This window comes from Scleropages formosus, chromosome 10 (assembly GCF_900964775.1).
Source record: "Scleropages formosus chromosome 10, fSclFor1.1, whole genome shotgun sequence".
Lineage (NCBI taxonomy): Eukaryota > Metazoa > Chordata > Actinopteri > Osteoglossiformes > Osteoglossidae > Scleropages > Scleropages formosus.
The window spans coordinates 18663048-18734475 of NC_041815.1; the positions used below are offsets into that span (position 1 = coordinate 18663048).

General features: G+C 41.3%; 4 protein-coding genes across 6 annotated transcripts; 2 read left to right on the forward strand and 2 right to left on the reverse strand.

Annotated features, from left to right (window-relative positions):
• The first annotated feature begins 2222 nt into the window (after window positions 1-2222).
• On the forward strand, window positions 2223-6811 carry chp2 (calcineurin-like EF-hand protein 2). Its single transcript, XM_018742729.2, has 7 exons — window positions 2223-2531; window positions 3250-3322; window positions 3453-3533; window positions 4699-4823; window positions 4957-5018; window positions 5587-5709; window positions 6171-6811. The coding sequence occupies exons 1-7, from the start codon at window positions 2288-2290 to the stop codon at window positions 6222-6224; spliced, it is 762 nt and encodes a 253-aa protein (XP_018598245.2). The 5' UTR covers window positions 2223-2287; the 3' UTR covers window positions 6225-6811.
• A 2409-nt stretch (window positions 6812-9220) lies between these two features.
• On the reverse strand, window positions 9221-14218 carry cox7a1 (cytochrome c oxidase subunit 7A1). The gene is made up of 4 exons (XM_018742835.2): window positions 14061-14218; window positions 10743-10829; window positions 9531-9615; window positions 9221-9409 (listed from the first exon to the last, which is right to left on the reverse strand). Exons 1-4 carry the CDS (start codon window positions 14073-14075, stop codon window positions 9354-9356), a joined length of 243 nt encoding a protein of 80 aa, XP_018598351.1. The 5' UTR covers window positions 14076-14218; the 3' UTR covers window positions 9221-9353.
• A 1269-nt stretch (window positions 14219-15487) lies between these two features.
• rnaset2l (ribonuclease T2, like) lies at window positions 15488-24729 on the forward strand. The gene is made up of 10 exons (XM_018742834.2): window positions 15488-15550; window positions 15847-15945; window positions 16393-16450; window positions 19013-19083; window positions 19435-19492; window positions 19747-19811; window positions 21075-21188; window positions 21287-21335; window positions 21438-21512; window positions 24204-24729. The coding sequence occupies exons 2-10, from the start codon at window positions 15854-15856 to the stop codon at window positions 24396-24398; spliced, it is 777 nt and encodes a 258-aa protein (XP_018598350.1). The 5' UTR covers window positions 15488-15550; window positions 15847-15853; the 3' UTR covers window positions 24399-24729.
• A 43-nt stretch (window positions 24730-24772) lies between these two features.
• On the reverse strand, window positions 24773-50204 carry supt5h (SPT5 homolog, DSIF elongation factor subunit). Of its 3 annotated transcripts, XM_018742831.1 has the most exons (31): window positions 50121-50204; window positions 49297-49399; window positions 48253-48418; window positions 48087-48152; window positions 47410-47415; window positions 46554-46565; window positions 44886-44955; window positions 40402-40470; window positions 39988-40053; window positions 39851-39881; window positions 39655-39723; window positions 36178-36429; window positions 35692-35781; window positions 35526-35596; window positions 35240-35345; window positions 35004-35097; window positions 33285-33421; window positions 32934-33089; window positions 32455-32601; window positions 32168-32314; window positions 31664-31789; window positions 30728-30812; window positions 29106-29213; window positions 28835-28937; window positions 28085-28212; window positions 27876-27981; window positions 27244-27402; window positions 26960-27128; window positions 26644-26847; window positions 25648-25743; window positions 24773-25066 (listed from the first exon to the last, which is right to left on the reverse strand). In XM_018742831.1, exons 2-31 carry the CDS (start codon window positions 49375-49377, stop codon window positions 24926-24928), a joined length of 3261 nt encoding a protein of 1086 aa, XP_018598347.1. In that variant the 5' UTR covers window positions 49378-49399; window positions 50121-50204; the 3' UTR covers window positions 24773-24925. The 3 variants fall into 3 exon arrangements, with proteins under 3 accessions (XP_018598347.1, XP_018598348.1, XP_018598349.1); XM_018742832.1 differs by lacking the exon at window positions 47410-47415; XM_018742833.1 differs by lacking the exons at window positions 46554-46565; window positions 47410-47415.
• Between the last annotated feature and the right edge of the window lie 21224 nt (window positions 50205-71428).

The following is a 71428-nucleotide window of genomic DNA, read 5'->3' on the forward strand; positions in this document are numbered from 1 at the left end:
ACGCTGTGCCAGTAACCCACACACAGATATACACACAAACACACCGCATATCGGGATGCCAATGCAGACAACTGCAGAAACTCATCTCTCTCCTCTTGGAAAAAGAAGGATGTACAACATATCAGGTTTGTGTTCAATTTGCACACAGTTTGATTAATATGTGGTCATAAGATTCAGACATTAGATTGCCCCTGATTGACTTATACTTTTAAAAGGGCTTTTAAAACAGACCTCTTCCATATTAGTAAAGAAAATAACCAACAACCTCTACTAAATTTCATTATAGCAAAAACAGATATGGGATTTTTCAGGAGTGCATCATGTTGCTCAAAAAATGTGACAACTGGGCAGCTGGGGATCATGGAGTTATGAAGGCAAAATGTGGCATAGAGTGGATGAAGAAATATCTGCAGTAGTTCCCCCATCCTGCCCAACAGGCCAGAATGCTGGCCAAACAAAGTCCGGCTTCCAGTTCATCTGGCAAAGGTCAAGCTGTACGTTTCACTAGAAAATAAGGAACAATACGGGGAAAATAAAAGAGAAACACAGAAAATCAAAACAATTGATTATATAAAAGTTTGGCAGGCATTATTTCAACTGCCTTACACATTTATACTCTCAAAGTCTGAAAAAAATGGTTCACAAATTGACCTCAGCATAAAAAGAATGAAAAATTACAGGACGTACGTCTGTAGTACATCTCAAGTCAGACTTGTATGATCAGTGACAGCATGAAGTCAAAATGAGTAGCTCCTGATTACAGCTACTCTTATTATACTGAGAATTAAGGCACTAACAGCATTTTCACTTATTTAATGTCCTACCTGACTCTGTGCCGACTAAAATGTGGGAGATGCTTGGCCTGAAAGTGTTTATAATCTGGTCACCTACCCATGCGCAACAACAGTTGTGCTGATCAGTACAAGGCTGGCATGAGTGTGAAAAGGCAAAGACTTGTAACCAACCATGAGTGGCGGTGAGGAAACACTGGGGAAACACTGGGTAAATACTGTGGGGAAACCTGGCACAGCACTGCTGGCAGCCACAGATCTGTCACACCGAACCTTTTCTCATGTGACACCACACACCTTCAGATGTGGAGGAAGAAGGGGAATGGGACTGTTGCAAGGTTAAATACCCCGCACTACCTGCAAATTACTCATATACTTACTGTAAATAATATTAATCATATCATGATTCAATACTATTAATAGCATTGCTACTAAAAATAGGAAATAAACAAGTGTATTAAAGCTCGAAACTCAACATGGGGATACTTTCATTAATATACGTACTTTAGTAGTGCATTAATATAATTTTTTCACAATTGCACTATTTCTGGTAATCATGTTCAATAGGATCAAGGGCTTCTCTGTCTGTGAAGTGTTTAACAACAGGGTCTTTCTTCATGAGACTTTTAACCCGTATTGCTTTATTCTCAATTCCAAAGAACACAAGTCACATTATACATGTTAAATGATAGATGTTTGACGGCTCCTCCACGTGCCCTGCCGGCAACGGGCTTCGCGGGAAATGTGAGGGCGCCACCTGGTGGAGAGAAGAGCTGGAGCAGCAGCTTCTTAATTGCGCAGGTTCAAACTGGCAAGTTTATTGCTCATGTAAACAGGATGTAACATGAAACACGACCCTGTTCTGATGACATCAGAAGAGTCTGGGATGCAGTGCTGGTCATCCGTGGCTTTTTTTCCAGTGTGTTTTGACGACAAATAATATTAAAGAAGATGCGAGACCTCCTGCAACTCTGAGATAGGAGGGCGGTTGGGGGTGGGGCTTAGGTGGGGTGTAGGTGGGGCCGTGCGAGCCACAGAAACGCCAACAAGGAAACTTGATGACTTCTCAGCTCTAAGTTAGGGACGCCTGGGGAACCCTTGTTGAAAGCATAAGAAGAAGAAGAAACCCCCTCCTGCAGCGAAAAAAAAAATCACCTGAATAAACAGATGATGCTCTATCTCTTCCTTTCAGTGCATAATCAATGTATCATTTTCACTTCGTCCATAATCCCTTTCCTTTCATGTGTATCTACATACACGATACAGCACAACAAGGTCTGTTAAATTATTCACTGGCGAAAGATCAATATTGTCAATATGGACAAAGACAAAACGCCGCAATGAAATAAAAGGCAATTCCGTTAATCATGTTAATATTCCTCTCTCTCTCTCTGTGTGTGTGTGTGTGTGTGTGTGTGTGTGTGTCTCCGCTGTCAGCCATCGCTGCTCGTTCCCGACACCAAACGACGTAGCCGCGGCGCAGCGCAGCGGTGTCCATGATCATGTTCTTCTCGTCCCCCTCGGACGTAAAAAACAACGGACACCGACGTTTTTTTCCTTACTGTCATATTATTTTGATTCCTCGGGGAGTTTCGGGCCACGAAAGTGGGGGAATAACAACTTTTTTTGCTCGTCGTTTTCACCACGTTACGGATCATTCGTGTGCAATCATCATGGGCTCCGGTGATTCCACCCTCTCTAAAATCCCAAACGTGGAGGAACTGATGGAAGAAACTGGATGTAAGATCATGACTGCTAAGTTACTGACACGTAACAATATGCGCACAGACAGACACACTAAGTTAATGTTACGTTTGATTTGTTGTGCTCAACACCCCACATCGCGGGCGATTTCGCACTCGGTGGCTCTCGCGTGTCGTGCGCTGCGCTGTGTTGTTCGCGTCCGCTTTTCGCGGTGAACGTGGACGGCGATGGAGGCGGACCGCGCCGCGGGCTCGTGCGAGGCCGTGCGCTCGTGGGCTCTGTGCTCGCGCGCGGCGCAAGCTGCGTCGAGCGGCCGCGCAGCTCTTTCAGCGCCCATCGTCGTGCGAACAAGAAGAGCGCGATCGATGATACAAAACAAACAGTCACTGTTCTGGCCGAATCGAAGCTATGAAGCGCGATTACGGTGGTCCGGCTCTGTTAAGCGTTAAAAATGTCTTCTGTGTCACTGTTGCGCTTAGATTTGTGAAAGAAGTTGAGCCATAAAGCCTTTATTCGCACTGACTGAGTGAGTGGCCGGCATGATAGAAGAAACATTGATCATCTGGGTGCAGTGAGTGAGTGACCGTGATTCGCTGCGCTCCACTTGAGCGGCCGATCGATTTGTTAAAACGCGTAACGCGTCCTACTCCAGCGGCCGTGTTTGTGCTTAAATTGTTGTTTTACACGCGGTACGTGAGAGGCAGGAGGGATTGAAGTTCGCTGACTTCCTTGCTTTCTGTGTGCGACCCCGCAGTCAGCCCCGCACACGTGGTCCGCCTGTACGAGCGCTTCCAGGCTTTGGACAAGAGCAAGAAAGGTCAACTGAGGTGAGGCAGCTTTGGCTGTTTCCCTGCGCAAATAGTTCATTTAGCACTTGACAAGTTCTAAGAGCTGCTTTTTTTCTTCTTCTTCTTCTTCTTTTTTTAAAATAAGTAACCCTGGCCTTCTTTCTTTCAGTCGAAAGGATTTCGAATCCATCAAAGAGTTGGCCACGAACCCTATTCGAGATCGGATCATTGGAGCATTCTTCGCTCAAGGGTAGCGGAGCCATTTAGAGCACTCCTATCATACACGTGGTATAACGGTGTACACTGCCGTACTGAAGGAGCAATTACGTGGACCAGTGTTACATTTTGCACAGGGGCAAAACTGTTTTAAGTGTCTGTACGTTTATTCACTTAGCAGACGCTTTTCTCCAAAGCAACTTCCAGTGGATACAAACAATGTAGTGTTATCAGCCCACACACCTTACTCACTGCTAGATACACTGTGTCACTCATCCATAAATCAGTGGAACACACTCTCTCTGTCACTCACACACTATGGGTGAACCTGAACAGCATGTCTTTGGACTGTGGGGGAAACCAGAGCACCCAGAGGAAACATGCAAACTCCACACAGACTGAGCAGGGATCAAACCCACGTTCTCTCGCACCACCCAGGCGCTGTGAGACAGCAGTGCTACTCACTGTGCCGCCATTACTGAGCAGGACTCTGAGATCAGGCTTGGAAATAAACTTTTATCAGAACCTCTCATACGTATTCTGTAATGAATGAGCTGAAACATAAGATCTAGAGTTCTGCATGTCTCTGTTTACTCTAGACAGACATTGGTCAGATGATCTACACTTCCTCCTGAATTTTCTATATTCTAAACTAAAAGAATAAACTAAATGGTGTCGGTTGAGGTCTGGGATCAACAAGTCAATCTTGAACATGTCAACGTCCCCCTAAAATTGCAGACTATCAGAAAATCGGTATGTTTTTAAAATGCACGTAATAGGATTTTCACGTTTTTCACCACAAATGTTCATTCCTGTATGTATCCGTTGTGCAGCACTCTGCATCACAAAGCTGAGAAGAGTGCTGTACAAGAAATAAACTGAACTGAACTGGATTAAAGATGAAATTGCTTGTATAAGAGCATGGTAAACATACCCTTGCAGATGGTCATCCAAAAGTTAAAACATCCCAAAATTTGCCTTTTTTTTGGCCTTTTAAATGACTAATAAGAGGTCAGAGATTCAGTTTGCTGTAAACTGTTTAGTTTATGTGGAGGAGTATGACGACAGTCTGTTAGTGTCCCATTCTTGGGTAACCTCTGGGGCCAGTGCCCCTGTAGAATTAGGATATGGTGGACTGGATATTGTTCTTGGGCTTTCTGTGTGCATTTTTCACCACCAGAGTGTCATTTTGCTGCCAGGCAGGAAATGGTGGATTTCCACACTTTTGTGAGGATCCTGGCCCACTTTCGGCCCGTGGATAAGAACCGTCCGAAGAAGGCCAACATGCAAGAGCCCGTCAATAGCCGGACCAGCAAGCTCCGTTGTAAGTGCCACAGCAGCTGTCCAGATTCCATCTTTTGCAACTTAGCTGGAAACTTTTCACAAACGAAGATCAGGTATAAAGCAGCGAATGTACTTCATAATAAATTCACGGAGAGATGTTTCTGTTCCTTCAGTTGCCTTTCAGCTGTACGACCAGGATAACGATGGCAAGATCTCAAGAAATGAACTTCTACAAGTGAGTACTAAATCCACATCCATATAACCATTGCCACATCTCTTTCCTCCTTTAATGTATTTCATACACTGTTTAATGTAATAAAGCACTTTGTACTGATCCGGTGTGTATAGGTTTGGGATGTCCCAAAAAGGAAATGAATATGTGGCAGTTCTTCCGTTTCATGTTTTCTTTTTTTTGTGTGACACCAGCCAAATTTCTAGAGTTGCTGCACTGCTGTGAATCAATAATAGCAGGAATCACAAGAATAAACACTTATCACTTGATGTGAAATCTACTAATAGTATTTCGATTTAGCGGTAAAAATTACACCAGTATGCTTTTCCTGATTTCTCGCTTGCAGTTATTTTCATTTGCTGTGTGTATATGTATATATTTTTACCTTTTTTCATAATTACACATCACACGGGCTTTCTGAATAAATCCTGAGTTAACTTTTTAGAACGAGGTACACGTTTAGCTTTTATTGTGGCAATATTTCAATAATGCAGGCAGCTGAAAGTGATCAGAAGAAAGCAGTCCTGGTTCTAAGAGCAACGAATGGATGGATGTGACGTATGATTTGCAGGTGTTGCGCACCATGCTGGAAATGCAGGTGACGGATGAACAGTTAGAGAGCATTGCCGACCGCACCATTCAAGAGGCGGACCTGGATGGGGACAACGCCATCTCCTTCGATGAGTTCCGGAAGGTAGAGTCTATCAACCGTAATGGCAATCTCTGTGTGAAACCGTCACATGTAAAAGACGGTCTTTAGAAATCGAGTGTGAAATCTTTTATGTATATTAGTTCTAATGGTGTCTTCAGATGGTAGCTGCATTTTGAATAATTCAGGTGTATTGCCTCACTTGTAGGTGTAGATACTGTGTGGGTGTAGTTATTTCGGTAATCATTACATTGTGCTGGAAAAATATGAGTGCTGAAATAAAAATGTTGGGCAAAATTTAAAAAAAGATGCTTAGGCCAAGGCTTCAATGTAGTGAATTAAAGAACGAAATATTAGGTATGTAACTTTATGAATGTAAATTCATTTTTAAAAAGTGTGTATGTACATACGTGTGCACACGCAGACGCACACTTTTTAAAACATCCGTTGTGAGCGCTGCAATCACTGCTTCTTCTCTCTTCGCTCACTGCTTCTTGTCTCCACAGTCCTTGGAAAAGGTGAACATTGACCACAAAATGAGCATTCGTTTTCTACGCTGATGTAGATATGGAGAACGCCTGGGTGGACGTCTGTACTCGGCTCACCAGTCCCCTCCTGCTGCCTTGACCATCGTCCTTTGACTGGAATACATTTGAACTTGTACTGATTTTTGTAGGATATTTCTGAAAGTATTACACTACACACTGCGTGTTATACTTCAGATATAGTAATTGGTGGTGCTGCTTACTATATTTCTATATTTACTACATTTTGCAAATTTTAACTGAGCTTTAAAATAATGTGCCCAGGACTGTCAACATGAACACGAAGGTCCAGTGCTTGAAAAGTATTATTTATTAGTAAAATTATCTGTTGCTAAGTAGTGTCAAGAGTTCATGCGGGTGGTTTGGTTTCAACTGGCACTGATTGCTGCTAACCAATAAAAGTTGTGATAACATTTCTGATAAATTTGGCAATGCATAATTTCTCATTTGGTCTTTCTGTATGCCAGTATTATACCAATTTTTTGTTGGCATATTGTAGCAGAGAGAAAATTAATTCAATTTGAACGTGTCAGTGCTGCATAAGTAACAGAAACTAAAGAATAAAAATGATGTAATGCAAAAAAAAGACAATACATAAAAGGTGAGCAAAAATAAATAAAATTACTTTAAAAAAATGAATATGTTCCATCACAGGCAAGATGAGTTATATGTTTAGAGCAACAGTAAGGGAACCCCACATGTCTTCATAGTCATTGATCCTTGTGAGAAAGAGTCATAGCCTCCATCGCTGTATGGTCAATGAGGAGATTACTGGATAGTGTTAGTAGTTCTCTTATTCTGTTGTAACAGGGCGGACTTTTTTGGCAATACTTTTAAGAGGAAAGTGGCAGGTTGTCATTTTCAAATGTTGGATTGATTGCTGTGAGAAAGGTAAGCGCTGAATGAGTGCTTGCTGAAAACGTTGTGATGCGGTGGTGCACATTTGTGTCACAAGTTGCACATTATTTTGGGGGTCGACTTAGCCGGCGAATATAGGCCTAAACCTATATTATACCTCTTAATTTTTGGAGGTCAATTTATATGCCGGCATATATGGTACATTTAGTCGGAGTCAGAGTTGGTACATTTTGACCGACTCCGAGTCCAGTAACCCAATAATTGCTTCCAACTCTACAGCACTGCATTTAGGGCTTATGTCTGACAGTCCCTTGCCTCTGGGTTTCAATTTGTGTGTGTGTGTGTGATTGCCTGCATTTTGCTGGTATTCTATTCAGGGTGTGTCACACCCTTTGTTTCTGAGATAGGAGGCAGACCACTGTGACCCTGCTATGGATGAGCAGTTATTGGTAAAGAAATATTGAGTGATGAGTTTGTCCCTTTTTTAAATTTCCTATAGAATTTTGGAATAGTACAGTAATAATGGGATCTATTAAATGATACAGCTTGCTTATGGGTGGAGTCAATATTGTGAAAAGGTAACTGGATTTTAACATGTATCATTCTTCCAGTTATGGAGAGAAGTACATTCATCCTGTGGAAAGAGTGTGCCTCTGCAGATTTTGATAATGGGTTGATTAAAATATGACACAAGGCTGACAGCGCTATGAAAATATTAATACCTTTTTAGCAGATATGGCATGTTGGAGAGGGGAAGAGAGGTTTATGTCCTGGTGTACACAAATCAATGTAGGATAGTGGATTAGCTATTGATTTTATTCCATTTGTGGAGAAGCTGGATATTTCGGAGGAACTCTTTATGAGCTTAATGGCTTCTTGTAATGAGTTTAAAGGGTTATGTAAGTATAATGATATGGTAAATGCATGAAGGCTGACCTCATGCTGCATGCTGGGGGATGGAATTGCTTTGAGCCTGATGTTCGGCTGCATCGCTGCAACAAGAGGCTCAGTGAACAGAACAGATGAAGTGGGAATCCCTGCCTAGTGAAATATTTTGTATGTAATAACTGTGACCGTGTGTGGGCTGCGCATCACCGTTATTCAGTGAATATCACCAGTTCATCTTAAACGTTTCTTGTACGTCTCCGAACGCTGCCTGTTGTCTCTGCGCTGAATTGTACCTCGACAGTTCTTAAAATCGGTGGTTACTTCTCTGAAAATGTGCGTTTCGTTCATCTTTCATTCCACATCTTTCATTCCTGACGCATCGCTGAAAATGAAACGATATTAATTGACAGGTTTAATTCCCACATGACAGCTGTTAGCTGTGATTGAATGTTTTGGATTTCATTTCATCATCAGATGGATTGTTAAAATTGAAGGACTGCAGGAAGAATCGAAACTGAACATTGACGTACGATTTGACCGGAGCACATTAGAAACATTTGTCTTAAAGTGGATTTTAAGAAGCCTGGTTTCACAACGCTAGACATCTAAAATGAAGCTGGTTTCGTATTTATCGGCCTTTTGTGTATTTGCATAGTTGCTTCAGCTGTTCCCTGGCTGTATGGTATGCTGAAGATGGCTGGATGGCTGGAGACCCCCACTGGCTGCTGAAAGCGTCCCGCCCTGCGCCCCTGAGTCAAGGCTGAAGTTTTGCACCATGTTTACCACAAGATGGCACAAGAAGGACAGCAAGAGCAACAACAGCACCTTGTACCAAAATACACAGCGCGCTAATGGAAAGAGAGCGTAGTGCCATACTTTGTGTTATTTGAATTTATCCAAACATCCATACAGTGTGACATACAAGGTACCTTCTCTTTAACCAGGCATATTTTCAAATATCCCTGCACTATTCGACACAATCTATATCCATTATATTTTACAAGTCTTGGCAGCACCGGTGGTTTATCATGCCAGTGAGAGCTATTTCAGATAAACTGAACTTAGACTTCACCTAGAGAAGAATCTACAGTATTGTCAAGGGTAGAAAGTTCTTGTGCTCTTCTGGTGATCTTCCCTTCTCAGGCTCCTTCCAGATATTTTGTCATCATGGGAATATTTCAGCTGCAATTTATTTTAGAATTGTGTGCAAAACAGATGAGGAAAACGTGCGCACACAATTGATATTACATGCCGAGGCTTGGTTTCTTGCAAGAAGAATTGGAGAGGAATTGTGTTGTTAAGGAATTTTATTTTGCACAGGCTACGTATTGCAATACAAGTTCAAGTTTATTTCCTCAGAAGTCATTGCATACAAAAATATGTAGCCAATTGTCCCTCCTACTTATTCCTGGGCTGACAGGCCACTAAAAGCCAGTAGAAGGAAAAACCACATCCTAAATGAGGGCAAGAAAAAGAGCAGGTTTGCACGGTTTGTCGTCAGGCTTGAGCCGTTAATGTTACCCAGAAATGGTTTGAATGCAAAACCATCGTTTATATTTCTGCTAAAAGCCTCACCTGCAATGGTGATGGTCATGGTGAAGCGGTACAGCAGCACATCTGTGGATCCTCCCTTGATGTGGACAGGAAGGCCGTTGTCTTCCTGGAGACCCAGAGGCACAACAGATTTTGTGACGAGACAAGCGCAGGTTGGTGAGAGAGGACTTCATGAAAGGGAGATGCGAGGAATCCGGTCAGCCTTCGTTACTGTATTTGAACAGGTCCCTTTGGATTTTTGTCAGTGGTCAGTTTACTAACGGAAGCCTTCAAAGAACCTGGAGGTCTGTTTGTAACTCGATTTGTTTGTAACTCCAAAGTCACTTCACAGTCAATCAAAGCTAAATAGATGGATGGGCCATCAAGTGAAATGAGACGTCTAGCAACCGCTCACATGGTGTTCTAGGTTCGGGAGGGGACAGAAGTGGCTGACCATTGCCTTTGTCTGTGCATGTCTGCAAAGCGCCAACATCAGGTGGACATGCAAACTGTGCACCTTTAGAGAATCTCAAACCCACATGCACTGAGCAGGAGCTGTGAAGGGCCAGCTATAGCCACTGTGCCACCGTGCACCTCAACAGCTACATCCACCCTTCCAATTATCCCCAGGTTAACTTCTGTAAAGCTAGGTAATGCCACATTCAACCCTCCACCTCCTGCTATCCCCCCCGCAACTTCCTCTTCCCATCCCTTTTTCTGAGTACATTTTGCTGTCAACTAATGGCAGAAAGTGGAAACACAGGCCATTTTTACTATGCAGTAAAGTTCAAGAAGGTTGCAATAGCACAGGATAAATACTATAGCATCCCTGTTTGGAAATTCATATATAGCAGCTCAACATGACACATAATAACAGATATGAAAAAATAACAAAAAACAATAAACAAAACAATAAACACAGAACTATAAATAAAATACACTTAAAACTAAGCCCTGAGATCTTTGAAAACTTGTAATTCAGATGTTCGTAACTTGAGGTACATGTGCGCTGAAAAAAAGTCATCTCCACAACCTCTCATTCCATCCTGATTTCTGTCCCATTTATCACACTTCAGTGTTTGTCACTTTCTGGCCACATGGCTGAAACATTATTGATAAAACAACTTTAAAAATTAATAATTTTTTGACCCTGATTTTCACTACTAGGTGAGGCATAGCTACAGAGCTTTGAAAATGAAGTCATCACGTCTTTGCGATGGATGCCTTATGGAGATCTAATAGAGGTCTGCTCACCTGGAATAATTTTTGGTTCTCTGGCACCTTGTTCACCATCTGTCTGGTTGTCGTGTTAAAGCGTCTGGTCACCAGTCTCTGAAGGCTCTGTTAAAAATTAGATTCCAGATAGTGTAGACTGCAGTAATATTTCCCTGTTACTGTGCAAGGCTTACAAAGAAAAACAGTAATTAAGGGAACATGTTCTAGGAGGGGGGGGCACGGGTTTGGCCAAAGCCTGCTGTGTGGCGGGTTTGGGTTTTGAGCCCTGCTGGGGGTGCTTTGCGGCGGACTGACATCCTGTCCTGGGTATGTTCACTCCCTCCTCAGGCCTGCACCCTGTGTTGCTGGGTTAGGTTCCAGTTCGCTGCAACCCCCCTTGGGACAGGCGGTTGTAGATGTTGGCTGGTTGGGTTGTTCTAGGATGGATGAATTACATGTTGTTCTGAACTACAACTCAAGGCTACCACTTCTGTCCATGTAAAATGTTTTTCATTTTGTTTAATGAAAAGGAATCTTGGAAAAAGAATCTGTACTTCATTCTGAATGACCAAACTATAAACATTTACTGGAAACATACAATTGACCATGCACACATTCCCTTATCTGTCCGCTTCAAATACTGGAAGGAACACAGCTGAATCAAAGGGTGGTGTTTTTACTCTACTTATGGTCTCCTTATGGTAAGTTCCACCAGTTAAACTGCAGGGAGAAATTCTGAGACTATCGAAACCATATCTGCCTAAGTGCAACAGATAGAAAAATCAGTAAAATACAGCTATTACCATTTCATAGTCACAGATGTGCAACCTGGACTTTCACTTCTGTTGAGATGTGATACCTAGGTTAAAAATATCCCTGGCTGCTGAGCAAAGGAGCAGAAGTAAAGAGTGTCTGGCTCTCGATTCTTTCTCATTATTTAGGGAACTATAGAGCAAGAGGGTTACACTCATGGCCCCAACCAGCTGTTTGATGGCCTCACTCACACTTTCCGGTCACCATCTGTTGTGGTTTCATTGCGGTTTCAACGCTACTTATTAAATGTACTAAGTGAAATCCCTCAAAGTAACATTTAACAAAACAATGAAAAGCTTTTGTTGATTTCTTATATTCCAACAAGCCAGGCACATCCAAGAATATGTTTTATATTCAGGGCAGATGTCCTGACAGGGAGTGCGGTGATGAGGCAGGTTTGGCCTATGCCTGTTGCTTGGCATGTGTGGGGTTTGAGCCCCGCTTGGGGTGCCTGGTAGTGCACTAATGTCCCATCCAAGGTGTGTCCCCTTTCCCTTCTCCTTGGCTTTGTGCCCTGAGTTGCTGGGTAGGCTCTGGCTTGCCATGACCCCTGCTTGGGATGAGCAGTTGTAGACAATGCAATGCAGGTGTCATGGGATTATGCTCCACAGGAAATCCCACTATAGAACAAATTCTTTCTAGGGTAAACATGGCCATGATACTATAATGGTTAGGGCTACTGCCTTTGGGTCTGAAGATCACTGGTTTGAATTTCACCTGTAAATTCATGCTAGACTTCTACCCATTTTTAGCCGGTGACACATGTTTCTGGAATTCAAAAACTGATCCCATGATTAACATTATTTCACCCACTCCAGAGGAAAAGAAACCCATGAAGACATCTCACCTTTTGCCTTGCAACTCACCAAAACACACACATTCAGTAAGAAGGCTAGAAGTAGTAAACTTCAGAAACTCAGCTTGTAAAAGGACAACATTCAGCTGAAAACTTCTCCTACTTTGATTAAAATGCAAACTTTCTATATTCCCCTGATGAAATCTAATTTCCAGTTCCATGTGTGGTCTGAAAGAAAAAAAGGAGTTGGAGAAAGATCTCTTAAAAAGTTCAAATGTAGTCTGAAATGAAGTTCAGTTGTCAAGAAACATTTGTTCTTGTATATTTCTTTTTGGCTCCGTGATGCGCTCTGTCATTCAAAGTACACCCGTTTTACCCTTTTAAAAATCCTAGTTTAGAGCATATTGGTTCTGTGCTAAAACATGGCTATACATCAGTAATCTTGTTTCAAACTATTTGAAACACTCCCTGTCCCAGTTTTATCAATAATAATCAGTTGCTTGACTGACATTTATCTAAAATATTTTACTTAGTCATTCAGCAGGCACAACTTGAAGGAAGAGTGTTCTGCAAGGATATTACAGGAGAAGGATGGGGTCTGAACCAAGGACCACTGGGATTACCAAAGCATGTCCTTAATAAACATGCTTTTTGCTATTCTAACATATGCAGCCACATCTGGACTAGATCAATATAGGCAGCCATGAGCTCATGAAAGACAGAATCCAAACTGAAATGCATTACAAGGTCATGCAAGGTCAGAGTCTTGAAGGATAAACCATGTTTTGTATTAATAGAGCTATACTGCAGTATGATGTTAATTTAAATTCATTCATTTAGCAGATGCTTTTCTCCAAAGCGATGTACATGCAACGATGTGTCAATCGTTTTTTTGTTTGTTCATGTACAATTTTGCAAGCATGCTGTCCCTTTAAAACCAGTATGGCACTGCATACTCAAATGCCAAGGTCAAATGGGGAGCTTGATTTGGCAGCAGAACGACTTCCACCCAATGGGAACAAGTGATACTGTTACATTAACCAATCAGAAGAGGTTGTGAGGAGGAAGGAAGCCAAACATTTTCCCAGTTCTCAGAGCGTGAGGCTAAAAGTGGAAACAGCTAGAGTGTCTTGCTTAAGAGCAACATGACATACAGCCTTGTATTTTTTCCCATTAGCCAAATTACAGATTACTGCTTTATTTATAGTATTCACAGGGTTTGTTTACAATGAATAATTTTTCTTTTGCTTGTAATGTTTGAAAATCTAGCACATACTGAAATTACACAATGTCTTTTCTTTTGTTCTGAGTTGCACCATCTGAAGCTAATTTAATCCCCAGACTCACTGAAAGTCCTTTTCAAAACAGCTCCTCTTGTTACAAAAAGTATGTTTTTTCAGATGTGGATTAATGTAAATGACAAACAGAGACGCAGCATACATTTCTCAGATGCACCTGAAAGGATTATTTAATCACGAGAACTGAAACAAATTTCAGTCCTTAAAGTAAGACTCGCCGAACAGAAACAAACATGACTTATCAACTGATCCCAAACCGTCTGCATCTGTTTCGTACGGAGAGTGAAATCAGACCAATGACAGTACAAAGGTCAGACTAAGTGTAGCTATAGTTTCGAGTCTTTCGTTCTCTCGCAGTCATAAATCTGTCCTCGGTACATCTACTTTCACCCTTGAAAGCGAATCATAGCAGAGAAGAATGCAGCTGGAGGAAGAATGTTTGTCCTTTACCAGTAAGTGTCTCATGTTGAGTCGTGTGCAGCGCTGAGCTCCTGTCGCTCTCCCAGCTCCCAGTCAGATCAGGGCACGGGCACGTACTGCAGAAGCCCTGAACGGGAGCCAAGGTACGGTCTGCACGAAAGAACGAACTCCGAGAACGAACTGGCAGCGCAACAGAAGCTGAGCAGGGCTGGTCACAAGGTCACTGTTACCTGCCATGGCTGACAGGACAGCAGGTGAAAACACGGGACGGTTAGGGCTTTCTTCAGCCTGCTGCATCTGACTTCGAAAGGAATAAAATCCCTCAGCATAATTGTTCATTTCACTTTCTTGGGGAGAAGGGAATTGGGAAATGATATGAAAGAATAATAAATATTAATAAAAACCGAATAATTATTAAACCACATTTGGCTGACTCATCTGCCAAAGACAACAAAGTTTTAAATGAGCAGTAAGGTATTTTTTTGGAGGAGTAGTTCAAGATAAGTACCTTACTGAAGGCTCTTGAATTAGTGAATCTTTCAGTTACAAAGTAATGGCCCTAAATGTTATTCTGCCTCATTACACAAAAATGAGCTCAGATAGGAGGTTTATCTGCCGAAGGGTTTGTGGAGACAGCAGCACTAATGTGCAGCTTTATTTCTCCAGGGTTCCCATGGTGTGTAAAAGTTGAGGATCATTAGACATTACTGATATCACATAAAATGACATCATACAAGTCAGCCCTGGACATATCATGATCCTAATGAGAAACAGTGGAAGCTGAAAAAGATGGACATTTCTTTTCATTACTATAACTCCCAAGACATCTTGGTGACATTGATGTTCAGGTTCCCCCATCGTGTGTGAGTGACACAGAGAGTGTGTTCCATTGATGAATGGATGAGTGACCCAGTGTAAGTGGTGTATCTAGCAGTGTAAGTCACCACGGTGAATAAGATGTGTGGGCTGGTAACACAACATAGAGTTCATTGTAAGTCGCTTTGGAGAAGAGTGTCTGCTAAATAAATCAGTGTCAATGTAATGTAAGACATTTGCTATAATTGCTAAGAAATTATTGTAACACTTTAAATCCCAAAGGCAGATTTTTTTTCTGAAAGATGATTTGTAATATACTTTGACAATACATCTTTAGAATAGAATTGAGACTCCGCAAGAAAGATGATGATCCTTAAACTATGCATCCAGTATAAACTTAAATTCATTATGAAAACAGGGAATGATAAAGCAGCCTCTGTAAGCTGTTGAAATAATATGAAAAATGCCTTTTTGAACAAAACTTGTTTCCTGTGAATGATTTGAGAGCAGAAACCAGCAGATGTGCATTGGATGTTTACCAACCATAATTTCACTTAAAGCAATGACCCAGAGAAAGGGGAACTGAAATTTTTGAGCAGGACTCAAAAACACGTGACAACGATTATTTAAAACCTGCTCTCCTCTTGGCCTGTCTGACAAACGACACCAGACCGATTTTTCAGCCTGTGAAAATACAGCTGGTGGTAAGTTTAAATCCAGTTACATTCCTCTTGGAGTTCGTGTTGGTCATCTGAGGTACACTATGACACAATAGTAGACATTGTAGACTTTGTATAAATTCGGAACATATAGCCCACATAAGCAATACCGTGCAGACAACTCATAAACAGAATTTCAGAACCACACATAAGCACTGTACACCTAAATTTTACTCATTTACTGCATTTTTGCAAATTATGCAAGGAGAATTATCAGTTCACATGCTCGTTCAGGATAAGATGTCTGAATGTGATAAAAGTTTAACATTTTAATTCCACAGCGCAACCATGCCAGTGAACTCACTGCTAATTTTAGCTGCGCTCGGAACCACTGCTCTCAGTGCGGAACACGTCAACATGTTTACCCAGGAAGAGAAAAGGTAGGGTTGCTTTGTACACTGTATTTTACATTTGTATCGTAGGAGAGACATAAAAATGAAAAGCAGTTTGATTCATAGAATAACTGTAATACGTATAATTAACATGTCGATGCACATCAGCTTATTGCATGTTAGTTAATGCAAATTAAGTGAAAGATCAACATCTCTCGAGGTAAATATAAAGTGACTAAATATATTGGCGAACACCTGCCTGATGCTTTAGAGGAGTTCCCATTGTTTTAAGTGAACAAATCTGACATTTCAGCAGATACTAAGATTTAGATCCAACTTGTTGCTTTAGATGTGTAGAACTTGCCAGATAGGTGCAATCCAACTCACCTTATCTTTATGGACCGCTACACGCACACACAATACTCAAGAGTATAGTATTTGTGACTGGAAAAACTGTGTTTTGTCTATGATCACAACCACGGTTTTCCATGGAAGGCTGTGCGACTGGGAATGCATGACCCTTGCTCTGTTGTGGCCAGGAGCCTTCTGCGTGGTGAGTGCAGTGTTTAACAACCTCCTTTATTCTGCCACGAAAACTGTGTCTCGGAGAACAGATCGAGACACGGGCGAGGTTGGCACGAAGCATCTTGAAAAACAGGTTGACTTAAGATTAGAATACAGATGTATTTTACCACTCAAGGTTAAAAGAAAAACAGAGGTGACACGGTGATGCAGAGGAGTTGGCATGTTCTGCTGTGAGTTTGCAGGCTTCCTGCTAAGGAATCGTGCCATTTCATTTCCAAAACTGCTCCTGGGGAGTCAGTGTGTGGGTGGCCTGGAGTCCTTTCCAGGATGTTCCTACCTCAGATCTGAAATTCTTGGGAATGGATCCGCTTCACCGCAGTTTCTGAATTTGGAGAGAGAGATGGCTTTAGCTGTTTGTTTTTTTTTGTTTCTCTTATAATAGAAGATATTATTTTAATTTTCTTAAATATTATCTTTGGAATTAAGAATATCTCTGCACTTCTCTGGAATCAAGATTTTTTTACATTGTGACACTGTTGTGTAACAGCTTTTTATGTGCTTTAGTGGGACCGAAAAATACCAAGAAATGCATCCAGTGGATTCAAATTACATCACAGATATTGGGGGACATTAGGCTTGCTTGAACACTGAAAGGAACCCAAATTTATGCTTATGTCTGGAGATAAAAGGGCAAATCTCCATCCATCCATCCATCTTCCTCCGCTTATTCGGGACCGGGTCGCGGGGGCAGTAGTCTAAGCAGAGCCCCCCAGACTTCCCTCTCCCCGCAAACCTCCTCCAGCTCCTCTGGGGGAACCCCAAGGCGTTCCCAGGCCAGCCGGGAGACGTAGTCTCTCCAACGTGTCCTGGGTCTGCCCCGAGGCCTCCTCCCAGTGGGACATGCCCGGAACAGGAGGCATCCGGAACAGATCTGAAGAAAAAAAAACATTTGGTTCCCTTCAAAAAAGTTTTCAAACACAGCTGGTAACATATGGCGTCAAGTACTTTATCACAGTATGTAATATGACTCATATAGTGCAAACAGCCTAGTGTTTTCTATAAACAACTTTTGTGCACTCTTTTCATTAGTAAAAGAATAGAATAGGCAATCTGTGGACACTCCTCGTGACACTGCCGTCTCAGAAGTGACGGAGGACACTGGGTTGGACGTAAGGGATGTAGTAACTCTTGACGCCATATCACACACACTTCACACCACTCTGGCTCATCTGGACAATAAAAACTGCTATGCAAAGCTATTATTTGTGGACTATAGCGCGGCATTCAACACCGTCATCCCGACCAAGCTGATCCACAGACTACTAGGGCTGGGACTGAGTGCCACATTGTGCAATTGGATCCTGGATTTCCTCACCACCAACAGACCCCAGCATGTGCGAATTGGCAGAAATACCTCCTCCCCACTGACCCTCAACACTGGCACTCCACAGGGAAGCGTCCTGAGCCCAGTCCTGTATTCCTTGTTCACACATGACTGTGTGGCCAGACACAGCTCCAACACCATCATGAAGTTTGCTGACGATACCACCATTGTGGGTCTGATCACCAGCAACGATGAGACGGCTACAGAGAGGTGGTGGGGCTCCTGGCAAAGTGGTGCCAGGACAACAATCTGTCTCTCAATGTCAGTAAAATCAAGGAGCTGGTGATTGACTTCAGGAAACAGGATATGGCTCATGCACCCATCTACACAGGAGGGGACATTGTAGAGAGGGTCAACACCTTCAGATTCCTCAGGGTGACCCTCACTGCCAAACTCACATGGACTGAGCACACAGCATCAACCGTCAAAAAGGCTCATCAACGTCTCCACTTCCTCAGGCGTCTGAAGAAAGCCAGGACGTCCACTACAGTCTTCACCACTTTCTACAGGTGTGCTGTGGAGTCCATCCTCACAAGGTGTATTACATCCTGGGGCGGCAGCTGCTCCATACAGGACAAGAAAGCCCTACAGAGGGTGGTCAAAACGGCTCAGGAAATCATCAGCACACAGCTACCAGCGGTCGAGGACACCTACACCACACGCTGCCTCAGAAAGAAAACGCGCATCGCGAAAAATCATAGTCACCCCACACGGGCACTTTTCTCTTCTCTGCCATCTGCAAAGCGGCTCAGGTCTATTCGAACCCGCACTGCTAAGTACAGGAACAGCTTTTACCCCACTGCTGTAAGAGTATACAACAATCACCAACGTGCCACCTTTATTAACTAGAGTTGGACTGCTCCTTCCAAGCACATTGGTAGATTACATTGTCACTTTAAGCATTCGCATGTTCTGAGTCCTATGGCTGTCTACTGTTATTTATTGTTATTGTTATTAGCATTACTCATTGTCATTGCTATTGTTTTTGCTCATAGTCTGTGGAGAAGTATTCAAGAAGAATTTCATGATATTTGTACACGATGCTTGTACCTATGACAATAAACTTGAAACTTGAAACATAGCATGATGGAACAGCTCCTTTGCGCTGTTCCAGAGATATTAGTACAATGTTTAAGCCTTTGATTTTTATACACCTTGTGCTTTTCCATTAAATAGCAGTGATGAATTCTTTGGTTTTTTTCTCAGAGCCTGAAATATAATACATCAGACTGCGTAATCCCAAAGCACATTCAGAACTGGACCATCCATGGTTTATGGTAAAGGAACTCAAATGAGACAGACTTCTTCTGTAGACTTTGTATTCACGATAAAAGCTTAATAAATAAGAATTTTTCAAAAATGTCAAAATGATTTGCATATGTAAATACCCTGGGCATTTTGAAGGTTTTGCATTATTTTACCAGTTCATTTCAGGTGCCTTTAGGAAATGGTCAGTTATGCATCTATACATTCAATTAAGAGTCCATTGATTTCAAGTGAGAATCCTGCTGTCTCAGTGAAACATTCGATAAAAAAGGAGAAGAAACATAAGAGCCACTTTCATTTCCTTGAAAATGTAGCCTGTGTGTCCCTCTTGGATAACTAATGCTGCTTCCTGTCTGATTCAGGCCCTTGAAAAAAGAAAGATGCTGTGACTGCTGGCCAATTTTCCCCTCTGACCTTACGGTGAGAGTCGCATGCCTGAAACTCTGTGTACGCAGCCTGTTCCTCGTAGCACTGACCTGCACAAGGCCTTCATACCGGTCAGTGGCTGCATTTCCCCAGGTGTTAAGCATTTTAGTAGTAAATACGTTCCGCTGGACTTTGGCATTCCAGAAAGAGGCTTTCTCACTGTGGCCTCTTTGTTCTGTGCTCGTCCACTTGTCTGTAAGAGCAGATAGATTCGCAGCATGTTTTAATTTAATACTTTCCTTTCCTAGGAACTGGAACCCGAACTTTCCCAGTTTTGGCCTACACTGATCAACAGACCTAACTTCACCTTTTGGTAAGAGCTTTCTTGGCTTCAAAGCCTGGTCAGGAAACAATAAAAATATTTTGCGATTAGATAACTTTGGCGGGTCTGGAGTTCGAGCCCTGCTTGGGGTGCCTTGTGGTGGACTGGCATCCCGCTTGGGGTATGTCCCCAGCCACTCCAGCCTTGTGCCCTGTGTTGCCAGGTTAGGGCATCAGGACGAGCAGTTGTAGCCATTGTGTGTGTGTGTGTGTGTGTGGATAGCTTTGGCACTGGCAATGATCTTCAGTGGAAAAATAAATATCCTTTTTATGAGTATTTTATTATACGTCGGACATATCATAGAAGGGGGTTCAATATAAAAATCATGGAGGTTAAATTTAATCCAATGTTTTGAATTTCCTCACACCTTGTCTCTGAGTGTGGAGCAAATGTGCTTCTTCTGGATTACATCTTTAAGGACCAGTAAACTGCAGAAACCCTTTTTACTGACAAAGGCCTTTATTATAAAGCGTCATAGCATGTGGAAAAAAATGAACTATATACAAGATTTACAAAAGTCCACTACATTTCATATACTTCATCAGCTAGACAAACAGCGCACATCTACAGCAGCCCCCTGCAAGAGAGCAAATGAACCCTTTACATAGCCTCCCTTCATTCCTGTAGGAAGGACTAAACCTCTGACATACATGTTTTAAATTACCCAAGACCTTTACGTAGATTTGTGCATGTAAATCATTTTCCCTTATTACTATTGACCATTCTCAAAATACAAAGATTAATCAAAACAACTTCATTGCAAACTTCCCCAGCAATGTGTTTCCCCATTTACCTCCCTACTAAACATGTCCAGTACTAAAACAGGCAACAATTAAGGCTACCTAGAACCTCACTTTGGTTTTCTGTCAGGCCTAAAAGCAAACCGTGTTGTTGGACAAGTACTACAGTGAGATAAGAACATAAGAGACATGCATAACATAGACCTAATAGGGGAGTTGAGTATTTGTGTATGACACCATACTAGTCCAGGTGTGGGCAATGAGTGATGTTCCTTAACTAGGACTAACCTGCTTGCTCACAAATTTGCAACGTTGCGTGAAAGTAAATGAGCAATAGTACAGTATGTGTATATAAGAATTTAGAAAACTCACAATGCATAATTCATTTCACCTCAGTCCCATGAACGAATACCAAAGAGTTTTTGGACATGTCGCATCACTAAATTTGACACATCATTTTAAAGGTCATGTGAAGCCTTTGAACTTCTTCCCTCACGTTCTTCAACTTTCACAGGAGGAATGAATGGATCAAACATGGCTCCTGTGCAGCCTGCAAGGAGGGAATGAACTCCCCCACCCGTTACTTCCAGGTGTCACTGAAGTTACGCAGACACTTCAACATTGACAAGTGAGTTCCACATATACAAAGGCTCCTTATTTGAGTGTGTCTTCACAAGATTCCAGACATGAGCTTCACCCCAATGTTTTTTTCTATCCTCTCTCAAGGATCTTGAACACTGCAGGCATTGTACCCTCCTGCAACAATCCTTACAAGGTAGGTTTTCCACTCTGGTGTGAGTGCCTCACACTCACTATTGACAATGAAAAGGCAAACAGGATTTTGGCGTAAGTGCTACTTCTCAAAACCCTTCTTTAGATCAGTGACCTACATGAAGTTCTGGATCGCATTCTTGGTGACAAGTATGAGATCCAGTGCGTGAAAGATGATACGGTGAGTGGGTTCTATTTCTGCTCTGTTCATAAGACATTCAGGAGATTCAAAAGAATATCACTATAGAGGACTGGGTAGTTTGTATCGATTAGGAGAGTGATATTACATGCTAATTACATGGAAGTTTAGGTTAAGCATTATAGGTTATTAAAATAGCCTCTATTTTTATACTAAAAGGAGTAATGAAAGCATCAAACCATATGTATATTAACAATAAGGAACCTGCAGCTTTCAGAATAGCTTCAATTCTTGTACCACAGCTGTCACATCAGAAGTGAACTGAGAGTACAGAGTCATAACACAAAAAGACTAATTTTTTTTTTCTCCCCCTGTCGACAAGAGCTGGAAATCTAATCCTGATTCTCCACACCAAAACTTCCACTAAAGATTCAGTGATGGTTAAATGCGATCAAGATCGAAATCAAGGCATTTGGTTCCGATCTGGTGCTCGTGAAACCATTCTTGCGCTCTGTCTCTGCAGTTTGTTTTACAACATTTTCTTAGAATATGGCAATACTGCATTGGGAAATTATGTTTGCACATTTAATGATAGTCCAGGACTTGAAATCTTGCTTTCTGTAGCAATAACTTATACAGATGAGCTAAAATACAGCAGTATTAGGCATAGATTATGTTGGAAGGTGAGCAACACAAGGACAGCAAGTTGCGTAGTGGTTAGTGTTACTGTTTTCAGACTCAAAGAACCCAGGTTTGAATCACACCTCTGGCTGTAGTGCCCTCATGCAAAGCATATACCTTACAATTGTTCCAGTACAAATTACCCACCTGTATAAATGGAGTTTAACATTGTAACACCTTCTGGAGAAGATACTCAGCAATATAAACAAACGTGTGCTTTAAGACCTGGCAGGCTTTGTACAAAAGGATTAGCAGTTAAATGCCAAACATGTACCGTCTCTTTTCTAAAGATAAAGCCTGTCATCACTTTGACCACATGAAACACTGTACGCTGTGTGCTATACCTGCAGCTGTCGACTCTGCACCTTGGAGTTGATGGCTGTTGGAATAGCAAAAGCCTGGCAGAATGCCTAGTGTTCAAACTGTCATTCCTCCCTGAAGTTCAATCACTTTCCACATATGGTTAGAGGGCAGGTACAACCTGAACATTTTTCTGTTCCAACACCTTCCTCAGTGTTACCTTTGCAGTAGTGGGATGTGAAAATTCACAAGCATATATGTATACACAGTAACCAAAAACATTATCGTTATACTTAAAACATGCAGCTCAGTTATAGAAGGGAGAAAGGGGTGATGTCATCTCAGTAACATGAGTAAATACTTCCTAAAAAGCTGTCCAAAATGCTACAGTTAACATTTTCCAAACTATATGGCTGATCTAGCTTTTTTTTTTCTTTTTTTTAAAAAAAAAAAAAAAAAAAAAAAAAAAAAAAGGGGGGGGGGGGGGCAGGGGGGAGTCTCTACATTAGTAAATGGTTTTCTTTTCACTGATGTCCCCCCCAAAAAAAGAATGATATTGCAAAATTCACATCAGCCTAATTTTGTGCATTTAATATTTTAGGCATGCTTTTAACATTTAGAGATGTTTAACTTTGTAGTAATTTTTGAGGCCATTTTAGGCTTTCAGCAGCTATCCTGTTAAGTCAGAGGTGTCCAACCTTTTTTTTTTGGCTAAATGCTGCAATTATTGTCAACTGGTTTGAGGGCCACACCAATAAAATCACAGTAACATAATGAATAAATGTCTAAATCGTTTAAAAAAAAAAAAAAAAAGATTTTATTGTAAAGTGCAACAGTATTAACCCGAGGAGTACCCCTGTGGTCAAATATGACCCTAGTGTGACCTTCACCTCCTGTGTAGCAGGAACCAACTATGCCAGAATTTTATTTGTCCCATTGCTTCCACACAGTGTATATAAACTTTTCCACTAGTTCACTACAGGGCACCAGTAATGCAATGTAATGCAAAGTACTAAAAAAAAAAAAAAAACAAGCAAATACATTTACAAAGAGTAACTCAGTGCAAAAAAAGTTAACAGTGAATAAAAGATGAGAGCAAAGGGCACTAAAACGGAAATATTTTAATCTAATAATTTAATATTTTCCTTGTCCAGGATGGGTGGGCAGCCACTGGCACTTGGACCCCCAGAGGTTTTTTTTTTTTTTTTTTTTTTTTTCCTCCTCCCTTGACTTCCATTTGGGAGTTTTTTTTAGTTCCTTTCCTCTGTGGCCAGTAGGCATACTTACAGTTTTATAAAAGATAAAAGCACCAATAATGTATTTTACTAGTCTGTAGTCAACTACACCAGTCTAATCAACTGTCTTTTGTTTCCTTGTCTGATGTATTAGTTTGTTTGCCTTATGCCTGTGTTCAAGCACTGTCTCTGCATGAGAAGAGCGCTCTGTAAAAAATAAACAGAACTGAAAATACAGTGCTGCCACTGACAGTGACTGGGCTGCAACTGTACACAGCTGGAACATTGCCCACATGGCCTCTATCCAGCTGCTACTCCTTTTTCCTTAGAATCTCATCACTCACCACTTCATAGTATGTACTGTTAATCATACACCTAACTTCTTGTCTTTGTGACAGCATTTTACCTTGCATCTCATGTGGTCTTTCCATTTGTGCTCATACTATGAATTAGTATCAGCATGATAGCACCTATTGACATTTCAATACCCTAACCCAAAGCAATTCACCTTTTTTAGGGTCGGGAAGTATGGTTTCAGGTGAAGATTTACCTGTATCAGAACTTTACATTAGGATGTCACACATATGACCAGGAAAAGCTAAGAGATGCCCACACACTCTGGAGCAGCTCATCAGGACACCCCTGTCCCCAACAAGGACCTGTCTTCTACTTTCCCATCAAATATGAGGATCCCCTACACCCATGTGACTGAGACCTTACTAGTGGAAACTCAACATCAATGACCCGCTCCTACCATTATGTAATGCAAAGATACTCAGTTGTGTGTACAATAACGTATTTGGGTGTAGCATTGTGTCCAGTATCATATGTGTAAGGACTTTTCATTCATGATAGCTAAAAATGCAAAGAAAACCATCTATCAGCTTGAATAGTTTGTACTAGAACTATAGACGAGCAAATCAACCCAACTCAACACAATTTCATAACTGAAAGTGGAGAAAGTATCATTCCAAACATTCATGCATTTACCTGTTTATTGATGTGGAATTCCAACACCAAAAAAAAAAAAAAGAAAAAACTAAAAACAGTGTGGTGTCTTATTGATGAACAATTTTAAAAAATAAATTTTTGACTGAAGACTATGTTACTAGATTTGAAATATCTTTTAGACAAAGAAAAAAAGGAGAAATAAAATTCACTTCACAGGAAAACAAGTCATAGCATCTTGCGTTTATCTGCGAGTTCTGCTGCAGGCCTACTGAGCATGAGAGGGCAAGGTCACACTTCTAGTTTCCCCAAGAAGCGAAGATTGAGAATCTTAAGCTGCTCATCCAGCTCCATGCGAACAATACCATCCTCTCCATCGATGCTCAGCAGCACACCGGTAGCTTCACGGTCCTCTCCCAGAATCACTTTCACCTGAAAGACGAAAAGGCGAGGGTCAGCTCACTGACATCAAACCCAACCCTGCAGCAAGGACCTCTTGGATTTTAAACTTCTTCCTAAGGTAACTAAATGAAGGCAATTTTCCCCAGCTCCTAACACATTTAGATCTTAATTTTTTATGTTAAAAAAAATGACTGTCTATATGATCTGTCAAATTTCTACAAAAATGCAGTGACCAAATTAATACATTATATTGAAGAGCTACTTGACAAATACTTGTCAGTGTTTTTTCTATTTACAGCTCTGGGGGGTTCACATACTGTACATGTAGTTATAGGAAAACAAAGGATAATGTCTTGTACTTAGAAGTATAAAATCTTAAAGACAAGCCAACAAGGGATGCATGTGTACTGACATCAAGATGACTGTGTGACTCATGTAGGCACAAAAAATACTGAATGTTGTAAAAGGAATAAAGTTTAAAAAAAGGTACATGCATGCATTATAAAAAATATGCATTATGAAGTTCTCCAACGAAAATTTTGTCACATCAAGCTGACACACCAGCATTCTCACCCTTAACTCCTTCTAAAAACATTGGACAAAACTTGTACCTTGTTGTTCTTGGTAGGTGTCACTGGCTCCAAATGTTCACTGGAAATGCTGACCACTTTCTCTGTATCCTGAAGGAAGACTGAGCACATCCCCCCCTATGGAACACAGATAAGTGAAATCACTTACTTGAAGGCATACAAAACAATGGAAAAGACATTTACATTAATTTATTTAAAGCTTTCACTGAACCCTTTTCTCCCCAATGCAAAAGCTGTTAAGACTAGTCAACTGATGCTGAACATAATATACACACACACACACACACACACACACACACACACACACACACATTTTCAGAACCGCTTGTCCCATACGGGGTCGCGGGGGAACCGGAGCCTACCCGGCAACACAGGGCGCAAGGCCGGAGGGGGAGGGGACACACCCAGGACGGGACGCCAGTCCGTCGCAAGGCACCCCAAGCGGGACTTGAACCCCAGACCCACCAGAGAGCAGGACTGTGGTCCAACCCACTGCGCCACCGCGCCCCCCTACATAATATACAATAACCTTATATATACAGTAAATGTAGTTTTCCAAGGCATCCAGCAGTATGAATGACTATAGCTACCATGGTAATCATGACTTCACAATGTTAATCATGACTTCACAATGGTAATCATTACCACCACTAGCTAATTAAAACACTCAAAGGAAAACCTGCGTATAGTGCTGGTCATGGAGGTAAATAGGGCACTAGGACCACGGTACAGTGTACGATTCATATATACTTCTGCTAATGAATCTTCTTAATGGTTTAACCAAAAAAACAAAACAAAAAAAAAAATCTGCTCCAAGAGATACTGATAAATTAATTTTGTTTAACTGAATGCTGATTACTTACAACTGAGGGGAAAAAAAAATGTTTCAGCTTGGATAAAGGTGATAAGTCGAGTAAAAATTGAGATTTTGTGAAATGTATATGGATGTCTAAACTGAAGTGTAAATCTGCATCTGAAATTTAACATGACATCCCGAAAGACAAAAGTTGAACTCACCGTCACACTGCGAATCACACCAGTCTGGTTAATGACTTGCCCATCTAGGAAAGTGTCCTTGACCCTCACCACAATGTCTGTGGTGACCCAGTCACAGGAGGTTTGGTCAATATTGGATCCCGGGGTATGGGGATTATAACCTCCAGGTGAGGGGGCACCTGGGGTCATAGGACTGTATCCAACAGGGCTTGGACTTGGGCTAGCCTACAAAGAGAACAATATCAGAAAGCAATTAAAGAAAGAAAGTGGTTGTCTCAGAAAAGTTGCCCGGAAAGTCCAGAGGCAATCACCCTGTAGAGCTTAACAAAGGAACTACCTGGTAGGCCATAGGAGAAGGGGTGGGATGGTAGCTGGCTGGAGAATGTGTGTTCTGGTAGCCCACAGGACTGGGAGCCACCTGATGATAGCTCTGAGGGCTGGGGCTGGGCTGGTAAGAGCCTTGAGGTGAGGGGGCAGCATAAGGAGAGTACTGGTCGGTATTGTACCTAGAACATAAACCATAAGATGCATTTTAATATAAATCAAAGAAAGACAGAAGGAGGGGGAAAAAATAAATAAAATATCACTGAATATCACTGGCTGTTGACCATGCTTGCTCACATTGCGGGTGTGCCTGGTGTCTGGGGGTTGTACTGAGGGTTAACCTGTGGAGAGGGCACTTCAGGGTATCCAGGGGTCTGAGGGTTTGGTGTGCCCCCATAACCCTGTGGAGATGGGGATGGTTCATCATCATAGCCAAACTCATAATCATCATCTGGCCTACACAGGGAGACAAAGTGTGATTAGTTACTGCACACACAAAGAGCATCAATTTCAACAATCAAGGAATAATTGCTGACAAATGTACATTTTACACTGAAGAAAACAAAACAAGAAAATCATTTATGTAGTTAGTGAAATCTACATTATCTTTCAGCAAAAATCAAATGTCAAGCATTTCTGAATTTTATTCACTTTAAATGTCTTGATAGCTTAATAGAATAGGAAGCTATATACATGCGGACAAAAACAAAGCTGTTTCTGGGTTAAGCAGCTGAAAATAAATGACATGTTTCGTAATAAACAATGTTACAATATATGCTTATACTTTCTCTTATTTGGTTTCTCCAGACTACTGCTTGCAGGCCATAGTTTGTCAACTGATGGCCCATCGCCATGCTGGTCAGTAGAACAAAGTGTTCTTGCTCTTATAATGAGGTAATATGACTAGGGTTCAAGCAACAGTTTCTGACCTAGAGGGGGTGTTTGGGTTGTTAGGGTCCCAGGCTCCACTCTGTCCTGGTGTTCGACTTCCGTCGTGCAGGGGGGTCTGTGAACCATAGTGAGGGGTGCGACTTCCTGTAACAGAGAAGGGCACATCAGATCACCGGAAAAAAAAAAAAAAACCACACACCACAAGGATAGACATGAATGGGGAAACAAAGACAACTTGGTGTCTCACCATCATGTAGAGGTGTTTGCGAGCCATACATCGGAGTTCGAGAGCCTGTTCCATACATTGGGGTTTGGGATCCATACATCGGAGTCCGTGCATGTGTAGAGGTCATTCCTCCATGCCGCTTAGCACCCCTTTTTAAAATGGGAAGGAAAAATTGTAACAAAATAAATCCCAGTTTCTGCTAAATATCTGAAATGGGACACAACAAAGCAGTAATTTGTACACGTGTTTTTAAAGTCGTGATCTTGAGTGTGTTCTTTTCAGCCACCGGATTTTATTTAACAGTGGTTTAAGAGGGAACTGAAGAGACTAACCACAAAAAGTCACATAAAAAAGGTTAAAATGTTTTTCAGCAAGGAACTTACTGCACTGGAGTCATGGATAATGACATATCAAAACATGTATCAGTAATTTATTCCATTTTCCAGCCTTTAACTTCTGAAGCTGTAATTAGTTTTGTAAAAACTTGGAGCCTATCGTGGGAACACATTTAATTAATGCCTCTAAACAGAGTAAGTAAAAAACAGGTTGTGCGTTTTTTTTTTTTTTTTTTCCAACCTTGTCAGACATCGGATAAGTCATATTAGCTTTACTTTCATTTATCTGTGTGTTTGGATAATTTCATTTTCAGATGGAAGGCACACATTAGGCAGAAGTTTATGGAAACAGTACTAAAGTTCTTTGTTGTTGTAGCCAATTGCCTTTGTAAAGAGAGTGGAAACAAAATGGAGAACAGGAAAATTTTAAACTTACACTGTGGTAAGGCGCTGCCGGTCCACAGAGATGGTTTGGCAAGTGGAGTGCAGTTCCACACGTGCTGTGGACTCTGTGGCATCCTTTACCACTCCAATGTAGCCTGAATGTTGTTCATACATTGTGATTAGTCAATAGTGAATGCTAAGGTGACTGAGTATATCTGGAAAGTATGGCATAAATATATACAGCATGGATTATGGTTAAACTGACAGACAGGAAATCACTGATCTATGGGCTCTAGGACTTAATGTATTACTGCATTACTCACCTTTGTATGGTCCTTGGGAAATGCGGACAGTCTGTCCAATCAGGTCATTGTCTCTCCTACCACGGCCACGGCCCATGCCGCCTCCTCCTATACCTCTTTGCTGTTGACCTAAGAATACACTATACTCAGAATATACTGACATTCTCTTGGAAGAAATTGCTTTAGAAGACTGAGCAGTTTTGAATGGGGAAATGCCACACAATGGCATATTTATCAGACAAAGAGAACTCAACTTTTTACCAAAAAGTGGTATATTCACTACTTAAAGATTTTTTGATCATTTTTACAGGTTTAACATGCAAAACTTGTTTTGTACATTAATAATTATACTGGTGATCGTCATCACACTATGACCGGCGTGCATAACTGTAAGCGTTGATTACACTACACACTGCTGTTAATGACAACGTGCCTGCCAAAACATCCCCAGTATGAATGCCTACTTCTCTGTAGCATAGGAATACAGAATAATTGTCCCCATCCATCTGAATGCAAGTAGAGATTTGTCTAATACACAACTTGGAGCAAAATGAACTACATTTATTTATTTTTTTTTTTCAACCATTACTTTTCTCTAAAGTGAGTGCAACACGCACAAGTATGAGTTTCAGATGAACTGGTGACTCGAAACTGCCCTTAGTTTGTGTACATTTCCTCTGTGGGGAAACTGGAGCACCCCAAGGAAAACCAAGTGAATAGTAACTCGCTGCAATTCTGCATGCACTGGGTCGGATTTATTTATTTACTCATTTAAGTATGGGTAGTATTATAGATGACACGTTTCTCCAAAGCAACTTGCAATGTTAGGCTTATATACTAATCTCCTTACAATTATTTACCCAATCATATAGCATGGTAATTGTTACTGGAGCAGTAAAAGGCAGCAGCTCTAACACCTACACTACCTGCTTTCCCAACGAGCCTGTATCAGAAGTTACAGCCCAGCAGCTGTGAAACACCAGCACTACTGTGCAACTGCCATTATGTGACATCCATTATGCGACATCCATTATGCAGATGTTGAGTGTCTAAGAAACCAGCACAACCACCTAACAGCCTAACTCATGTGACTGAAATAAATTATGTAGTTATGAGTTTTATGGGAAGACTAGACATCTTTAAGAACTGGCAGCTGGTAGCTGAAAGTTGCCAGTTCTAATATCACCTACTGCAGTATCCTTGAGCAAGGCATTTGCCCCTAATTGCAAATTACAAATACCATGTTAAATTGCTTGATAATTACCCTTAAGAGTCTGAAATACCTACACACGAGTAAACAAAGTTACAAGTATTACAAACATAAGGAATTTAAAGAAGTTTACAAAAAGAAATATTTATAGATCCTGGATCACTTTTGTAAACACATTTTCAATTTCTATCAAGGTTTTTTTGTCCTTGTGCATAAACCAAACATTTCAGTGCTCTAAGCTCTAAACAATGCATATTCAAATTAGAAATAAAAAGTATGTTCTTGATTCTTTTATCTGTTGGGTTTATGTTCACTGACCTTCTGTGGTTTAAAATGGACCTACTGGAAGCATCTTAATGTTTACTAATACAGATAATGTACAACATTACAGATTATGGCAGCACTCCACACTGCTACAAAGGTCTGTACTCACCACCACCTCCTGGATGCATTGGGCTGCTGATTCTAGGGCTCATGGGTGCAAAACCACCCACAGTGAAATTGGTCACATCTCTGGGCTGTGGAGAGAATCGCACCCTTCATCAACTAAAAAAAAAATACATTTTAGGCTGGCACCAATTCACTCTAAAGAATGCAAGGGCTACCTTGTCCTGGACAATTTTGGACACACAAGTGAATGCCACACACCTTGAAAAAAATATCTTTTCAAGCAGTCATTTTTCCTGCTCTTATGAAATGTCACTGTAATTAAGTTTATACGAAATGAGAACTGCCATCCCACCAGCAAGACAGTGCAGGAGGCGGATGGAGAGGAAACAGAACCAGGGACACGAGCCTGGGCCACATGCTCGGCTAAAGGTTAACCCGTACAAACAAGCACTCCGAGCCTGTTCCTCGCCACCTCCAGGTCTATTACCAACAAGATGGATGAGATCAAAAGCGGATCGGACGAGGGACTCCAGGAGAAGCAGGAGGAGGAGGATTGTGCATCTATGTGAACAGCAGTTGGTGCAGTAGGCTATAAATTCCCCCACAAGCCAAGGGTATGTCAGCATTATAAAAGCTACATGAAAAGGACTTCAAACTTTCAATCTAATTCTTGTTTATTTACTTATTAATTTCTTTAAGTGTTCCTTCTTTCTGCTGCTGTTATAAGGGCTGCCACACAAAATTTCATTGTACTGTATACAATGACAAAGTATCTCATTTAATCAAAATTACATAAGCACTATATAACATCTTGTTAATATAGAACTTTACAGGTTTTCCACCACAAATATTAGGGAAAATACTAGGCACACTGGTTGCATCATGCCTTACACAAAAACTGTGACTACATTGTCAATATGGCACAGCTTCAGAACCACTTTACATTAGAAACTGTTTCAAATGAACAGGCCAGACTCACCTTGGAGCCCCCAGCAAGCACCAAATGACGCGTCTTGCACACAAACATGCCTCCATTTTCCACCAGTTTCTTACAGTGTAGGAAGGCAAAACCTCTGAACAAATGGCGGATCTCCCCTTCACGACCCTGTCACGTGGAATAATGAAAATGAGCAGGATAACCAACAGCAGCCAGTCAACAAACAGGACACTAAGCAGTTTTAACACCAAATTATTTTTAGAAAAAAATATTCTGCACAATATAACAGAACAAATATCAGAAAAAGCCTTTGATATCCAAGGAGCAGCTCAACTGTGTTCCCAGAACTTGTTACATACTGACTGACACTTTTGACTGTGAACTTTTCAACTGGATTTTTTAAATGAAATCCAGGAGAAAGAAAACCAGTTCAGTACAAAAATATAAACATGAATATAAATATTGTTGCAATGGTCATCCACCTTAATGTGGTTTTATAGGTGCTTACAGACCAGAAACACTTCAAGAACCTTCAAGAAGTCTTACCGAGTGGGGCCCATCAATGACCTTCACAATGTCCTTCACATGGATATTATTCTGTTCAGAGTCCAGGGCCACAGCAAAGCGGTTGTCTTTTCGCCGATTTACAGCCTGATGACGTACTGTGAGAACTTTTCCATGCATGTTGAGGACCTTAGATTTGCAGAGACATGCACCAAATTTTTTTTAAAAAAAAAAAAAAGAGAAGCCATCCAGCTGAGATTTACAGAGCTAGTATTATAGTTGTATAGTAAGATATTGGCCTTTGAACAGGAGCTTGCTATAAATACTACCTGGAATGTCTCCCGCTCCAGTCGTACTATGACTCCCACAGTTTGGGGATCCAGTTGGACTAGCTCTCCCCACTCATGCTGGCCACCAGCATCCACACCAGAAGCTGTCTCTGAGCAAAGCTGGAGATCACGAGGTAGGACCTTCAACTGTAGAAACACAATCAAGCAATTAGAACAGAATGGTTCTAATAGCAGGAGAGCTTCTCCTGAAGTTTAACTCCAGGAAAGGCTAAGCATTTCTGGTCTTCAAATGAGCCAAGGTAACCATGTCTGCTCCTAATTTAGAGAAAGCTAACCCTATAACCAAACTATTGGAACACACCGAGTCAAACATTCACTCCTGTTCTAACCACAGCCATGTAAGATGCTTAGCTCCTAATATAATCAAAATTAACAACAAGGCTTTACTTACAAAGTGTTTATACTTGTGTTTAATAACTATGACTTAGAAATCTTTCAGCAATGAATGGTGCATTTACCTCATGCATGGTGAGATCTGAGAAGAGGATGACAAAGTTCTCCTCCACACGCACAATGAGCCCAGTGTCGCCTTCAAAGCGCCCTGCAATAACTTTCACATGGTCACCCATCTTGAAATACTTCCTCAACTCATGAGCTGGAAACTCCAGTGGATCCTACAGTAAATGAGAGATGCTCTTCAATGAGAATTTGAGATGTCTGTATGAAAAACAACATTCATATGCTTGAAGTCTGATGTAGAAATGCTTGAAGTAGCATTGCCAGAATTCCAGTAGAAAAACTAGCATGGCACATATGACATACAGACTGCTGAAAAACTAAAGAGCTTTTTTGAGGGCTGGTTTCCATACCTTGAGGTCCTCATGCTTTGGCATTAGAGTGATTTTGTTTCCATCCACACTGAGGATTTTGCCCTGCAAATTAATCAGTTCCCCTTCACACACCTCCACATTGTCACCAGCCTGTAGATTGTGCTCCCATTCCTTGCCTGTGGGCACATACCAAGTTTTACATTCTGTGAAACATATTTAGACCACCAAATAAACACTTTTTTTTGGCAAGAAGTGGATTCCCACCAATCACAAAAAAATAGCAACAGGCCTCAACTGGTTTCACCAAGGAAAGTGGCTGGGAAACAAAAACAACGTGTTCTTGCCGAATCAGCAGAAGCTGTTTTGTAACACCCAAGTACTTTGAATATTCACTTTTCAGTTGAGGATAGCATATTCTTGGCAAGTTCCATTAGCGTACACTGAACTGGATTAGGAATCTTAATCACAGTTCAGAGTAACATTAATACAGGGGAAGAACCTGAGTGAAAAATTCCTCAAATACAAAAAGATGAATGCAACATCAATATCAATTGATGATAAATGGTGTCATACTTTGTCAAATGAACATAAATAGGGCCGATGATTTTCTGCGATCGCGGAAAACGGACGGAATTCGCGAATTTAACGTTCTGAAACGGAATTTAGGTTTTCATACGCAAAATTTTGTATTTTGCACATAAATCTAGCAAAAAGTGTCTAATTGTTGAAATTTTATTAAATATAAGTTTTCTGAAGTTTCTTCACTAAATATTGTTGTTATTGGCAATGTTGCCATGACACGGTGTAAAGTAAGCAACGTACCAAACTTGCGGAAATCTCCCAGAAGCCCTTGTTTCTATAGCGATCTTCCGCTGTTCGATTTGAGTGCGCATATTGTGTACATTATAATTGTTCAACTGTGCATTACCACGTGACGTGATGGAAATATTTGGCAAATAGAAATTTAACTACACGATGCAAACATGCGCATACATTTCAATGAAATTAGTCGGTTACTGCGCAGTCTAACGTGAAGGTCAAATATTGTTAGCACGAAAGCAATTGTCAATAAATTAGCTTTCGGCAATGCTCGTTCATTTATGACAACCAATCAAACTGTTGACAAACTGCCTGTAGTAAATTACAGTATGTAAATAAAAACAGCTGATTGATAAAATTACACTGGCGTGAATTTGACAACAAATTTCACAGCAACGGTCCCTATGGATTAATTACAGCAAATGGCGGTAAGTATTAATGTGCATAAATCTATTTTAGGCAAGGAAACAGTCTATATAAAGAAATTCGCTGTCCCTCAGTCTTAGACGTCAAAATTTTATTGGGAAGTTGTGTGCTCTTTTGATACTAGAAGTGTAATAGTAATACTATATGTAATTAATGTCACAATTCAATAAACAGAATAATAATTCTATATGAAATGTATTGTTTTAAGTATTCAAATGAAAAATATTCTAAAATATTTTATACTATCAAAATAAAAACATTTTTAGTTAAAAAATGGTTTCTGACATCAATTGCATGAATTATATCTGAAACGGAATTGAAACGGAATTTGCCTCAATGCGAAACGGAAAATAAATTTTGAAATGGAAAATCACTGGCCCTACATAAAGATAGCATTTTGCATTGGTATTTTCCCCTAGCAAAAGTCCACAAGTTTTCTTATAGGCAGAGCAAAGGAAAATGACTGATATCACCACTGCTAATGCAATTTGCAGAAGATCCCCCTCTTAGTACCTGTGGTTTCAGTGACAACCTCCAAATCAATTCCTTCTGGCTGGTCTTCAAATTTCTCCAGTTCTGACAATGTGGGCTTCACACCATCTGTGATCTGTAGGGGCCAGGCATTGTTATCAATCTACCTGAAAAGGCTGTATTGCTACATGGAGAGAATGACCACGAAAACAAGACCTCCTGCACACAAACAGTTTCAGCGGTTGGACTTGTGCATCTATACTGATGATAGAACTTACCACAGCAGACATTGCAAAACTCTTGAAAAGAAAGCCTTTGCGACTGTATCGGTTGCCTTCAAAAATCATGAAGTCTCCATCATGACTAACTTCACCTCCAAGTGATCTGCAAGTGCCAGTTATGTCAAAAGATAGCAATAAAACAATCACCAACAGAAATCCAGAGAAATATTTAGTATTATGAAAGAAAGGAAAAAAAAAAAAAAGCATTAAATGCAGTAAACAGTAAATGCATTAGAAGCTCACCTTCCATACATAAAAATGGATAATAAAAGACCATTTGTACCTTATTTTCTCAGCATCAAACAGTCTCTGAGGGGGTCTCTTGAACTTCTTCCTTTTGGCAAACCAGTCTTTCTGTGAAATGAAGAAAGATGTGGACATCCATCCATCATGTGCATTAATTTGGCAAATGTCATTTTTTAAAGTTTAAGGCAGAGAAGAACAGTTACCAGGCTCATGCGTGCTTTAATCCGGTCCAGATCAATCCGGGGAATCATTTTGAGTGATATTGTGTTTTGGCTGGGTTCAACATAATCAACCTATACAAAGAAAGCAAAGAAAATTGCTCATTTATCAGACAATTTAAAATACATCAACCAAGTTACCCAATAAACTCAATACACACACACACACACACACACACCATCTGAAACCGCTTATCCCATACGGGGTCGCGGGGAGCCGGAGCCGGAGCCTAACCCGGCAACACAGGGCAAAAGGCTGGAGGAGAAAGGGACACACCCAGGACGGGACACCAGTCTGTGGAAAGGAACCCCAAGCGGGACTCGAACCCCAGACCCACCGGAGAGCAGGACCCGGTCCAACCCACTGCGCCCCCCTTCACTCATGACAGTAAAACTTTAAAGTTGTTAACAGAACATAAACCAACTTAACACAGTGCAGAATACCAGTCTTCTGTCCATGATGACACATACCTGAGCAATGTCGTCCTTATAGAGTCCTCGTTTGAGCCTCACCCAGGACTTGGGCTTGAGGTTGGTGACCTCCTTGACCACCTTAAGGACATCAGTCATTTCCTTGATGGGGACCATCTGCTGGTTCCAGAACCCCATGCGCAAATTGCCTACACCTTCGATGGCAGCTTTCACATGAGTCTGCTTGTAGGACTCCACATAGATGTAGCCTTTTACGTGTTCAGGTGCCACCACTGATTTGATCTGAAGTGGCTGTGGGAACCATAAAAAGTACACACAATTTTTATATACATCTCTGTTCTCTCCCACTCTTCCCTTTCTAAAGACATTGTTTCATTGTTTGACTTACACAGCTAATTAATGCAAACCTACAACAGCAAGCAAGGCAGTGAGTGAAGCTAAAACTGTTCAACTTAAACACCAAGAGCATGCCAAGCAGAAATGTTTAACAAAAATTGAGTGTAAAATGTGCTTATGCGCCTAACAGCAGTGCAGAGTACCCGGCCTTTTTAGAGTCCCTGGGGGGCGTGCTGGAAAGCGCTGCAACTGGGGACTCTGTCGTTCTATTGGGGGACTTTAACACCCACGTGGGCAGCGACAGTGACACCTGGAGGGGCGTGATTGGGATGAACGGCCTCCCTGATCTGAACCCGAGTGGTGAGTTATTGGATTTCTGTGCTAGTCACGGTTTGTCCATAACGAACACCGTGTTCATGCATAAGGGTGTCCATCAGTGCACTTGGCACCAGGACACCCTAGGTCGGAGGTCGATGTTTGACTTCGTAGTCATTTCTTCTGATCTTCGGCCATATGTCTTGGACACTCGGGTGAAGAGAGGGGCTGAGCTGTCAACTGATCACCACCTGGTGGTGAGTTGGATTCGATGGCGGGGGAAAAAGCTGGACAGACCTGGCAGGCCCAAACGCATAGTGAGGGTCTGTTGGGAACGTTTGGGGGAGGCCCCTGTCAGAGAGGTCTTCAACTCCCGCCTCCGACAGAGCTTCAACCAGGTCCCGAGGGAGACTGGGGACATTGAGTCCGAATGGACTATGTTCCACACCTCCATTGTCGGGGCAGCGGTTCGGAACTGCGGCTATAAAGTTTCCGGCGCCTGTCGCGGCGGCAATCCCCGAACACAGTGGTGGACACCGGAGGTAAGGGATGCCGTCAAGCTGAAGGAGGAGTTCTATCGGGCCTGGCTGGCTCATGGGACTCCTGAAGCAGCTGACGGGTACTGGAGGGCCAGACGGAACGCGGCTCTGGCAGTCGCCACGGCAAAAACTCGGGCCTGGGAGGAGTTCGGTGAGGCCATGGAGGAAGACTTTCGGTCGGCCTCAAAGAGATTCTGGCAAACCGTCCGGCGACTCAGAAGGTGGAAGCGGTGTTCCGCCAACACTGTTTACAGTGAAAGTGGTGGGCTGCTGACCTCAACTGAGGATGTCCTCGGGCGGTGAAAGGAGTACTTTGAGGATCTCCTTAATCCCTTCGACACGCCTTCCGTAGAGGAAGCTGAGGCTGGGGACTCGGAGGGGGACTCGTCCATTACCCTGGCTGAAGTTGCTGAGGTAGTCAAAAAACTCCTCGGTGGCAAGGCTCTGGGGGTGGATGAGATCCGCCCCGAGTTTCTCAAGTCTCTGGATGTTGTGGGGCTGTCTTGGCTGACACGCCTCTGCAGCATTGCGTGGAGCTCGGGAGCGATGCCTCTGGACTGGCAGACCGGGGTGGTGATCCCTCTTTTTAAGAAGGGGGACCGGAGATTGTGTTCCAACTATAGGCGGATCACACTCCTTAGCCTCCCTGGGAAAGTCTATGCCGGGGTACTGGAGAGGAGAATCCGACCGATAGTCGAACCTCGGATTCAGGAGGAGCAATGCGGTTTTCGCCCTGGCCGCGGCACACTGGACCAGCTCTATACCCTCACTAGGGTGTTGGAGGGTTCATGGGAGTTTGCCCAACCAGTCCATTAATGTTTTGTGGAGCTGGAGAAGGCCTTCGACCGTGTCCCTCGTGGCATCCTGTGGGAGGTACTTTGGGATTATGGGGTCAGGGTTCCCTGCTACGGGCTCTTCATTCCCTGTATGACCGGAGCAGGAGCTTGGTTCGCATTGCCGGCAGTAAGTCAGACCTGTTCCTGGTGCATGATGGACTCCGCCAGGGCTGCCCATTGTCACCGATTCTGTTCATTATCTTCATGGACAGAATTTCTAGGCGCAGCCAGGGAATGGAGGGTGTCTGTTTTTGGTGGCCGCAGGATCTCGTCTCTGCTTTTTTGCGGACGATGTGGTCCTGTTGGCTTCATCGAATCAAGACTTACAGCGTGCACTGGAGAGGTTTGCAGCCGAGTGCGAATCGGCGGGGATGAGAATCAGCACCTCCAAATCCAAGGCCATGGTTCTCAGTCAAAAAAAAGGTGGATTGCCCCCTCCGGGTTAGGGGGGAGTTGCTCCCTCAAGTGGAGGAGTTTAAGTGTCTCGGGGTCTTGTTCACAAGTGAGGGAAAAATGGAGCGGCAGGCTGACAGACGGATCGGTGCGGCGTCCGCAGTAATGCGGTCATTGTACCGGTCTGTTGCAGTGAAGAAGGAGCTGAGTCGTAAGGCGAAACTCTCAATTTACCAGTCAATCTACGTTCCTACCCTCACCTATGGTCATGAACTCTGGATCATGACTGAAAGAATGAGATCGCGGATACAAGCGGCAGAAATAAGTTTCCTCTACAGAGTGGCTAGGCGAACCCTTAGGGATAGGGTGAGGAGCTCAGTCACCCGGGAGGAGCTCGGAGTAGAGCCGCTGCTCCTCCGCATCGAGAGGAGCCAGTTGAGGTGGCTCGGGCATCTATTCCAGATGCCTCCTGGACGCCTCCCTGGGGAGGTGTCCTGGGCGTGTCCTGGGCATGTCCCACTGGGAGGAGGCCTCGGGGCAGACCCAGGACACGCTGGAGAGACTACGTCTCCCAGCTGGCCTGGGAACGCCTTGGGGTTCCCCCAGAGGAGCTGGAGGAGGTGTGCGGGGAGAGGGAAGTCCGGGGGGCTCTGCTTGGACTACTGCCCCCACGACCCGGTCCCGGATAAGCAGAGGAAGATGGATGGACGGATGAGTGTAAAATCTCAAGTTCTCCAACTTTAATGCTGTTACTCATAAGAGATTGAATAAAAACTAGCATATATGGTGCCCCAAACTGCACTGTAATTAATAAACCTTGATTACACTGAATAAATGTTATGGTTTGAATCATGTTAACTACAAGTGTTAAGAGAACCCCTACAGTCACACAACGAGTAAATGTTTATATTTTCTGCCCTGTAAAACAAAGCATTCTGCAATTCTAGTCAATGTGTTAGAAATTAATTTTACTATAGAGTACTACTTTCAGAAATGATAAAGGGGGAGAAATCACTAGCATGAGAAGCACAAAAGGTAAACAGAGACCACGGAAAATGAACTGAAAAAGTGTAACTGAACAGAATGTGTGGACATACCGTGTCTGTGCACTGGTAGGCAATGAATTTCCTCATGAGAGCAATGGCAGTTGCTCTTTCCTCCCCTATCTATAAAAAGAACAGAATTCTGGCAATTTAGGAAGTTACCATGAAGCTATATCCTTTTCTATATTTAAAAATATGCAAGAATTCGAGAAAAATGAATTAACAGTAGAAAACTAATGGTATGCCTTACCTTACACTTGACTGTCCATAAATTAGGGTCCCTTTACAAACAAACAGAGAATTGTTTGGTTTACCAAAAGTTTTAAGCACGATAAAAAAAAAAAAAAATGTTTGTCTCCATTTTTCACATTTGGAAAAATTACATACTTAACACCAGGAAGCAATTGCTGCTGGGTGATGTCATCCGAAAGCTCTTCTGATCCTCCAGGTAAACTAGCACAGTAAGATTAAAGGAATTTAACCCCATCAACATACATCCATACAATATGCAACAAAAAAACCCTGTATTTACCTAACCAGCTAAGTAATCTCCAACTTTAACAACCACTCATCTAACCTCTAACCTAATTAATAGCCCCTAATCAATCACCCACCCAATTTCCTGAAATGTTCTAGGAAGAAAATCACCCATTAAGACAACTTCTTGCTGTAAAACCCACCACTACATTTGAAAATTGGTTTAGGATAAGTTTTTTGTTCACATACAATACTAAGTCATCCTGGGTCAGAAACTGACAGTTTAGTACTTCATGTATTTCAACACAAACTGACAAAACTTACTGTTCACCACCAGAGGACTTTGCATATTTCCTCATGTAGTATTCCCCAAGGGCTTCCTCTCGGGAATCTCTGTAATAAGCAAATAAAACATTTTACGAAAACGTGGTGAAACTCGCGATCAATCCTAGTAACGTATTAAAAGAAGTACTAGCTCCAAAGTCCTGTCTGGTGCATACATAAATTAATATGAAATCTGTACTTCAAGAATTGCTGCACTTGCATCTCTGTCTGTAAGTGCAATGTAATTTTTACATTTACGCTAAGTTGTATGTCGCTTTGAAGAAATGCATCTGGTAAACAAATAAATGTAAATGAGAATTACACTGAATATTTTTGTGATGTGCCGAACAGGCTGCAGAGGGTATGTCAAAAAAATAAATTTCATATAAATTAATAAGAACCCAAATGAAATAGAGTTACAACAGCAAAGACACAGATAAACAATATGGAACACTTTAGAATCAGAATCAGAACAAGCTTTATTGCCAAGTATGTTCACACATAAGGAATTTGTCTTGGTGAGAGAAATTTCCACAGCACAGACAGAATGACAGTGGCAAGATAGATGAGAAGATAGAGTATGTGAATAAGGGATGAAAAATATATAAAAATATATAGTACCCAATATTATATACAAAAATAGTCACTAGTTACAAATGCAAGGGAGTGTGAGAAGAGATGTGATAAAAAGTTATAAATATAAATAGCATTATGTATTGCACTGGTTTACTCTCTAGGGAGAGGGATTTAGCTGTTCATGAGGTAGATAGCCTGAGGAAAGAAACTTTTCTTATGCCTGGCTGTCCTGGTGCTCGGTGCTCTGTAGCGCCGGCCAGATGGCAAGGGTTCGAAGAGGAAGTGGCCTGGATGTGAGGGGTCTAGAATGATTTTGCTAGCCCTTTTACTGACTCTGGATGAGTGCAGTTCTTGGAGAGCTGGGGGGGGGGATATGCCGATGATTCTTCCAGCAGTCCGAACTATCCGCTGTAGTCTTCTGACGTCTGACTTCGTAGCTGAGCCGAACCAGACAGTTATAGAGGTGCAGAGGGCAGACTCGATGACTGCGGAGTAGAATTGCATCAGTAGTTCCTGTGGCAGGTTGAACTTCCTCAGCTGGCAAAGGAAGTACAACCTCTGCTAGGCCTTCTTCACAATGGAGTCTATGTGGGGCTCCCACTTCAGGTCCTGTGAGATGGTGGTGCCCAGGAACCTGAATGACTCCACTGTTGCCACAGTGCTGTTCACGATGGTGGGTGGGGATAATGTTGAGGTGTTTCTCCTAAAGCCTACGATCATCTCCACTGTTTTGAGCGTGTTCAGCTCCAGGTTGTTATGACTGCACCAGATAGCCAGCTCTTGGACCTCCTGTCTGTAAGCAGACTCGTCACCATCCCGGATGAGGCCGATGAGTGTGGTGTCGTCTGCAAACTTCAGGAGTTTGACAGAGGAGTCTTTAGCGGTGCAGTCGCTGGTGTACAGGGAGAAGAGCAGTGGGGAGAGCACACATCCCTGGGGGCGCCAGTACTGATCGTGCAAGTATTGGATGAGAATTTTCCCAGCCTCACTATCTGCTGCCTGCCTGTCTGTCAGAAAGTTGGTGATCCACCGACAGATGGAGGTGGGCACAGAGAGTTGGGTTAATTTTGACAGGAGGAGGTGTGGGATGATGGTGTTGAAGGCTGAGCTGAAGTCCACGAACAGGATTCTCACATAAGTCCCTAGTTTGTCCAGATGTTGCAGGATGTAGTGCAGTCCCATGTTGACTGCATCATCCACAGACCTGTTTGCTCGGTAAGCAAACTGCAGGGGGTCCAGCAAGGGTCCAGTGATGTCCTTCAGGTAGTCCAACGCCAGTTTTTCAAGTGACTTCATGACCACAGACATTAAGGAGACAGGTCTGTAGTCATTAAGTCCTGTGATTTTGGGTTTCTTTGGGATGGGGATGATGGTGGACCGTTTGAAGCAGGAAGGAACTTCGCACATCTCCAGTGATCTGTTGAAGATCTTTGTGAAGATAGGGGCCAGCTGGTCAGCACAGGTTTTTAGGCAGGCCGGTGAGACACCGTCTGGGCCTGGTGCTTTCCTTGTCTTCTGTTTGACGAAGACCCGACGCACCTCCTCTTCGCAGATCAAAGGTGCAGGAGAGGGGAAGGTGGGGGTTACTGGAGGTGTTAATTGATTCGTGGAGAGAGGGTCTGAATGGGTGTGGGGTGTGAGACAGGGTTTATCAAACCTGCAATAAAACTCATTCAAATCGTTGGCCAGTTGAGTTGACACGGTGCTGGGGGATGGTGTCTTGTAATTTGTGATGTCTTTCAGGCCTTTCCACACTGATGCAGGATTGTTGGCTGAAAACTGTTTCTTCAGATTTTCAGAGTAGTTTCTCTTAGCCACTCTGATCTCCTTTGCCAGTGTGTTTTTGGCCTGTTTATACAAGACTCCGTCCCCGTTCTTGTAGGCGTCTTCTTTGGCCTGACGAAGCTGTTTGAGTTTTGCAGTGAACCACGGTTTGTCATTGTTGTATGTTAAACGAGTCCTGGTAGGGATGCACATATCCTCACAGAAACTGATAGATGATGTTACAGAGTCTGTTAGCTCATCCAGATCGGTAGCAGCAGCCTCACAAACACTCCAATCGGTGCACTCGAAGCAGGCTTGTAAGTCCTGCTCTGCTTCCCCAGTCCATCTTTTAACAGTCCTTTTTACAGGTTTAGCTGATTTCAGTTTCTGTCTGTAGGTCAGTATAAGATGAACCAGGCAGTGATCAGAGAGCCCCAAAGCTGCCCGTGGAACAGAGTGATATGCATCCTTTACTGTGGTGTAGCAGTGGTCCAGTATATTACTGTCTCTGGTGGGACATGTAATATGCTGTCTGTATTTTGGCAGTTCACGGGAGAGATTTGCTTTATTAAAGTCCTCGAGAATGATTATAACAGAGTCCGGGTGTTGTTGCTCTGTGTCTGATCTGGTCGCCCAGCTGTTGCAGCGCTGTATTCACGCACGCTTGCGGTGAAATGTAAACACTTACAAGAATGAACGAGGAAAACTCCCGTGGCGAGTAGAAAGGCTTGCAGTTGATGAAGAGCGCTTCTAGGTCGGGACAGCACATCTTCTTCAACACTGTCACATCTGTACACCACCTTTCGTTGATGTAGAAGCATGTCCCACCGCCACGTGATTTCCCCGCTGATTCCGCGTCGCGATCCACAGAGCAGCAGAGTTTAAAAAGTCCTTGTTTCTTTAGGACAGAAGGAAAAGTTTGTCCATTTTGTTGGGTAAGGAGCAGAGGTTCGCCAGATGGATACTAGGCAGCGCTGTTCTAAAGCCGCGCTTTCGGAGCTTTACTAGCGCGCCGGCTCGCTTTCCACGCTTGCGCGTCTTGGAGCGCTTAAGCAGCGCCGCTACACCTCCGACTACAATGTCCAGCAAAACGTCAGAATAGTCAAAAACCGGTAAAATGTTGGGTGGTGTGTACTGCCGAATGTTTAGCAGTTCTTCCCTGGTAAAACTGATTGTCGGAGTATAACTAAAGACAGGGCAAACTAACAAAAACAGTAAAACAACTGTGGAGCTCCACACCGAGGCGGCCGTTCGCGGCGCCATCATGAACCAGACTCTTACTGGAGAAGCTTGATAATTTCAAAATCTTTAAAAAACTCTGGATGTTTAATGTAGGTTTATGATCCACTTAATCAAGCACTTTTAAGTTCACCTGGTAGGTTACCTCAAAAAACAGCATATTTCAGTAAAAATACAAAAGTACTTAATTGCAAATGATTCAGAATCCATTCAAACACTACTCAGTAAGGCCCGAGTCACAGATTTCTTTCACGCAAAACTCCATATACATTCCAGTATTTCAAAGTGAAAATTGGTTTAGGACAAGTTTTTTGTTCACATACAGTACTAAGTCATCATGGGTCAGAAGCTGAGACATAAGAAGCTTCACTGACACCCTTGCTATAATATAAAGAAAAAAATATTGTGACTGGGTTTAAAAAGAAAAGTAACAATGCATAAGAGCACTCTATATAAATAAATTGAACACTGCAGCTAAAACTGCAGAAGAAATGTCAATGCATTTTGTCGTATGAGTATATGTTCAGTGCTATATGCACAATTATCTACCATGATACAGAGTGAAGCTACTGCAGTAGCAACATGAGAAAAGTATCGCGTTATCACATCCACAAAGAACTGGAGGAAAAAATTACTTTTTACATACGTATACCAGTGAAAGTGCAGTTCTATTAAAAAGACCATTTGATCATTTTTTGAGAGGCAAACATTGAAAAAATGCTTTATGAAAATCTCTGAATACAAATAAAATGTTAGGTGCAAGAACTCCGTTTTCACTATGGGAATAAAAATCTCAGTCAAGCAGAGTTCACATGCCACAAGATGAAATTCATACCCTGAACTAAAAATTATTAGATTTTGAATGAGATGGACAGCTAACACAAGATTTTCATTAATATGCACACCTCCAGAGATTTTGGAGCCTGCGGGAACCAGAGTGATCATCATCCAGGACCACATGTTCCATGTTTGACACTGCAAAACAAAAAGCAAATGCAAGAACTGTTAGTTAGATATTTAAACACAACTACCAGTAAAAACAGTCTTAATAATAAATGCAAACTTGAAGATTGTTTGCAATGTTAGTCCAGTGCTTTTGGAATATGGGCAGAAGAACTCAAAAGTAACCCTAACCACCAAAAAACAAAAACTTAACCTTCTATACTGCAGACAGCTTTATATGTTGTGGGGAAACCAGTCATGTGAACCACATTCTACACAGACCACATTTAAATGGGACTCCTCCAAAAGCCATACAACATTCTACTGGACAACCCAAAGAAATGAGTATATCGGTCAATTAAAACATAATTCATATATAATATGAAAACTATATAACATAATTTGGACCTAATATGAAGTTTAGTACAATGTCTAACAAACACCACATCTTATGCTGGAAGTGTCGAGAGACAGGATCCTGCTACAGTAAGAACACATTTTATAACTGATTATTCAAAGCAACAAATGACAATTTAGAACTGGCTGAAATATATTAAAACCCACTACATAAATGCACACAGTTTACATTGTCTACCCGTTTTCCTTGCCTGAACTTGTAAGACCTAAGGTGTTACCTGGGTAAAAGCCAACAAAAACTTTTTTCAGATTATCTATTAGGTGTTTTTTTTTTTTTAGCAATAATATCACTGCAAACAGTCAGTCAACAGGAGAATCATTTAAAAAAAATAAAAAAAAAAAAAAAAAAAAACATTTTTTCAAACCTTATTTCTATAGTAAAACACTGCATGCAATTTTCTGGCACTCTACTTCCCAAAGACATCTGGCAAACCACAGCTACTCTGTTGTATACATAAGTCTTGTTCACAAAAGCGCGAGTCCAACTACAAGTTGAAGTACTGATTTATTTACCCTCAACACTTGATAACAAATACATGAACTTTTCATTTTTGTTAAATACTATCAGAAAACAATCCAATTGAACTAAAGCCAGTTGAAATTGTACATATTCACTAAAGCACCTTCAATTGCTGTGCAAATTAATACTGCAATTTGCAAACTAAAAAAATAAATGTATGACTGTATGTCACAGACAAATATTTACATCTAGGGACTAAATCTGGAAACTACTGGGGAAAACTTAAATCTGACCATTACTTATCTGAATTCAAGAACTCATACATATAGTTTTGCAATTGCCCCAGATGTGCTCTAAAAAAATTCATATATGTTTTACAGTCAATCGCTTAAAGTAAATATAATGACTGAACTAGTATTTTAAATTTCAGTACACAAAAAAATCACAAGTCTATGGAAAATCTGGCATTTGCCGAGTGCCAACATGGATTCACGCTAAGCAGAAATGCCTTGCTTTAATGTCAGACTTTTTATTAAAAGTTGTTACAGAGTTAAACAATGAAAATGTAAAGTATTTAGGAACACTTACAGCCTTAATTCCTTAATCATATAATTTGATCATTTTCACACAAAGTAAATGAAAGCTATATGTGGCCTCTCTCATTGAAGAAAACAGAAATGGAATTTTTCTCTCTGAATTTCTTCCCCTGGGGGCTACACCATACAAGCACCAATGTAACTGAAGTGATGCTTACCTTCAGCTTCCTCTGTTCAGGGTCGTGCAGATATGTAGGGATGGCAGGAGAAGAGCGTAGAGCATAAACCAAATTATATGGCCAGTGGTTTACAGCAAATGGTTGAAAGGGCACAGGCAGTGGCAAATAATAGACAACATGTTAAAAATAAGAAAAACATACTTGATGGTATGATAACGCATGGAAAGCTGTTTTGACCTGCTTGGTATATAATGACAAGCATAAATTTACAAAAAAATAAATTCAATACTGAATACTGATGAATATCTGGGAGCAATTTCAGGCATATGGTCAAAATGTGTGCCCCCACCTGCTAAAGCAGGTTTTAAAAAAAATTCTGAAAAGGATTTTGGCTGAATTTAAAGAATTTCAACATTTCCAGTAATTCAGTTGATTGCCATTATTAAGAAGATATCCAAACAATCAATTAATTGTAAGTCTGGAAAAAAGACAGTGCAACAAAGGTCAAAGTTTGTTTCCTTTAAGGTCTCAACTATATTGTTAAGCATGATAATGATTTTAGTATCAACAGAACACAGCTGACCTCATTTAGCATTGTTATTGTTACAATAAATGGAGTGCATGCTTCTGTTGCTTCCAGACACATATGCAGTGAAGTCTCCATCTAACACCATAAGGTGGGCCATTTCCACAACATAGTAGTCAAGGGAAAAGGTCTGTAAAGCATTTGCCATTCGTGCTCCTTCTTTTAAAGCGCATAACATTTTTACAATCAAGCGCAAACACAATGTATATATCATAATTAACAGTGTGCATCAGGGCATGAACATCACAGTTTCACAAAAAGATGTTAAATACAATAACTAAAAAAGCAGAATATTTGGAATTCATTTACCGTTTACTGATGGAGGCATGCACAAGAAATAAAAGAGTTTAGGAGCTCAGAAAAGAAACAATCAAGTATAAAATTCTTTTTAGGTAGATTATAAAATATACAACGATTTACATTCAAGAGGACTAAATTCCATGATATTCCAATTCACCAAATTCAATACAGTACATATTATATTGTGTATCTGTGAATCTTGCCTTGCAGCAGTTTCAGTTTCAATACAAAACTTGAACGTGAACTTAGTTCTGGAGAGTGGCGCGCGCACACACACAGTATATATAGTGAAAAACCTCTGAAATCATTACAAGTTGTCATCGCTGAAAACTGCAAATTAATATGTTGTTCAGATTACGCAGATAGAGTGGGGCTTTCAAGTCCCATCTTTGGAAAGACCAGTTTTAAATTTGACATATCTAAGCTTGTGGCACTGGGAGAAGGGGAGTCCAAATCAGGTCCTAAAGGACAATACAGCATATCTCCTTTTTATTTCACCTAGTCACTTTACTTAATTACAAGAACATCAAGTCAAAATAAATGATTTTTGGTTGTAATTTAACACATCGTGTAGGACGCAAATCCACAAATGCAACGGTGGCAGGTCACACCCAAATTAACTATTTGCTTGTACTACCAGACAAAAGATCTACCCTCAACAAACTGGTACATCTCAGAGCACTAACCTTTCTCCAGAATATCTTCAGCACCCTCCTCCCAGGGATCTTCATCTTCATATTCATCATCCACATCTATATGCACAAGAGACGAAGAACATTAGTTTCTATAAGGTCGTTCAGTACAATAACCTGAGCACTGCAATAAATTCTACAACACTGGAGAATATCTTACCAGCTTCATCCAAGATGAAGCCTCCATGCCCTCGATGTTTTTTTCTGGGCCGATCATCCTCGTCCTCCTCCTCTTCCTCATCATACTCTTCTTCATCCTCCTCTATGTCCTCAGCATCCTCCTCCCCTTTATCACTGCCAGCAACACTACCTTGCCCCTCTTCCTCCTGAATATGCCATAAGCATACAGTCAATTTGCTCTGATCTCTAAAGCATGGCCAAAACTGTTTTAAAGGCAAGAGCACACATATTTAGGACACCAAACTCTGAAATTCTCTTATGAATGACTTGAAATGCTTACTTTAAACTTATAAATGTGAGAAAAGATACTCAGGAGAGTGATTAATACAGGGTCATTACTTTCTAAGGAAGGCTATGAGTAGGCCAGTACCCAGTACCACGTACAGCCTGCCAACCACTGGAATCAAAACAAATTAAGGCTACTTTTGCTTTGTATCACAGAAATGAAATTCTTTACCCCAAATCCATTTCTTTGAGGAAACAAACATATTTTTTGATCTTACATCCAATCCACATAATTTAAAATATAACAAGTAAAGCATGCATATTAAGTGCTTTTGCTGCATGACATGCAAAATGTTCACTGAGAATAGAATTCATCTGCTAAAACTGGTACACACTTCTCCAGTGTACATAAATAAGAGAGGCCGTGCAAGATTTCTACCACGGCCAAAAACAACCTGATGAATTTTCAATTAAATAACGGTTTACTTCAGCATCTAAGGTCCGACCAAACAATAATCAACAAAATTTTGAGGAAGTGACACGCAGAAAACCTTCCACTAGAATGAATGAATGGAAAAAAGTTGCAAGAAAGTTCTTCATGAAATTAATTTTTAAAAAAAGCTTAAAATAAACCTACAGCTACAGCTAAAAACCACACTGGTTCAATCAAACTGTGCTGCAACAACCCTGTCCGATACAGCCCTTTGCCTACCTTTACGTGCCATTTTCCTTCCACTGAGGTGCGCGCTGCTTTCGAGAAACACTACAGTAAACGGACATGTAACGTAGCACTTCTTACCTCATTGTCATCCACCTCTTCAGCCTCACTGCTGCGATCGCTCTGGTTGTCCGAAAAGTCACTGTCCTCACTGTCAGACATTCTTCAAGGATGGACTCTGAGTCTGAGATAGATGAAAAATGCAGCCTAAGCTGCCACTTACTTTGATATTAAAAGAGGACGAAGAGCAACATCAGTGAGTGATTCTCTGGATCAACACATTTGCAATTAGTACGATAAGTAAATCATTGATTGAGACAGTGCAGGGTCTTCTTTACTTTAGTACTGTGTGTGTGTAGTAGAGCGAGTGGAATTCCAAGCTGGGACTTCCCGACCAGTACTGTACACCTAAGTAACTACAGTCACGATCAGCGATAACGTAAGGTATTCTTGTCACATAACGTGGGGCAGACTCAGTATACCTAACGGAAGAGTCCTGCGTACACGACTCAGTCCGTAAATCGCCTGACTAACAGGATCGGACATAAACACACGTAACGGCCAATACAACAAGCTACTGAGTGACTGACTCTACTTATTTCCCGCGATATCTGAGTCTGAAGTGATCCCTGACTGATACATACAGCAGATAAACAATTCACTAGATATTTATATTAAATCTGTTTTTATTAAAACCTTTCTATGCAGCAGGAAAGGCTCTTAGACTCTGTTAGACTCTAACAGAGTCTTAGCAGAAATAGGAACATGGCTAACTAAGCCTAAGGCCTACACCACGATGATTCACTTCGTTTAACTAATTCAATCACATCAAACTGAGCAAAAACGGAAAAATTTCATTACCACCCACTGCATTCCTAAAGTTTTCATTTTAAAGGGATCCTTACCTTTCACAGACACTGATTTATCCAAAGAAAAAAATCAGTCAATGAAGCGGTTAGCAGCTGGTCGACAACCTCTCTCCCAAGAGCCAGGAGATTTAACTGAAACATCGCGAGAGTACCAAAGTATGACGTTGGTCACGTGGGATTTCGGGCCATGGCTTTTTCTGTACACTTAATGTGCGGTAACGTAGTGGATACAATGTTGCTTTGATCGGGCCGGGTCCATTACTACCCCTGTTAAAAATCGTACGTGGTATTTGTAATGGTTGGACAATTTTTACAATCTACATTTTTGATTATGTTAGTCTGAGATGGAGTACTGTTTTATTTTACATGCATGGAGCTCTCCAAATAATGAATGAATTGTGTTTTTTTAAGCATTTTTTGTAAAATCAACACAGCCACACAGGAGAGTGAGATGTAATTTAAGTATGAAAATATAGAAATTTCCAGATATTTCCTTGTATTTGAAAAGAAATGTAGCTATTGCTTAAGTCACCTTAATTGTGGACGAGTATGGAATTTTCCCTTTTGAAACGACGAGATGATGAATGCGGCTGTTGGCGCAGCCATCTCTGCGTTTGAGAAGTGGATTTGAAATAAAAGAGTATAATAGACTGTACTATCTAAACACTATAGATAAGGGAGGAGATTATTGTAACGGCTGTTACGATATTCAAACTTGGCACGAAATCCTCGGCCACTGCAACTATGATGATGTTTCCAAGTTGCCAGATATTGTGGAAGGAATGGAAATCAAAGGAAAGATTGACAAGTCCAAACTGCACTGTGAAGTCTGCACACAAGGCAAATTTGCGCAAAGCAGGAACAGAGAACCCGATGCACGTGCCAAAGTCCAACTTGAACTTGTGCACACAGACTTGGCTGGTCCTATTCAACCAGAGGCTAAAGACGGTCACAGGTATGCACTTGTATTTGTTGATGATTTCTCAGGCACAATATTTGTTTACTTCCTGAAAGTGAAAAGTGACACTCTCACTGTGAGTAAATTATGTCAAAACTAAATGAGCAACACTGGTGCACAGTGAAGCATGTGATGAGGTATCTGAAAGGTACAGCAAACCAAGAACTGACGTACAAGAAGAGTACCGAGAAGCTGAAACTTACGGCATACAGCGATGCCGACTGGGCATCAGATCCAAATGACAGACGAAGTACGACTGAATACCGTTTTAGTCTAACCAAAAATGGTCCCCTCATTTCCTGGAAGTCAAAGAAGCAGCCTACAGTTGCTTTGTCAACATGCGAAGCGGAATATATGGCACTGGCTGCGACCACACAAGAAAGTCTGTACCTTGTACAATTGATGAATGGACTGGAAAATGGATGTCAGTATGCACCGGTAAAAATCTTTGAGGATAACCAAGGTGCAATTGCTCTTTCCAAAAAAACCGTTTGTCGACAAAGATGTAAACACGTTGACGTTAGGTACCACTTTATTCGATCAGCAATTAGTGATGGTAAAATAACAATTGAGTACTGTCCAACAACAGAAATGGTTGCTGATGTGATGACTAAACCAATGACGAAGTATAAGAAAGAAAAGTTTGAAAGCTTTATGTTTGGGGCATAAATGTTGCTGATACAGGGATGTAACTGTGTGTTGTATTGTAAATGGGCCTGTAGAGAATGAGAGCAAGTGGGGGTGTTGGAGATTCTGTTCAGTGTGCTCTCATGTTGGTGAAGTATCGATCACATGACCTTTGTACGTGATGTGTTCTGATGAAGCACGTATGTAAATAAATGTTCTTCTCTTCCGGTTTAAGCAAACCGAGGGTGTGAGCGTGTACACACCCAAGACGGGACGCCAGTCCGTCGCAAGGCACCCCAAGCAGGACTCGAACCCCAGACCCACAAGAAAGCAGGACCTGGCCAAACCCGCTGCGCCACCGCACCGCTCGCTACATTTATTTCATTTAGCTTTTATTCAAAGCGATGCACAACTCAGAAAATTGAAGTTCATAACACCAACGGGGATATACATGTAAGCTTTCAATTCTCAAAGAACAGCAAGTTTTTTTAGTGCCATCCCTTAAACCCGCATACATTTCATTTGTAGTTGCATATGGAATTGATTTAGTGCAATATTTTAATAATCCAGAGATTGAAACCTGAATTGTTCTAGTATATTATCCAACTTTACAAAAAGATCAGTTTCCTAGTCTGGACACAGTCATAATCTTGCTACCTTGAAATACTTTGCTTTGGTTATGCTGTCAGTGAGTTCTATTGTACGACCCCCACGTGGTTCAACATCATGTACCTGTGCCGTACATTGTATTGGATTGTTAAAGTTAAATGTTTACAATGTGGGCATGTTGCATACCGACATTAAATTATGAGATAATTCAGAAATGAGGTTCAGAAAGTGTGTGTGTAATTCAGAAATGTACTGAACACCAGTTCACTAAATTCTTGCTACAGAAGTGAGCAATGAATTAATCTTATTAAAAGCAATGAAATTCCCTAGTATTTCTCATGTTCAGTTTTTTTTTTTTTTTTTAGCTTCTGTATAGTCACAAATGAGAAAAAGTACAGTACATTTACATTTATTCACTTAGCAGATGCTTTTCTCCAAAGTGACTTACAGTGCATACTATATAGTGTTACTAGCCCACACACCTTATCCACGAAGGTAAGTAAAGTAAAACAAGAAAAACTGTACTTAACTTTATGTAGATCCCATAAAAAGATCATTTTTATTGTTGTAAAAGCTGCACCGGATAGAAAAAAGGGTTAAAATAGCAGAGGAGTAAATCATGAGCCGTATGGAAACAGACGGGGGGGGGGGGGGCAACAGCTGGATTGTCACTTTGTTCACAATTCTCAGACTCAGCTGTGTCTTTCAGAGTAACATGCACTTAATTTAAAATAAATCAATCATGGTGATAGCGATAGCATGCCAGTTCCCACATTACGAAAGTATTTAGGAACTGGAAAACTCAGAGCCCAGAACCCTTTCTTGCTAGTATATAGAATAGTGGAATTGATGGTGATTTGATGCCATAAAACATGAAACACAAGACAATAACAATATACAAAACAATCACCCTGTGACTTACCAGTACTGTGTAACACAGTTTATCAAAAAAATCAGTTGAACTGTTCTTGAAACATTTCACTTAGAGAATAATTAATTACTTTTCCTAAGAGATCAGTTTAATGCTCTTTAAGAGTTTAGATGACCTCAAACTACCTTGCTATAAATTCACTGCCATTGCATTATTCAGCATGATTTGTTTGCCTTACTCTTCATTGCTAAGGTTTTTAGCACATTGAAAAGCATGAAATGAGAATATTTATTTAACTATAGGAGTAGCCTTGTGATGCACTGAAACCAAGTACTTTACTGAAGAAGGAGGGGGGAAAAAAGGGGGGAAAAAAAAAAAAAAAAAAAAAAACACTAAAATGGCACATGGCCCCTTATGACAATCACAATAGCAAAAACCTGAAACTCGCTTGACAGCGCACATGAACGTCATCTGCAGGACAAGTAGCTTGTATGTGCTTGGTTTCACTGTGCTTGGTATACACTTTCTAAAGATTTTTTCCATTTAAATTCTTCTTCCTTTTTCCATTCACATGACAGTACAACCTCAATTTTATTGTTCCTATGGGGAAAAAATACAGCACAGTTGCACCTAAAACCCACAAAAAGATACTACATGCAAAAAACAATCAAATCCGCATATTTTGTCATGTGACAGTGATTATTCCACAATACCCATTTAACAGGAATTCAAAACAGTGCAGTTAATGTACAGTCCATCAAGGTCTCAGTCTAGTTTGTGAAGGAGTTTGAGTTCAAGCTGCTGGTTTCAGTCTCCAGAAAATTGGTATGTTGGTAAACTTGTCCCTATAATTGACAAAAATCCCATTATATTAATCCAAAGGCAAGTTATGTGACCCAGTGGGTACCTATTTTAATATTCTGCTATATCAAATTTCTTATGCAGGATTCAGTTGAGCGGAATAAATATATATTTGTTCCAATTGTAAATGTCATCTTTTATGGTACACACTTAGTCCAAAAAGTTCATTCACTTGCTCCATCTACCTTCATTTATGGACAGTATGAAAATTACCTGATGTTTTCTAATGAATATTAATTAATGAATTAGAAAACTTCAGATATTAGATGAATATGCATATTGTGTGTTGTACTCAGTGTATCTCAGTCAACGTGGGCAGTGTTTTTTTTATTGCAAAAAGATACTGGAACAAAAAATGTGCTTTTCAAAAAACTTTTATCTCAGTTATTATATGGCATAAGTTAATACAATAACATGTTTGTGTTCATGCTCATAGTTGATAAATTGTAATTTGTAATTCTTAAGCAATGGTCATGTATTTAACATGAAATAAATAAGTACAAAATTAAATAAACGAAATACATTTTACAATGCAGATCACATGTGGGTTAATAAACATGTTTCATCAGCTCGCCGAAATAAATAAGACTTATACTCACCTTTTTGGAATAAGAAGCATAATGAAGACTTCCATTTTTGTTACAATGATGTAAACGAATGATATCATTCATGATTAGTAACCAACTTACTTCCTTAGAATGAGTTAATGTTGCCCAATATTTAAGTATTTAACATAACAGCACTAATTTTAAAAAAAAAAAAAAAAAACTTAGATAAAGCTTTGAGTCGTCAGACCAGCTTCACTTACATGAAATACCCATAGCTTTTAAAATAAAGATTTTGCTTTATAACTAAATATAACCAGGTACACAGACACACATTCTCCAGTTTTGCCAATAAAAAGCTGCCAGTAGATTTCCCACACTGTTCCTCAGATCAGATGGCATTATAATCTTCTCAGTCATGAAATTTAACAGCTAGAAAAAGAAGAAAAATACTACTCAGAAGGTATTTAATTTTGTAAAATACCATACAGAAACTAGAAGTTAAAACAGCTGAAGGTTCAGTTAACTAAGTCATATGGTATTGCTTAGTCAATGTATAAAATACATATTTACAGGTATTAAATGCATCTTTTTTATGAAAGTATTGGTTATTTGAGAAACACACATTAGAACTGCACTTTAAAAATTAAATTAAGTTTATATTATTTCAGTGAAGCAAAGAGGATACATAAAACAGTACTGTTATGTTTAGAAATAAAATAAAAAATGAACGCATGTCCATCCCAAGTGACAGAGGAGTGGGATAGGAATAAAGGAATGATTTATGTTCAGTTGTGTGTTGTGCCTTTTATAAATTGTAGTAAACCTCTAATCAGTCCTTTGTATCAAATTAGTGCAAAAACGACAGGTTTCAGTATGTCCCACACTTAAAATATTTTCTTTCCCCAGTTGCCTTTAAGTGGTTTCCCAGCATAAATGTTTGTGTTACTGGTAAAAGTATGACTTCAGACTGAATGTTGGCACGTTTTTCTGCCCACGATGGCAGCGGCACACACCTGCTGTTCATCACCTGGAGGATCTGTTGTAGTGAAATCAGGAAGTCCATCACTGGCAGTTCCCTGTGGAGCTCACACTGCATGCAGTGCTCCTCATCCTTCTGTGCCGAAAAACAGAATATAAATAGAAAATCTCATTGCTGTTTGGGGAAAAAAACTGAATTTAGTCGGTGTTATTAGTTCACATAGCGCATGCTGTTACAGTATTTAATCGCAGCCAAAAAGCTACCCAGTCATCATGCTGGCCCTACATTGGACACCCCTGTTTAAGCTGATATGTATTTTTCCCCAAGGCAACTTCCCCAGTGAGATGTTTATACTGAGTTACTTATTATTTACATATTCAAAAATCAAGTAATTATTGCTAGAAAATCAGTAATACACCATTGATCAAAGGCGTAAACACCAGGAGGAGGAAATTCGAAAATGTTTTTTTTTTTTTTTTAATTGCTAGGTGATGGCTGTAACTACTACACTACTTACTCACCCCCTCCCAGAGTAATCCTTTTGGTAAAATTCACTATTTTGGGTGATCACATGATGATCACACAACAATGACATTTCTCTTTACAAGCATACAGAGTATTAATTTATCATCAATAACTGATGTCCAGTGTAGGGCTGTTGTGGTCTGTACTCTGGACAGGATGCCAGTCCATTGCAAGGCAACTGCACACACGAGCTCAGAGACACATATGCACGCTACAGGAAGCGTAGAGTCTCCATTTCTCCTGAAACATGCCTTTGGGAAGAAATTAACACTGAAATGGGAGAATGTAGAAATTCCACACAGACTGAGCTGGATTCAAGCCCAGAGGGCAGGAGCTATGAGGGATCAGCACTACCTGTTGAGCCACCCTGTCGCCAGCATCACAAAAAATTTGCTAAATATTTTTTTAATTTGATGAATGTTGTTCAGTTAAATTTACTTTTATAGAGTTCTCTTCTCACGCAGTGACACAGAGCGCTTTAACGCAGGCATAAGGCAAGAAAAACAAATACATCAGAACATTTTATTTGTGTGTAGCTTGTACATTTTCCTTTTTATTAATTTATAACATTTTAATGCAAAATTGCAAACCTTCGTAAGTTCAATTACAGTTTATAAATTACTTGTCAGCACAATAGTACTGGAATTGTTTACCTTTGTGATGAAAGACTCCAGTCTCCTGACCAGATTTCCATGAAGAAGTGAATTATGTAAAGCTAGTATATGATCCAACTCAAAGAGCATCACTTTTACCTCCTTTGCAAAGCATGCCAGGGTGGAACTGGGGCAAATCTGCTGAATAAAAGTATGATCGCATAAAGATCCAACCAGTGAGCCGTTTACAGATTTTGGCACTTAGAAGTAATCAAAAACGCATGTACAATTCCAAAGTGTAAGCGCGCGCACGCACGCACGCGCGCACACACGCACACGCACGCACGCACACACACGCACTCTCTGTCTACAACCACTTGTCCCATGCGCAGTCGCAGTGAACCGGAGTCTAACCCGGCAGCACAGGGCACAAGCCTGGAGAGGGAGGGGACACCCAAGACAAGACGCTCGCAAGGCATCCCAAGCAGGACTCGAACCCCAGACCTGCCACACAGCGGACCCGGCCCCACTCCGCCCTGCCCCAAAGTGTAAGCAGTAAGTGATAATCTTGTCAATATTGCGAAAACTGGATAAAATCCTGTCTTGCATTGTTTTGAAAGTTTTAAATGTAATAGAGAATGCTCTCGCGAAATTCAATATGCTCATGAAACGTCCAAATTTTTTTTCCTGAAAAACATTAAAGGTTATGTAGAATATACTGATTTTTACAATGACTTATTCCAGCATAGATAGGGGTGTGGTAGCATAGCGGGCCTGGCCAGGTCCCACTCTCTGGTGGGTCTGGGGTTCAAGCCCTGCGCCAGATTGGCGTCCTGTCCCGGGTGTGTCCCCTCCCCTTCCAGCCCTGCACCCTGTGCTGCCAGGTTAGGCTCCGGTTCACCGCAACCCCACTCAGGACAAGCAGCTTCAGTCAGAGAGAGAGAGAGAGAGAGAGAGAGAGAGAGAGAGAGAGAGAGAGAGAGAGAGAGAGAGAGTGTGAGTGTATTCCAGCAGTCAACAATACTAAAAATATGTGTTATCGTATTTCTCACTTTGCCAAAATGTCTTGCATACAGAAGGAGACCACTTACTGTTGCTTCCTTTCACTGTTCTAGGGTGTTGTATTTTTTTATTCTCTGGTTTTATTACGTTTATGTATGTCAAAACAAACTTTTGGATTGTTTACTTACAGGAATCAATTTCAATTACCCAAAAAAAGCACCACTTCTAGACAAGTTATTTTTCCATGCAGTTTCTTTTTGACAAATTCCAGTTGTTTGTGTTGCTTCATAGCACAACCGCTATTCAGCCAGTCGGAGAAAGAGTGACCCACATACCTCATAGCTTTTCAGATTTGGTGTGTAAAGCAAAGTACTTTCCAAGGTCTTCTGAAAAAAACACAGTGCTCATGAGAAATCTTCATTCTTGGTAAAGACTTAACATTATATTACTTTTCAGCAGTTACAAGTATTAGACTGTGAGTATGCATTTGGGTGAGTGCTTGGTGTCCTCTATTTAGCTTTAGAGTCCACTGGAGGGCTTGCCCCTGCCATCAGGCGATGCTGTTGGGTACCCACAAGTGGAACTCCATGAACAGCGGAAAGGTGAAGATCGGATTGTAGTGCTTTGCATGGCTTTCATGGCCAATCTGTGATTGACAGGTTCACGTGGGTGTGTTTTGGTCCAATACTTCATTCTAAAAATTTTGCTTTAACAAACTTCAAAAGTGCCACTTTAAGTACCATTCACAAAGCTGATGTGATGGTACATCTGAGCATTGGTAACTTTTTTTAGATGTATTCCTGCAATGCACCATTTCCTCCTCTTACCATGCCACGCAGAACTTCCAGGTATGTTTCCACCACATCAGTAATTTCCGTGCTGCACTGGGATGCCTCTGTTTGCCCCATCACAATAAAAAGAAGACCCAGCAAAGCAAGCAGGCTGGACAGGCAGTAGCTGACCAAGTCTGTCCTTTGTTCCTCTGGCATGGCACAGGCTGCTGTCAGTCAGAGCAATGTTTCCATTGCCTCGAAGGGTTTATTGGACAAACAGACCCAGTAACAGGGCAGCAGCCTCATGCTTCTCGCTTTTCACCACCTCTCCGTGCACGTACTTGTTCCTCTGCCGACAGATCAGAGAGGAAATTAATAATGCATAATACTCGGACATTCCCCACAAGTCCTTCCTTTAAGGTTTTTATTCTTACTAATTACACAGAAAAGCATGTTCTTAAATAATTTCACACTCGTATCAGTTCTAACCCTAAACAAAATGGGAATTTTCTTGCTTTTCGATGAACAAATAGTGCACAAATGTATACCGTAATATTTTGAGTAGCATGTCACCATCAAAGCAATGATTTAATGACATAATAATGTCACAAATTTATTCAGTTTTCATCAATGTGCGATGCCCTGCGTTGCTGGGTTAGGCTCTGGGTCGCTGTGACCCTGCTTGGGACAAGCGGTTTCAGTCTGTGTGTGTCGTAGTGGTTAGCGCTAGTGCCTTTGGACCCAAAGGTCGCAGGCTTGATCTCCACCTCTGGCTGTAGTTCCCTTACACAAGGTACTTGCCCTAAATTGCTCCGATAAAATAACCGAGCTGTATAAATGGGTAAATAATTGCAACTTTAACATTGCAAGTCATGTTAGAGAAATGCATCAGCTAACTAAATGAATGACACAGATAATACAATGTCTTCCATGTTTGTTTCCTATGCTTCAGTGTTTTGCATGTAACACTTCATTTATAAGGGAAAGCACAGCAAGCAATGTAATATGCACTGTACAATGTGAAAATTCAAGTTACTTGTACTTCAAGAACTGTCTGCAGCTAGATCTCTTTTTTGTGTAGTGCACTTTGTGCTTTCTGATCTAGGGACAGCTGGAAACATAGTGGTTAACCCTGCTGTGTTTGGATCCAAAGGTTGCAGGTTCAAACCCCACCTCTGGCTGTAGTACCCTTCAGCAAGGTACTTGCCATACAATTTCTCCTGTAAAATTACCCAGCGGTGTAAATGTGTAAATACCTTAACATTGTAAGCTGCTTTAGAGAAAAGCATCAGTAAAATGTACCTTACTTTTGATAAAAGCTAAATGAATAAAAAAAACTACAAATAAGTCTTTTTGTTGAAATTTCCATGTGTTACGGCCAATGTCGTCAAATGACAGCATTGCTCTCTGCTAAGATGTAATAATAAACGACAGAAGTAATGCATTATATGTATCTGAAGCCACATTTTTTCAATATGACTGAGAAAAGCCTTGAATTCACTCCAAAACAATTCAGTCAGATCAGTACTTCATTCACAAATGCACCAATTACTATTCACGTAAATGTACCTGTTATTGATACACTGTACTGAAAATGTACTGATAGGGTCAAAAAACCAACTACTGTATGGAGACTCACTGAACAAAACAGCTGTGTGAAATTAGTTATGAAGTTATAAGAAAGCAGAGCCTTTTCTAATATGCTTTACTGCTGTAATGTCCAGACATACTTGGTCTGCTGAAACTATGTGTTCAGCAAGTACTGTTTCCCAGGTGTTGCACCTATACTGTCTTTGATGAGTACTGACAATGAACGAATAGTAAAAAATGCACTTCATAATACTAACATGTAATGACCTAGTTCCTAACTGAAAATCTGACTCGGTGCAAGTTCAAAAAAGCCACAATTAATTATTGGTTTAAATCTGCATGTCAAGAATAACACATAATAAATCACAAAACTGACTCATTATAATGGCACTAAGAATCATGAATTCCATTATAATGAGTCAGTGTGTGACTTATTATAATGGCATTCACGGTTCTTAATGTCCCTGAGTTGTACCCTTGTGTGTTACTGCTACACAACGGTTCACATTTCAGTAATGTATCCAGCATCAGAGATCCGACTTAATTATAAACGTGGAATTGTGGTGCTTGATGTAAAACTGCAGATGAAACGCATCCCCATTCCATGCAAAGTTTGAGTCCACTCTGCCGAAAGGTCAGCAAGGAAGTAAAATATTTATTTCTCTTTTTAATTACTGTACATTATGAGGCTTCCAGATTTACAGTCACATTAATAGCCCATTATAGAACCAAAGTATCTCAGTCCATTCATTTTCAAGATCTACTTAGTTTGTAATCCAGAGACAAGAAGCACATGCAGTATTATCATTAAGATACCAATTTATGGCAAAATACACACACACACACACACACACACACACACACACACACACACACACACACACACACACATTCATTGTGTGTGTGTGGTTTGCTGTGTGTATTTTGTTATTTTACAGTAGATACAGTAACAAACCATGAGCAATTTGAAACCCAAGAAGCAAAAAACATAACTAAATTTGTTCCCAGAGCCCTGACACAGCTACTTGCTGCTCTGCATTTCTGCACCTTTTAGCTGCATTAAATAAAATACACATCCTATCCTGGGGTGGTTCATGCCTCGCAGCATCAGGATGTGCAGCTACGGACACAAGTACCAAAACCAGGGCTGGGAATGCATGGTGGCCAAGATCACAGCATGTACTGGTGCTTTTGCTAAATGTAAAATGAGCCAAAGAAACTTGCTTTTCTGCTGTCCTGGAATTTACCAAAAACATATACACCCAGGGCAGCTGGTCGCATAGTGATTAGAGCTGTGGCCTTTGGATCTGAAAGTTGTAGGTTCAATCCCCACCTCCGGCTATAGCGCCCTTAAACAAGGTACTTACCCCGAATTGCTCCACTAAAATAAACAGCAGAAGAGAGAGAGAGGAGACTCCAGATCCAAGCATGAGCTGCAACATGGAGTTGGATGGTCAGCCTCCACATTCCACTTGTGTTTTAGTAAGTGTTTAGGATTTTATCTGGTGTTTTTGTTTAATGTTTTTTAAGGATACACACAGCTATAAGTTGGCCACTATGACAACATGGTTAAATATTGAGGTTATCAAGAGATATTAAGGTCGATAGTAATGTACTAATTATACATTTTCATGATCATTCCTTTTTTGAATTGAGTAGTATACTGTGAAAGTTCTTAAGGGTTGAATTTTTATGAGTCGTGAGGTAAAGAAATGGGGGGAAAAAAAAAAAAAAAAAAAGAGCAAAGACCACAAACCCGAGTCCCTAAGTTGTCTATTTTCCATATATTATTAGCATCAAACTAACTGCTGGAATTATAAGATGTTTAAAGAAACCATTTGCCATTTTCACTCATTAAAATATAGATGCTTTTTTAGAGCTTATCATTGCCAAAACACCAGATGTGAGAGCCAACATCGCAGAAACAGGTTCTGAACTGTGAAATAGAATTTATTTATTTCGTTTCACTGACTGACAGGAGCACAAAATGCTTTAACTGACAAGTTAATAGTATCATAATTGTTTCTGGAAGTACATTCATGGTGAACCCATCATTTATCATAAACACCTGTCACCAAGAATTAATAAAACAGATGTTCAGAAAAATGCTGAGTAATTTTGCCTGGAACAATTGTAAAGTACGTACATTGCTCCAGGGTAGGACACTCCAGCACTAGGTTGGATACAAACCTACAACCTTTGAATACAAAATCAGCAAAACAAACTTTTATGCAACATGTTGATCAGTTAATTCCAACAGTACTACTGTATATGGGTCATTCAGGCACAGGGGGGGGGGGGGAACTACCACTAGTCTGATCACCAGTTACTTCAGGTCACCTGCTAAGGTAGAGCACTGTGTCTGGAGCTATTATGGAAAGACCACATAAAAAAAGTAGAGTTTAACTTTGAAGTATCTAAATCTAAATCACAATTACAGACATACGTGGAAATGTGAATAATTTTTGGCTGATCATTAGCTGTATGTGTCGGCATGAAAGAGGTCTAAGATTCAGCACATTAATATGTGACTTTTCAAAGCAACATGTGGCAACTAAAAGAGTGCCAAAGACATTCAACAGTCGGTACCTGAACTGCAGGTGCATCATTCTCAAGAAATGCAGAATAATTTCATCTGTCAAGGCTGACTCATAGTCGTCATTCATATGGTCTCCAAGACAAGGAAGAAACAAAAGTGGTTTCCCAGGGCCTTCTTTTGTCTGTCTAGCAGGTGCAAACATAAGGAAAAACATGCAAACTCCACACACCCTGAGCTGGCCATAGCCACCAAGCAGTTCAGCAGCTGAGCGGTACCAGTGTCTTCTCCTGTGCCACACCATCCCCATCTCAATAGAAACAATCTCAAAAATAAAGACAGCACATGCCAAACACAGACACACTGCATCGGTCAAAAGAAACAGTGGTTGCAAGTCAAAACTCATAGACAGCCATAGATGGAGTATTTACAGGATGGTTGCTAAATGCCACAGAAGTACAGTCTCAAAAATTACCACAAATAACCACCTCTGTGACCTCAGTCCCACCGAAAACTACATGTTGTGAGCTTCCCAAAACTGGAATTTATGGCAGGCCTGCTATTCAGAAACCGCTTGTATCCAAGACCAACGCACAAAGACATATAACTTGATTTAAGGAGTAGAAAACCTGGACCCCTGAACAATGGAAAAAACTTATATGTTCTGATGAGTTATCCTTCACTCAGTTTCCTACATCTGCCCAAATTTTTGTCTGGAGAAGGCCAAAGAATGTCTTCAACTCATAATCTCTGCTGCCAACAGATAAACGTGGTCTGGGGTCTGCAATGGTATGGTCAACCATCACATGGGAAACACTAGATCCATTCATTGCTCAGCAGGGTCATACAGCACTCAAAGAATATAAGACTATCTTACAGGATCAAATCCACCCTATGGTGCAAACACTTACCATATTTCAGTGCAATTAAGCCCCCACACATACCGCTAAACAAATGCAGTGCTTTCCATGGCCTCCCCAGTCACCAGATCTAAACATCACTGAAACTTTATGCTGTGGAGCACAAAGTTCATAGTAGCTTGTCATCTCATTCACCCCTCAAAGAACTGGAGGCTTTTCTTCTTGAAGAATGTACAATATCCCACTACTTTGAGACTTGTATGACAGCATTCCAAGAAGGACTGAAGCTGTTCTCAAGGCAAAAGCCAACCCTATTCCGTATAGATCCGTGATATTAATATATAACTAGAAGTTTGTGTAATTTTGTCCACCCCTTGTACATTTCATTTCAATCAAAAAATGTAAGCCAGAAAGACAAATGACCCTTACGCTGTATCTAAATTTGTATTATGTCAAAATAGTTATTCTTTACGTAATATGTTTCAATACTGTTGACAGAAGTAGGAAGTAATAAAGTGGTTAAGGGCACAGACATAAATAACGTGAGGACAGCACCTCCAAACATGATTTAGCTCATTCATGCATCCATCATTAAAGACTGGTTGTCTGAGTCATGGCTGCAATGGTGTGGAACCTGTAGAGTACACCTGGATGGGTAATCTCTCTCTCTCTCACGCGCACGCACACACACATGCACGCACGCGTGACAATTCACAATCTTCACAATCTCAAAATTTTAGTTCATGCTACAGATGAGAAAAGTCATAAGAATCAAGACATCATATGAAATTATTGTATTATAAGCAACATAAGATACACAACTATGTCTTCACCAACATGTTTTTATTCCAGTCGTAGGTGTTGTGTTTGTCTTTTCAGCAGAACACCAGATGAATTGGAACATTTTCAGCATTTATGTGTTTGATTGTTATTATTGATACGATAGCTTTTTGGCATTCAGGTTACAACTGTGCATAAGTGTGCTTAGTAGCCTAAAGTGCTGTAGTATTTGTTTCTCAGATCCATGTCATGCAGAAAAAAAGAAGAGCAAAAGCCCTCAATGCTGGATGCTGGCCATATGTCTCAAAGTTATAATAGCGTACTTTATTTTGCCACAGCAATCTAAAGGTTGCACATTCAAGTCCCTGGAGTGGCCCTGTTGTACTACCCTTAAGCAAGATGTTTGAACACCTGTTCTCTTAGAAATTTACATTTATTCATTTAGCTGAAATTTCTCCAAAGCAACAAAGTTAAGGTACCTACAATTATTTACCCATTTATACAGCTGGATAATTTTACAGGAGCAATTTAGGGCAAGTACCTTTCTCAAACGAGCTACAGCTGGGATACAAATCTGTCAGCTTTAGGTCCAAAGGCATCAGCTCTAACACTCTACACAACCAGCAGCCCCAGATGCTCTTTCCATTGTATTTCACTGTGTTCCTTGCTTGTTTGCAATTGCCTGACTTAGCTTTAACCTCAGTGATTCTCTTGCTCAGACACCCATCTGATTTGATCATTCTATTGGGTCTTCACTAGTCACGTAATAATGTGCTTCCTTACTTCTCCATCTTCCACAGCCTCCTCCCTGATCTGTTGCATGAGAGGTCTGGAAAGCCCCTGGCAGTGACTACGCCCTGATGCTACTCAATTTGGTTATTTGAGACCTCTGGACTCTGTCTTAATGCCTGAACATGATAGCTATCTTAGGAACTTGAAAACGGATTTTTACTTTGTTTGAACCTGTCCTTCCAAGTTGCCCTGGACAGTAGTTCCAGCTAAATACATTACATTTATTTAGCAGATGCTTTTCTATGAACTCTATGGAGCGTTATCAGTCCACACGCCTTATTCACTAAGGTGACTTACACTGCTAGATACACTGTTTACACTGGGTCACTCATCCATACATCAGTGGAACACACTCTCTGTCACTCACACACTATGGGGGACCTGAACAACAAATCTGTGGACTGTGGGAGGAAACCAGGGCACCCAAAAGAAACACACATCCTTTGGACCACCCAGGCACTGTAAGACAGCGACGCTACTTACTGCACCACCGTGCCACCCAATAAACACGTAAAGAAATAAAGAAAAAGCTCAAGGTGTGAGATAGAGTATACCCTGAACAAGGCATACCTAAGCTGCAAGGCATCAACAGTATCTGCTACTCAAACAAGCAAACAAATTACTTCAATATTGATCGTTATGATTCTTTTGACAGTGCATCTATAAGTCATTGTATTTTGGGCCAGTGAAAGTTTTACAGAAGTTGCTCTCCAATTTTTTAGACCATACTCCTCCTTCTCTGTATTTCCAGTCTGCTAACCCCCTCACCTTGTCTCCTCCATGATTATTCACTTATTATGATAAGTACAACTATAATAATGATTACTATAACACCATTGAAGAATCTCTTGAGAAATGAACAGGAGGATCAATAGGACAGGTAACAGAAGTGCTACTTCTTTATTTAATATGAAAATTTTGCCAGTGAAATATTCATCTGAAAGACATTTGAGCAAACAATAAAATAGAAAAATTTTGGTTGTATGGATATTGACTTTCTGAGCAAAGCTCAGGCCTTATTTTTAAACTGCTGTTGCACAGAATACTTCACTAAAAACCATGAATGGGGTCACCTGCTAGAGTAGTGGTAGAGCTGCTGTCCTTGGACCTAGAGGCTGCAGGTTTGAATCTCAATTCCAGCTACATTGTCCTTAAGCAACATACTTACCCTGAACCATTCCCATAAAAGCTACCCAGCTGTAAAAGTGGGTAAATAATTGTAAGTTGCTTTGGAGAAAAGTGTTAGCTGAATGAGGGGGTGTGGTGGCGCAGTGGGTTGAACCACAGTCCTGCTCTCCGGTGGGTCTGGGGTTTGAGTCCTGCTTGGGGTGCCTTGTGATGGACTGGTGTCCCATCCTGGGTGTGTCCCCTCCGGCCTTATGCCCTGTGTTACCGGGTAGGCTCTGGTTCCCCGTGACCCCATATGGGACAAGCGGTTCTGAAAATGTGTGTGTGTGTTAGCTGAATGGATAAATGTAAATAAACTCAACATGTTTAGATTTGCTAATGACATTCCACACACTGCAATGAACACCAGTACCTAATGCTGCCCTATTGAATTGTTAAGCTTCATGGTGCCTGGGTGGTGTGACAGAATTTGGGTTCAATCCCAAGTCAGCCTGTTTGGTGATTACATTTATTCACTGGGCTGATGCTTTCCTCCAAAGAAACACAGAATGTTAAGCTACTTACAATTATTTACCCATTTATACAGCTGCGCAATTATTGCTGGAGCAATTTAGGGCAAGTACCTTGCTCAAGGGTACTACAGCTGGAGCTTCTCCCGAGGTTTATGTGGGTTTCTTCCGAGCGCTCCGGTTTCCTCCAGCAGTCCAAAGACATGCAGTTGCGATGGATCGATGTCTCTAAATTGCTCTTTTAAGGCATGAATAGGTAAACGAATGTTTGTGTTAGTGGCTGCCCTGCGATGGACTGGCATCCCACCTGGGGTGTAACCCCCATCAGCCTTGTACCCAATGCTTCTGACTTAGACTCAATTACTCAGTAACAAGCAGTTACTGAAATTGCACGAATGGACAACATGTTAAGACTTTACAAGATACCTAGAATGAGAATGCAAGACACACTTAATTTATTTGAATTGTATAATTTAGCTAGATTACATTTGTTTTTCTCCTGACAAAGGGGGAAAAAAAATAGTAGAGTTTTATGCTTTGTTTGCAATGTTGTAAATTATTGATGCAATTGTTTATGGTTGTTTGTTTTGGTATAGGAGGAAAAAAAAAAAAAAAAAAAAAACACACAAAGTGCACCAAACATCGTCTTGCTCGCGCTTTTCACCGCCACCTACTCGCACGTTGCACGCAGCCTGCAGCGCCCCCTCACGACTCAGAGTCGCTAAAACAATTCAGCCGTCCGTCGTCATTTTTAGCGGGATTTACGGGAAATTGCGGACCATCGCAAAAATATTCCAGGGGAAAAAGACAAATGCATAATACAGAGGAAATATATTTAATGTCTAAGTTTTTTTAAAATAAAATACCTTAATTCAATCATAAAACGATGTTCTTAACTACACACACATTTTCTGAACCGCTTGTCCCATACGGGGTCGTGGGGAGCCGGAGCCTAACCCAGCAACTCAGGGCATAAGGCTGGAGCAGGAGGGGACACAACCAGGACGGGACGCCAGTCCGTCGCAAGGCACCCCAAGTGGAACTCGAACCCCAGACCCACTGGAGAGCAGGATCCGGTCCAACCCACTGCGCCAACGCACCCCCCCGTTTTGAGACTATGTCTCAAAGTAGAACTATCCAACAGTTTCCATCATAACTTAGTTGCATGAAGGCAGCCGAGCGCTAGCTGCTCCCCTTGAACCCCATTGTGAGCTACTGTTACCACACGGAAAAAATTATGCAAGTAAATGCGTTTATATTTACAGGTTTTTTTTATTTATTTTATTCACAATAATGTATCTGCTTATCCCCTTTGTAGGTATAAAAATTCACATGTACGTACGGTATAGTATGGAGTATGCATGCGAATAGTACATATTCCAGGATACACCGCGCTGCATTGCAAAAAAAATTACGCTTATTGTGTGTGTGTGTGTGTGTTTCGTTTCCAGGGCCGGACATCATCTGTCCTCCGCATACTAGTCCCCAAAATCGAGGACTTATGTTTTTTTTTCTGTAAAATACTCAGGTGACTCGTTGCCAGCAGGGATTTTATTTCGCCATTTTCACAGCAGTTCCGTACACTGTACACAGTACAGTACAGTTAAGACGGCAGATGAGCTGAGTTTCAACCCGCGCGCGCCGGTGATGATCATTCTGAGCGCGAGAGAGAGAGAGTCGCCACAGGAGGCACGTGGCGTGAGACATACTGTACGCACCTTGCTTGATTGCCGCTCCTCCGCGAGCGCCTTAGTTTCGGGATGTTCTGTCGGTGAGCAGTTCGTCCACTTGAGCGTGAGCGCATTAACTTAAACTAACTTGTTTCTGCACACACTGCTGTCACAGAAGTGACCATTCTGGGACCACTGAGTGCGCGTGGGCAGGAGGACGGTCAGCCCGTTGCGCTGCAGCCCGATCTGCTGCGGTTCGCTGCGCGGGGACAAGCAGGGATCACAAGACCCGCGCGAGACGCGTAGAAGAGGGGCGCGAGCGGACACACGGTCACGGTGCTGCACTGCACCGGTCAATTTTGGCATACATATTCAGCATGCGTCACACAGAATGCAGCCTTCACAACAACAGGTTATCAATCAATGGCTGTTTATGTTGTTTATCTCGCTTAATCAAGATCGCCTCGTGTAGATTGTGTGAGCTAGTAAAACTAACCTTGCGTGAGGTGTTTTTAGTTAAAGTTTGTGAAACAGTCGACATACAGTAGTTAAAAAACCTCTAAGCACGTTAGGAAATAAGTCTTACTTACTTGACATTCGTGTAGATGAAAGAAGGAAAAAAAAACCGGAGCGAAAAAGTGAAAATAAAAGCGCGTTGGTGTCAGATGTACCCCAGCATTGGTGTGGCGCTTGAACGAGTGTGGAAAGGAGTCAGCGCGAGCCGTTCTCCGCCCTCGAGCGCCATGAACGCACTCAGGGGGGCTTTTCTGCAGAAGTAGTACAAGTAGTCCGCGCGGCTGACACGCGAATCTTCGCGTGAACCAGCGGCGCCCGGAAGACGTCTTTCAAATCAGCAGAAGGGCGAACACGTCACGCCTCCTAATCATAATGTACCAAAGTAGTCGACCCGGTGACAGAGCTGCGCTGCCGCTGCTCACCGAATCTCCGGTGGCCAAACCCAGGCCGTGTGCTTTCGAGCTCAGCCCTCTGCCTAGATAGACTAGTATCAGGTGTGATTATGCCGTAAAGTCACGTGTTGCGCAAAGGTTCGAGAAAGGACTCGAGGTCGACTCTGGCTGCCTCCGTGTCTGAGCAATGGTTCAGTCACAGTGGCGACCTTCAAGTAAGATGTTGACGGAACACGTTCAGAGCGAAGAATGAAGGTCAGAGAAGTCGGCGCTGAGCAGACGAGGGCAGTAGGACAGGCAGGATCTTTTTGGGTTCTGTTAAACTAGAGTCTAAGGAAAATGTTTATCGCTCAATCTGTTAAATAAGGAGCCCACCTCTACTGTACACTGTCATTACTGTGAAAAGTGCTATAAGGAGGTAGCTGTGGTTTTTTTTTTGGCTCCTCTTACTTTCTTTTTGATCGCTTCTTGTTTGCTGTGTGTGTCAGTTATGCAAAGAGATACATTTAGTACCATTTGGCATTTCCCTCCAACCTAAACACTTCCCAGACCAGACACACCTTAGCCTGGCAAAGACAAGAGACAAATGAGGAAAAAACGTACAGCACAGTACTATAGTGTAGTGTAGTGATGTCGCACAGAGTGGCGGTGTTGCTCTGAGAGACTGACTGTGCTTAACTTGTGCCGGCTGATACGTCAATGTCCATTTCTGGATAGATGTAATTCAGCAACTGCCATCAAAGAAGGCTCAATTGATGTCTTGCCAACTGTGTTATAAAAATGTTGATCCTATACATGTACTTGAGCTGTAGAAATCAAAATTTATCTCTGTCCAAAATGGTTTTTAACACCAAAGGATGACAGCCTACCAGGCATTTAATTTCTTTGTTCCTCATGGTATGTCTCCACTATGTCTCTAATTTTAGGTTTTCCTTCCGGAAATAATACTTCCAGCGTTACTGTGTTTATGGTTGGCGAGAAAAATTAGTGCATGGCACTGCCAAAAAACAAAAGAACACAAAGCTAAGGAGCATGTAGCTGCAATGTCAGATTTCTGAACCACTTGTCCCAAACTGGGTTGTGGGGAGCCAGAGCCTAACCTGGTAACACAGGATGTAAGGCCAGATGGGGAGGGGACACACCCAGGACGGGACACCCGTCTGTCACAAGGCACCCCAAGTGGGACTCGAACCCCAGACCCACTGGAGAGCAGGACCTGGCCCAACCCACTGCGCCACTGCACCCCCGCATCCCCTTGCTGTGTCAGATCAGTGAAGATAATTATGTGTCTTTTTTGTTTGCTCTGAGTTGTGCATAGCTGTGGAGAAAACGTCTGCCCAATGAATAAACGTGAGATGAAAAGATTACTCCATCTTTCCTGAGCACTCATCTGTCTGGTTTGTCTTGTATTTCTCATCTGACCCATAACTTCCTAACATTTTTGACTCTAGTGACTGATAACTGGCAATTGTTCTGTTTTTGGTGTTTGGTTCAGATAAATGCAGTTTATAAACCAATATTAGCCATGCATCAAAAAAGATTAATACATTTTAAATGTTAACTTATTAATTTAGCTGACGCTTTTCTCCAGAGTGACTTATGATGTTAAGCTACTTACAATTATTTACCCCTTTATACAGCTGGCTAATTTTTACTGGAGCAATTGTAGGGTAAATACCTTGCTCAAGTGTATTACAGCTGACAGCAAGACGCGATCCTGCGACCTGTTCGTCTAAAAGCAACAGCTCTAACCACTACACTACGAGAAAAACGAAATAGTGGTTTCCCTCAACGTTCCAAATACAAATGGTAACAAATCAGCCAGCCTTCTACAAAATAATACTCCAGATACCCAGATGTAACCTAGCAATCCTCATGTCCCTCTGTGAGTTATGTTTTCAGTTTTAGTTGTGCATTTTCAGTTTTCACATAAGTAGCTGTCAGGCCATACAGAATGATCCAGTTAGCATTGAGGAGGGCTTAAAGTTGACTTTAATGTCTTAACCTGATGTTGTTTTTCTAATAAAGTCTTAATTTCTCTGATTTGGTAAACTTTCTAGTGTTATCGAGAGGTGAATGTTAAGGTTTCTATAAAAGGCAGCTGACTGCCCTTTGGACCTTTAAAAGATTTATATTTTAATATTTACCAGAAAATTCTGGTTTGAACAAAAGGATTTAGTACAATTTACAGCTGCAAAGTCCAAAGTATTTATATTTATATATAT

Bases quoted from the DNA above. Each gene is read 5' to 3' on its own strand.
- chp2 (XM_018742729.2), top strand. From the start codon at position 2,288: ATGATCATGTTCTTCTCGTCCCCCTCGGACGTAAAAAACAACGGACAC. The intron at 2,532-3,249 runs GTAAGATCATGA...GCGACCCCGCAG, and splicing joins ACTGATGGAAGAAACTGGAT to TCAGCCCCGCACACGTGGTC. The intron at 5,710-6,170 runs GTAGAGTCTATC...TTGTCTCCACAG, and splicing joins CCTTCGATGAGTTCCGGAAG to TCCTTGGAAAAGGTGAACAT.
- cox7a1 (XM_018742835.2), bottom strand. The intron at 9,616-10,742 runs GTGAGCAGACCT...CTGGGTCTCCAG, and splicing joins AGAACCAAAAATTATTCCAG to GAAGACAACGGCCTTCCTGT. The intron at 9,410-9,530 runs GTGAGGCTTTTA...GCCCTCATTTAG, and splicing joins CATGACCATCACCATTGCAG to GATGTGGTTTTTCCTTCTAC.
- rnaset2l (XM_018742834.2), top strand. From the start codon at position 15,854: ATGCCAGTGAACTCACTGCTAATTTTAGCTGCGCTCGGAACCACTGCT. The intron at 15,946-16,392 runs GTAGGGTTGCTT...TTTCCATGGAAG, and splicing joins TTTACCCAGGAAGAGAAAAG to GCTGTGCGACTGGGAATGCA. The intron at 19,812-21,074 runs GTAAGAGCTTTC...CAACTTTCACAG, and splicing joins AGACCTAACTTCACCTTTTG to GAGGAATGAATGGATCAAAC.
- supt5h (XM_018742831.1), bottom strand. From the start codon at position 49,377: ATGTCTGACAGTGAGGACAGTGACTTTTCGGACAACCAGAGCGATCGC. The intron at 48,153-48,252 runs GTAAGATATTCT...TTGTGCATATAG, and splicing joins CTTCATCTTGGATGAAGCTG to ATGTGGATGATGAATATGAA. The intron at 35,597-35,691 runs GTAACTGTTCTT...TTCATTTCACAG, and splicing joins TTAAAGCACGCATGAGCCTG to AAAGACTGGTTTGCCAAAAG.